A 72,089-nucleotide genomic window follows, 5' to 3' on the forward strand; every position below is an offset into this window, starting at 1 on the left:
TTTATAAAGTAAACAATATTGTTCGACTCCTTTTAGTGTTGAAGAACCCAAGCCTAGAAAGTTTAAGTAACTAGTCAAAATTCAAATATGAAGTAAGTGCTAAAGACAGGATTCAAATCTAGACAGTTCAGCTCTAGAAGGCAAATTTTTAATCATTTTAATATATTGTTTCTTATCCCATCAGATTTTTTATCCAGAGTATTTTCAGGTATATTCAGCTATGCTTTTATTCTAAAAGGTCCATATCTAGGAATGAAAAAGAGTAGAACAGTTTTCATGTCATCACAGTAGTTTGGTAACCAGTCTATCAACCAAAATTGTTAATATACATTGAAAAAATTCAGTAAATAATAAAGAGGAGTCTTCTTAGGTAAGTGATTTTAGGAAAGCACAATACATGTAGAAAAAAAATGTTTTTCTCCCATACTTCATATAAGTAGCAAACAGAAATGATAACATTGCCAGAAGAAATCAAGAGATTCTGGAAAAGTCTAGGAAATTTGTACTTTTCGAGTCAGCATTGTCTTTCCACAGACTATCCACTTGATCTGGTGCAATGCTTATGCACCTGATGGCCCGCAAGTTCCCTAGATTTCCGGCATTAGCTTTTGTTTAATATCCACATTAAATTATTCAAGCCCCCATCTCAGCATAATTTTAGGAAGTTCATTGCTCTCTCCTTGCATTTCTGAAGATAAGCAAAATAATTACTAATTTTCCAGTCATTGCTTGCCCCAGCTTGCCCCTCACTTCTCTGCATGTCACCTCTGGCCATTTCATAATCTACTTTCCTGCTCTTTAGATACCTGCACAGTCACTTAAATATGAAAATGAAACATCAAGATAGGCCTGTGGTCATATTTAAAAGCAGTATTAAAACAATGCTAATACTTAGTTTGATCAAATAACAGAAACTCTATTTAAAGCTTATAGCTAGTTACCAGAATTACCACAGTGAACAGGAAAGAAAACTTATCCCTCATCATTATTTTATAAGAACATTAGTCAATGGCTCTTCCTGCTCACCTGGCCACGTACTAAATTGCTGAAATTTGTTTTTCCCAGGATCCTCCAAAATCCCTGCTTTCTTGATTCCCCCAGATGATAAGTAAAAATTATTTAATTATACAAATAGTTTTATTCCTGTGTTCATCAACCTTCCCTAACAGAGCAGATCACGGCTTTAGCTTAGAAAGTCAAGAGGCTTAATCATTTACTTTTCCCAAACAAATATATCTATAAAAAAGCTGTGGGTACGATGTATACTCAGGAAATATTGATATAAAGATTTTTAAGTTTTAATTGAGGTATGATTGACACACAGTAAACTGCATATACTAGAAGTAAATATATTTTCAAAAAATAGTTGAAATGTTGAATGTTATAAAGAGAGAGATATGGATATATGTATATGAGAATATTATTTAACATAAAAATATGCATATGTCAGATGTCATCAATGTGTTCAACATTTTCTTTTTATTTACAGTAAGATTCTAAATGATTGACTTAAATTGTGTCATTTTGACATGTGTTCACGTAATATTGTCTCTTTATGAGTATCTATTTGGATTTAACAAAAGAAAATGCTGCATTATTATAAAAGGAGTGCTCACAACTTTAATATGAAAAATTAATATTGGGACTTGCTAAATAGATTTTGTATCCTCCATTGTGTTACAGACCTATAGAGGAATTATACTGTATTGTAGTGCCTCAGACAGTTCTATCACAATAAAATTGTGACTCAAATGACCTTTGTCACAATGTCGACTGCCTTAATTTATCTCTGAGATAAAGCAAATGGCTTTACTTTGACTTGACTTATGAAAAGATGTATTTCTACATTTGTAAAATCTTAATCACAATGGATAATTTCCTAATCAGTCCTTTAACTTAAGAACAGCCCTAATGTACGTGAAGGCTGTCAAATCATTACTTTAATAAGTGCTAAAGGGACTTGATACCTAACATATTGTTAAGGGAGAGCACAAAAGAGGACAGCTCACTTAATAGAAAAAGCCTAACATTAATCTCAAGTGTTATTGTATTTTAAAAGTACATAGATATAAATTTGGACTTTTGAAGACATGAAATTTTTTAGTTTTTGAATTTTTTCAGATAATGTATTTTCCTAACACCAAAATACCAGTTTAATTAATGGGTGTAGGAAAAAAGTATTATGAAATAAAGAGCATTTAACATTGCATTATATTTAAGGAATACTTTCTATTCCAAAACCAAAATTTTTTTAATACCATTTTGTTATGCCATTTTAAATTACATTCGAGCCTGTGCTGCTTTAGAAATGTGTTAAAACACAGATATGGGATATAAAAATTAAGAAGAAAATAAAGTGTGGCAAAATTGTGACTTTTCACTTTATTTTTTTCCAATTTTATTGAGATATAATTGACATATAACACTGTATAAGTTCAAGGTGTACTACATAATGATTTGATATATGTATATATTGCAAAATGATAACCATAATAAGTTTACTTAATATCCATCACCTCACATGGTTACAATTTTTTTCCCTTGTGATGAGAACTTTTAAGATTACTCTTTTAGCAACTTTCAAGTATACAGTGCAGTATTGTTAACTATGGTTATCATGTTGTATGTGACATCCCCAGAGCTTATTTATCTTATAACTGAAAACGTCCACATTTTGACCACTTTCATCCAATTCCCCCATCCCCTACTCCTCCATCTCTGAAAATTGCAACTCTGTTCTCTGTTTTTCTGAGTTTGTTTTTCTTACATGCCACATATGAACAAGACCATACGGTATTTGTCTTTCTCTGTCTCTTATTTCATTTAGCGTAATTTCCTCAAAGTCCATCCATGTTGTCCCAAATGGCAGAATTTCCTTCTTTAGATGGCTGAATAGTATTCCTTTATATATCTCACATATCTCACATTTTCTTTATCCATTCATCCATCAAGGGACACTTAGGTTATTTCCATGTCTTGTCTATTGTAAATAATGCTGCAATGAGCATGGGAGTGCAGAGATCTTTCTGGTATAGTAATTCTGTTTCCTTCAGACATATGCTCAGAAGTGGAATTGCAGGATCATACGGTAGCTCTTTTCGAAATTTTTTGAGGAACCTCCATACTGTTTTCCACAGTATGTACCAATTTGCATTTCCACGACAGAGAACAAGGGTTCACTTTTCTCCACATCCTCACCAGTATTTGTTATCTCTTGTTTTTTTAGTGATGGCCATTCTAACAGGTGTGAGGTGATATCTCATTGGGGTTTTGATTTGCATTTCCCTGATGATTAGTGATGATAAGCACCTTTTCAAGTACATGAGCAATGAATATCTTCTTTGGAAAAATATCTATTTGGGTCCCTTGTCCATTTTTAAATTGTATTATTTGGGTTTTTTTCTCTACTGAGTTGTATGAGTTCCTTACGTATTTTGACTATTAACACCTTACCAGATGTGTGGTTTGCAACATACTCTCCATAGGTTGCCTTTTCATTTTGCTGTTCATTTCCTTTGCTGTACGGAAGCTTTTTAGTTTGATGTAGTCTCATTTATTTATTTTTTATTTTGTTGCTTGTGCTGTAGGTGTCATATCCAAAAAATCATTGCCAAGATCCATGTCAAAAATTTTTTTCCTCTGTTTTCTTTTATAAGTTTTGTGGTTTCATGTCTTACATTTAAGTCTTTAATCCATTTTGGGTTAAATTTTGTGAGTAATGTAAGATAGGGGTCTAGTTTAATTCTTTTGCATGTGAATACTCAATTTTCCCAACATTATTTATTGAAGAGACTATCTTTTCTCCATTAAATATCCTTGGCTCCCTTGTCAAATATTAGTTGACGTGGGTTAATGCATGGGTTTATTTCTGGGCTCTCAATTCTATTCTGTTATTCTACATGTCTGTTTTTGTGCCAGTACCACACTGCTTTGATTACTGTAGCTTTGTAATATAGCTTGAAATCAGCTTTTTTTTGAAAGATAGTAACATGATTTCTTTTACATTTAGGTACATTTCTAAGAGAATCATAATCTTTGCACTCAAAACTTTTAAACCAAGCACTAATGTATTTACTTTATGAAGCAATACACAGTAATTTTAAATGGGAAGAAAATAAAATAATTGGTATTTTCTCTCATATACATTTTCATTTTAATAGCAAAAGATTGAAAAAATATATAGTGCTCTGGAAATGTATATTAGATCAAATTATCAAGCATATGTTTTGTATATTATATATATGTATACACACACACATTTGTGTGTGTGTGTCTGTGTAGACTATTTATTTAAGTTTAAATAAGTATAAAATATCCTATTTGTCCTGATAATAATTTTAGAACAAAATGTATTTATTATATGACAATTATTTATTTTGTGATGGAACTTTTATTCTTCAATAATCTTTAAGGATTAAACACTAAAATATGTGTGTAAAGTTATACTTTTAAAAACAAATCTGATTTTAAAAATCTAAAATAATGATCCTTCCACAAGTGTGTGTGCTTGTATTAGCTTTGGAGGAAAGCAGTCAAAAGTCAGAAAAGAAAAGGAAGAAGAAGCAAAATAAGGAAGAGAAAAGACAGATTAAAGAAATAATTATATCAGAAAATGCTTGAATGCACATGTAATATATCAAAATTCTTAAACAATGTGTTACATCATGTGCAGATTTCATTCTACTGAAAGAAAATCAGCAGTTTAAAAAAACATATAAAAATGATGTTCTTGGAGAGCTCTCAGAATAAACAAGAAGCAATAAAAAACTTACAGTTTTTCGTTAAAATATGGAGATGCTCCTAATTTAATAAGTATTTGATTGAGTTATGATAAGGGCAATTTAAATGTCTGGTTTAGTATTTCAAATAATATATCCATAGTGTTAATTAAAACAGAAAGAAAAGACTAAATACAGCAATCTTTTCTAGTTAACTTAGTGACTTTTTTGCAGAAACGTTCATCTTCTCATGATCAAATATCAAGTGCATACATCAGATTAGAGCTGTGTTATTTACCACGTAAAAGTCAAAGCCTGGCCTAAAAGGATATGTAAAATTAAGGGTGATATATAGATTGCATTTACAGCAGGGATGAGTATATAATGCTTCAGATGTTGCATTAGGGAGAGAAAAAGGAATCCTTCTGAAGACTTCTGTGGTTCCAGGTAGCCAAATAAAACAGGATTGTGTGTTTACTAAACTGAATTGTATACATATCATGGAATAAATCCGGAATGTCGGCTACGGTAACGAGTGTACCCAAACAACACCAGCATGTCAACTACTAACAGTAATGGATAGCGCAAGACAGGTCGTAACGAGTTTGCAGAAGCATTCAGGCAAGGAATTCAGGCATGTAGTCTTATTTTGCAGAGCAGAGTACACTGATTATGCTCTGAGATTGTGTATCATCTCTGTTTGAGCCTATAAATCTATATAGAAAAATTGCAGGCCGGATTTTGATAATTATTGGAATTAATAGAGGTTCAAAATATATAGCCTACATACAATCCTTGGAAAATAAAATCTATTTTTCCCCACCTAAAAGGGAAGTGATCTTTTCTTTAGTATGTTGTGGGTCTTATTTTTTAAAAACATCATTTTAAATAATATGAAATATATTTTTAAAATCAATATGCCTTTAGGAAATTTATGAAAAAGATATTTTAGATAAAACTCATTTACTTAGAAATTATACCACATAATGAGTTAGGTTATTCTTAACGTGACGGTAGATATCCCTCTCCCCATTGTGGAAATTGGGGCTAACGAAGTGGTACACCTCACTCAACATGATAGAGGTATGAATGTTCAAGAAACAGAATTTTCATCAATTCTGCAGAAACAGAATTAGGTTCGATAACTGTAAGACTAGTGAATTTCATTCTGTGGCATATCTTATCTTCCTTTAATGCTAGGTGTCAGCATACTATTTGACATTATGAAATTAAGCTAGGGTAGCCCAACCTTAAGCAATGCATTCTTTATCTCATTTGAAAAATAAAGATGTTGGAATAAGTCATCTTCAAGTTTTTTACAGTTATAAATGCTATGACTTTGTTAATGCAGCTGTGGGAAAACTGGCTCTCACATGTTTCTGGCGCAAATTTCAATCAGTTGAACCCTTAGGGAGAAGGGTTTGATAATATCTAACACAACAACATATGTGTTTATCTTATGACTTAAAAATTATCCTTGTAAGAGTTTATGCTGAAGATACATCTCCAATAATATGAAAATACATATACATAAAGTTATTAATTGCAACCGTGTTTGTATTTACAAGATACTGGAAAGCGTCTAAATTCCCATGCACAGAAGAGTGGTTAATAAACTGACATAGCCACAAAATGGTCATGCAGCTGTGACATAAAATGAAAAAGATCTATAAGAACTGATATAGAATGATTTTCAAGAAAATGGAAAATAGTATCTATCTGTAGCCAGCCCTGGTGGTCTAGTGGTTAAGGTTCAGCGTTCTCATCTCTGCGACCCAGTTTCCTTCTCTGGTCAGGGACCTGCACCACTAATCTGTCAGTTGTCATACCATGGCAACTGTGTGATGCCATGATGCTATGCCACTGGTGTTTCAAATACCAGAGGGTCACCCATAGTGGACAGGTTTCAGTGGAGCTTCCAGACTAAGACAGACTAGGAAAAAGGACCTGGCCACCTACTTCCAAAAAAATTATCCATGAAAACCCTATGAATAGCAGCAGAGCATTGTGTGATACAGCACCCGAAGGTGAGAGGATGGGGCAAAAAGACGGGGCAGGGTTCCGCTCTGCTGTACACAGGGTCTATAGGAGTTGGAACTGATTCAACAGCACTAACAACAAATCTGTACATACCAAGAAATAACGTGGAAAAAAAAGAAGAGGAAATAAAATACATATGTACTTACTTATTTATGCATAAAGAGGTAAAGAAATACAGGCAGGGTAAACTAGAAATCAATGATATTGATTACTTACATTGGGATGAATGCATACAAGACAGAAAGAATAGAAACAATAGAGATCGAGAATGACACTACTGTGAATATACCTTTTTACACAATTCTTTCGAAATTATGTTAATGCTTCACATACTCAAAAAATAATAAATTCAGAAATCAAAAGGGATAGAGAAAGCACAGTAATATAAAAATGAACAGAAACACGTGAATTCAAGTGGATTTCAAAATAATAGTATATTTATAGTAAAGGAGAAAAAACCTAACAGTATTTGGACTACATGCTCTTAGGTTAAACACAAATACTGTACTTTAGTTGCTGCTTCAATTTCCTATCTTTATGTGTTAGTAATTCTGAAAGTACTTTCTGTGTATTGTATGAGTGAGTAGTAGGCTGATAGGCTAATAGCTTGTGGATAATGAGATCCAGATTTGTCACTGTCAGAGGAAGGAGTGAAAAATACAGAAATAGGGAAGACTAGAATGAACTGTGTTCATGTGTGGTGTTGAAGTGGAATAGGCAGATAGATGACAGAGAGACAATGAGATAGAGATACAGACGGATATTGAAATAGAAGAGATGTTTATAGCTATGTGTGAATGTATGCATGTACATTCCTTTATTTCCTAGCTCTGTCTTCTGATATATCCAAGAAGTCATGACCTTCAGTAGCACTGAGGAAAATTAGTGTCCAGATTTTGGCTGCTATGCACAAGTCCCTACTAAAAGGAACTAGACATCCTTCATAAAATGGTTGATGCCAGGACTGGATAAACAGATTCTAGATGAACCTAGAACACCTCACTGTTTGGTGCCAACAAGTCGGGAAGTGCTTAAAGAATGATGGAGATATTTCAAAAGGACTAACGGGTCAACATGAAAGAGTCCCTATGGGGAAATTTGGGACAATTTGAGTACCAAATAAATAAGTTAATAATTATAATACAGTGAACACAATAACATTCCATGAACACATATTGATATAAATAAATTTAAAAATGCAAACAAATAAATTAGAAGGGAAAGTTCTTCCTTACAGTAGAAAGACAACTAAAATATGTAGAAGGAATAACAGAATTCTAAAAATTGACATTTAACAACTATAAAAATAATAATAATTGACATAGGCAAGGATTGTCAATGAATTCTATGATTAGCATTTGAAAGTTTTATGACTAATAGCTTATTTGCAATAATCTCGCAGTATATCACCACAGATACTTACTGATTACAATGGTGAAAATAGTAATTTTACAGTGCAGAAATCTGGCAATCATTACTTTAACTGAGTGATTAAAATTAAGATCTACAATAGTGGGACAAATAGGCCTCATGAGTCCCTTGGTTAAGATGCACTGAGAGAAACATAACACCTCTTCCGGGCTATTCAATCCATAAATGCAATCCTTGACTCTAATCATGAAGGATAATCAAACAAACCAAGATTGAGGGATGTTTTATGAAATATCTGACCCAAAATGTCAATGTCATAAAAGACAAAGAGAGATCAAGGAACTGCTTAAGATTAAGGACAAGTAAAGAGCAATGACGGGTGAATAGAACACCTGATTTGGATTTCTTTTTTATATAGGGGAAATTTGGGGGACACTTCTAAAATCAGAATAAGGTCTGCAGATTAAAGTATCACCTCAATGTTAATTTCCTGGTTTTGATAATTTTATGGTTATACACGTGAATGTCCTGATTTTCTAGAAAGTGCACACTAGTAACATGTTAATGTTTTGGAAGTCTACCCTTTACATAGATTAGTAGAACAGTACTATTGTTGTAGCTTTTTATTAAATCTGAGATTATTTTAAGTAAAACATTAAAAAAACATTTTCCATTGCAACATTTTCAACTCTGCCTATCAGAGTTCTTTCATTTTTAACTGAGTCAACTCATCCTATTTTACGTGTTGAATAACTTTACCAAGTCACTTCTTAATAGAAAATGCATATTCTTATAAATGTATGTGGCACTGCATTTTCCATCTGCTGGTTCCACAGTAACAACTGGTGAATAGTTAAATAGGTAATTGCTTGATATCACAGAAGCTAATGGTTTGAGTCTAGGTTCAGAGAACTGAGTTCAAATCCCTACTATACCACTTCCTACCTGTGTATCCATAGACAAATTATTAAACCTATTACATTTCATTCTTAATTTTTAAAATGTGGATCTTAATATTATCTAACTCATTGAACCCCATAACATCATAACCATTACAAATTAAAAAGGGGCACTCTACAAAGTGAACATAGTCTTAAGACTGGCACAGTAAGCAGTAAATACATGTGTGGCAGGCAGAATTTTAAGATGGCCCTAAGTTTCTCACTCTCTGGTATACAAGTCTTCTATAATCCCCTCCCATTGAGTGTTCAGAGGACCTGTGAATGTGATCAGATGTCACTCCCATGATTGGGTTACAGTGTATGGCAAGAATAATGAGATTTTACAAATGTAATTAAGGTCACATATCAATGGATCTTGAGTTAATCTAAAAAATAGATTATCCTGAGTGGGCCTGGTTTAGTCAGATGAACTCTTAAAGAGAGACTGAGCCATTCACAAAGAGAAAAATTCTTCTAATGGCTTTGAAGAAGTAAGATGCCACATTGTACAATAATTTGTGAGACGGCCACGTGGCAAGAAATGCAGGGCCTCTAGGAGCTGAAAGAGGCCCCCTGCAGACAGTCAACAAGAAAATTCAGAACTCACTCCTACAACTGCAAAGAAGTAAATTCTTCTGGCAACCACATGAGCTTGGAAGAGGAGCCCAAGTCCCAGAAAGAAACAAGCCTAGCCAATAACGTGACTGCATCATTGGGAGGTACTGAGCAGAGGCCTCTGCCCAGGCTTCTGACCCTCAGAAGCTGTGAGATAATAAATGTATTATCTTTCAAACTGCAAAGTTTGTAATAATTTGTTACACAGCATGGACAATTAAAGCATGCATGTTATTATCATAATTATATCAGCTCTACATCAGGATACTCAAACATTTGACCAACACTATAATGTTGTTCTCGATCATACTGAAAGTATATCTGGCGTTTAGTTTAAATGTTTTACACAGTGTAAAAATATATTCTTTTTACATATTTAAATTTTTGATTTCCAAGTTCTTCCATTCTACTATTAATTAAATTTTTTTTACAACTGTTAAATATAAAACCTACCATAGAGACAAATTTTAGCTGTCAACGATTTACTACTGAGAATGGTTAAAAAAGTATATTTTTCCTGGAACAATATCATATATGACACTGTCTAAATAGCTAATAACTCTTCTTTCTTTATTTACTTGTTATCATGTGCCACAATTGAATTATTGATATCTGTATGTGTAAACATACTCTGAAGCATATTAAAAATCCTTTAAAAAAATCTTTTTATCAAACTTTACTTTTTAGAACAGTTTAGATTTACTAAAAAAATGGAGAAGAAAATGCAGAGTTCCCAGTTTCCCCTATTACTAACATCTTACATTAGTATTATGCATTTGTTACAATAAATGACCCAATATTAATACATTATAATTAAAGTCCACAGTTTGTTTAGATTTCAATAGTTTTAATATCACTTTCTGGTTGCAGGATCCCATCCAGAGGACCACCTTACACTTAGTGGTCACACCTGTTTAGGCTCCTCTTGGTTACGGCACTTTCTCACTTCCCTTGCTTTTTCATAACTTTGAATGCTTTGAACAGTACTCAGGTACTTTGTAGAAGGTTCCTCAACTGGGGTTTGTCTGATGTTTTTTCGTGATAACACTAGTGCTATGGGTTACTGCATGGAAGACCACAGAGGTAAAATGCCATTGTCATTTCATCACATCAAGTGTACATATTAGCATCATGATTTATGCCTCTTGATGTTGCTATACATATATACATAGAATAAGTAAATAGATGACAGATGGTGGAAGCCAGGTTTCCCACTGGTGGAGTGGGAGTTTACAGACAAACAAGAGGAAAAATCTAGAATTATGTATATGGCAATGGATTGGAGACAAAATAAACTCGTTTAGTTTAATATAGGTACAGATGGTTACATATAGAAATATTTATAGGTATGTGTATATATGCAGGTTTGTATAAACATGTATAATTTTGCTCTGTTAGCTGAGAAGGCGAAAAAACCCACAAAGAAACAAAAACAAAACAAAAAAACCAAAACACCACAGTAGCCAGGAGCGCATCTAGCGCCCAGATCTTGCTTTCTGATAGCATTCTCTGGTAAAAGGAACCAGGCTCCCTGTAGAAATGGCTGACTCTAGGACAAGGGCAGGATATACACAAGATGAGCCTATAGCACCTTATAATTCCAGAAAGTAAGAAAGTGCCCAAACACACACATACACATCTACAGTGATAGGGAGGTATGTCAAAGGAATATAGGAATCGAGTGAACATATCCCCACTGTTCAGCCAAAGCTGAAACACTTTGAGCGATCCTAAAATACTATAACATAACATACAAAATAAAGATCCATAAAGGCATAAGAATATGTTATTGAATAAGTTGATAAATCAATTAATAAATGGGGAAGAAGAGAGAAATCTCTCATGCAGAAGTATTCCAAATAATTTATATAGATACTCTGCCCTCAAGGTGGGAGGGTATAAGTCCCCACTCTCTAGACGCAGACTGGGCACAGTGCCTTCCAAGGTGTACAGTGTGGATAGGTGGGGAGAGAGTAAGGTGGACGAGTGTAACTTGACACTGAAGAAATTTCCCTAAGTGATTAAGGCCAACAAGTCACAAATCCTTTGTTATTTTGAATTGCTTACTCCACAAACCCATAACAGTACTTGAAATTTATTCTGAGTGTGGTGTCAAACTTGTTGGCATGCTCAGTCACAGGACAAACCAGGGCATTGGAACTGAGAACTGAGAATGGGCGCCTAAAAAGGACTTAGAAACTGAGACTATATTTTAAGATTCTATCTTGCTGGACACATTGCCCCATTTTTTTTGAAAAATAAAACAAAATTTATGGATTTAGAAATATGTAATCAGGGCCGGCTCCGTGGCTTAGCGGTTAAGTGCGCGCGCTCTGATGCTGGCGGCCCGGGTTCGGATCCCGGGAGCGCCCCGAGGCACCACTTCTCCGTCCAACGTGAGGCCGAGTCCCACGTACAGCAACTAGAAGGATGTGAACCTATGACATACAACTATCTACTGGGGCTTTGGGGGGAAAAAACTGAATAAATAAAATCTTTAAAAAAAAAAAAAGAAATATGTAATTTGAAAATAGTAATGTAGACTTACTTAAATTTATACAAATTTCTAAAAATAATTCTGAACTTGTTTTCTAGTATTGTGTACATTTACCTTATCATTTTAATGCTGTTTAAGTTCAGTGGTTAATAGATTGCTTTACATCTATAGATGTTTAATAAATAATTTTTATTTGATTTGATTATGAGTTCATAGAACAGAAAGAGTGATTCTTCATTTTGGCATATTATTTTCTGCCCTTTAAAAATGGAGATTAATGTATATGACAACTGTATAATTTTAAACGATACTTCTGTTGATGAAAACCCACTTGGTATTTCAGAAAAAAAATGGAAAAACTATCTTCTTTACCAATTAAAAATCAAGAGAATAAGGATTTTAATAAGCCTCCTGGGAGACTTGTCTTTTGTATCTTTGATAAATACATGATTATAAGGACAAATTATATGAGTAGCAATAATTTCCCAGTAATGTGATCATTAAAAGACCTTCCAACTGCAATATATCAGTATTAATTGGGGACAGATGATCATTTTAATGACATTCTCAAGTCATTATCCATATTTCAATACTTCATGAATACCTGAATATTCTTAATGAAGTGATTATTTTTTAAAAAATTTTCATTGCAATGATCTTAATAAGGTTGTTTATTTTAAAACTAGGAAAAAGTAAAAAAAAAAAAAAAATAGAATAAAGCATTGTTAATTAAGACAATTTGGGGAAAGTGAACCAAATATTAACTTGTAGTTATTTGTGGATGTAGAAAGGCTTTAGCATTCACTATAATTATGCTGTGCAATATCAGTTTTTTTATGTAAGTAAAATCAAACAACATTGATGTGTGTGTTCTGAATCATTGATCCAAATTATATTCAAAATACCAATTAATGTATGCCCCAAAATCCCTGCAAAAGTTCTGTATTTCCTAGTGATTATTACGTTTTCTGGTATAACAATACCTGTGTGTTTCCGTGTCCACCTACGAAATGCAAGCTACAATGTCTCTAGTATTTGAAGGGATTCCAAAGCAAATCAAGTTTGTTCACATCTTCTTTCTTACTATAAGTGATTGTATGTTTCCTAATTTTGAATATATCACCATCATGTCCTGTTGTTAAACTTACCAATATGTATCAAAAGAAGTTTTTACTACAGACTTAGTTCCCAAGTTTCACCTTGTGATCTTTTTACTAATACATTATTCAATATTGCACATTTTTAGTATAAATCCAAATTTTTGACACAAGATATTATGCTCCTTTCCTCTCACAAAACCAATTTTTTTCTGCATTTTCCAAGGTCCATCTCCTCTCCATTGGCTTCTTTTGCACCTCTCTATTCTGGTTCTCTTTCTCCTTCTCTGACTACCTTTTCTTTGCTAATTTGATATATTTTTCTTCCTTATTTGAAATTCTTAAATATCAAGATTCTACAAGTTGTTATTCATTTCTCTTCTAATTTCCCATCCTACTACTAGTAATCTTATTTCCACATTCATTAATTCATGAATCTCAAAAGGATATTTCCCCTGTCTTGAGCTTCTGTCACTGTTTTAAATGTTACAAATCTATTATCTTTACAAAAACTTTGACTAGCGCTATTATTACTCTCTAATTTCAGATGAGCAGAGACACGGGTGGTTATATAACTTGCTCAAGACCACAAAAGAAGCTGATGGAGCCAGAGTTTAACCAAAGCAGTAGGACTCCAGTTACTATCTCCTGAATATTTTCTTCTTGCTAAATTGAACAAATCTGTTATTTTCCAAGAAAATATGTTTTTTACTAGTCACTACCCATTCCCTCAAACTAGAAGGATTGTTATTCTTTTCTTTCTTAATCCAAATTCATTAAATTCTATCGCTTCTCATTCACACATGACTTTCATATCTAAAATATTCTCCATTCCCATCTCCACTGCTGTAATTTTGGACGTTCATCCTTTATTTGGGCAATTACAAGAGTATCCCATCCCCGTTGTCAATCTCTTTCCCTAGTCCATTTCCAATTAAGAGATCATCATACTACCTGCATTGTCTTCCCAAAAGATAAAAATTGGCCATGTCACTATGTCCCTAACTGTTCAGACCATGTTGTATTTAACTGATAGCATTCTTTTTTGTAAGGAAGATTAGCCCTGAGCTAACATCTGTTGCCATTTCTCCTCTTTTTGCTGAGGAAGATTGGCCCTGGGCTAACATCCATGCCCACCTTCCTCTACTTTATGCGTGGGACACCTGCCACAGGATGGCTTGATAAGCGGTGCGTAGGTCCACGCCTGTGATCCGAACTCATGAACCCCGGGCCCCTGAAGCAGAGCATGTGAACTTTACCACTACACCACCAGGCTGGCCCCTAACTGATAGCATTTTAAATAATATTCGTATGCCTTAAATTGACATCATGGCCAGTGGGAGAGTATGGCCAGGCCTACCATATAAATCCCAATGATACATTAAGAACAAAACTAAAACAAATTTAACTGCAGTCTGATGAGCAAAATTTCCTATGGTAATTAGATAGACCCTTTGTTGCTGACAGGGCCAAACCTCCAACTTAATAGTGTTCTGGGTTCCTTTAACAGGACATATTTCTCATTCTCTCTAGACTTCATTGGTCATTTCCATTGGTAGCCTTCTTGAGAAACGAAGGAGAGCATAACAGCTGCCTTAACAACTCACTTGCACCCTTGTCCTTGTGAATATGCTTTGTGTGGCTTGTTTATTAATATTTTATTAAACAAATTGAGAGCAACTAAAACCACTCCTGAGCCTCCATTCCCCATTCTTAATCTGTCTCTGAAACTGGATCAGTTTTCATGGTGGTCTGCTCACAGGCTTTCAAACCTTACCCCAGCTTAACTTTCAGTGTTATCTCCGCTGTGCACTACCAGGTCCTATGTGAATTTCTCCACACTCTGGAGGCATCGTGGATGCTTTTTGTTGCTCCACCTGGCATAGTTAATTCTTCGACAAACTCTAGCTCATCCTGCAGAACCTACCAAAAATATTGTCTCCTGAACCAAGCCTGCTCTCCAGCTTTCCCAAGCACTCTGTTGCTCTCTACTCTACGTGTTGTTTCTTCGGGCTTCTCAGGCTTCATTGCGATTTGTTTGCCGCCTCCTCCTATTTCTTTTCTTGATAATTAGAACCTTAAGGGCAAGAATTTTTTTCATTGATGCACTCTCTATATCCTGCCCTCTTCTTCTGCTGCTGTCTTTATGTCATTCCATAACTGACATCACCTGGTCGGTGGAGACCTCCTGCTCTTTTCTCCTCTAGGTGCCTCTTATTTTATGACACTTATGATGGTAACTTTATTTTATAGTCATGTTTTTGTCTTATTTTCATCTCTTCACTACCTCCTGCCCTCATTATTAAACTACAAAGTGCTGTCAAGGTAAGGATTTTATCTCATTGACTTTCATTCCCTCTGAAACCCCTAGCACATTGTTAGGTATTTAATAGGCTCGGAATAATTGTCTCTAAAATCATGTTTCTAAAACCAGGCAAAAGCTGGCTTAATAGATTGTTGATGATCATTATGTTTTAGGCTCTTATCTTTATTCCAAACCATTCTATCACCAAAGAGAATTCTAATTATTTTCTCTGATGAATCCTGTATTTCGATCAAACTGCATTTATATAAACAATTTAATTTCTAATTAAACAAATACATATAAAACTGACCATCAGAATTTGTCATTAATAAAATAACCAGCATTACCGTATTGAACCCAAGCAATTCCTACTAAAAAAAAGAAAAGAATGAAGCATTTAGTTGGTTTATGTTACCTTTTTAAAGGTAAATACATAGTTTTCATTAAATACCATTTTTCTTTAAATAGCACCTCCCAATAACGTCCCAGATTCTAATGGTGCTGAGATTAGGACAAGGCACCATGGAATATGCTGGTCAATGGTCTTATTCAAAAATTTTAATATTTCCTCAGGAATAGTTACAGATTGTTACTGTTCTATTTCTACTCTCTCTTGATTCTTTAGGCTAAAATGTACGTAACCTTAGCCTAAATATGTGTGTGTGTTTGTTTACTACAAAAGATTTTGTGAGAACATTTAATACAAAAGAGACTATTCAAAACTTTTTATTTTTATGAAGATTGTGATTAACTAGGGAGGGATAGAAGGATGACCAAAAGGGGATGGAAAAATCCTAAACAGAAGTGCAAAGGCTGTGACTTAGGGTTACAGAAATGGAACACTGGGGGTCTGAAAACTAATACCGTGGTGCTGGTGTGACATTGAAAATCCCACTGTAATTTTTTAAAATAAAATACATATTCTAGAAAACTTTTTGATCTTTCAATTACTGAAAGAGGGATGTTGAAGTTTCCAACTATATTTGTGGATTTGCCTATTTTTTCCTCTCAGTTTTTGCCTCATGTGTTTTAATGCTCTATTATTAAGCACATACATGTTTAGAATTGCTACATATAAGGGGAGAATCGACACCTTAAGCATTATGTAATATTCCTCTTTAGCCCTGAATAATTTTTCTATCTGAAGAACTTTTTTAAAACATTTCTTTCAAGGCAGGACTGCTGGTGAGGAAGACCCTTAGTTTTTGTTTGTTTGACAAAAATCTTTACATTTCTTCCACTTTGAAGGTCAGTTCTTCTTATATAAATTTTAGGCTGGTGCTTCTCTTTAATATTTTGCATATTTTTTCCTACTCCCTTCTGTCTTACATAATTTCCACTGTAAATCTTCCTCTGTTGGTAAGTGTCCTCCCCCTTGCCCCTTTGGCCTTTCAAGATTTTTCTCTTTGTGTTTAGTTTATTTCAGATTTAATATGGTATGCCTTTGTGTTCATATTTTGTATTTATCCTGCTTGGTTTCCTCTGAGCGCCTTAGATCTCTGATATGGTGTCTTTCATTAATTTGGAAAATTATCAGCCTCAAATATTTCTTCTGCTTCATTCTCTTTCTTTTTCCTCTACTGTTCCAATTACATGTAAGTTATACCTTTGGAGGTTGTCGTCCCATAGTTCCTGGGTGTTCTGTGTTGATTTTTTCACTTTTTGCATTTCATTTTGGGAGAATACTATTGACCTATCTTCAAGCTTACTGACTCTTTCCCTGGTCATGTCCAGTCTAGCAATGCCTTCTAGAAATGAAGACATTCTTTATATCTGTTACTATGTTTTTGATTTCTAGCATTTTCTTTTGATCTTCTCTTAGTTTCAATTTCTCTACTTGTATTGCTATATTTTCTTGCATGTTTTCTGCTTTTCCATTAGAGTTCTTAGCATATTAATAATAATTATTTTAAATTCCTTGTCTGATTATTTCCATATATATGTCATCTCTGCGTTTGATTGTGATACTTGTTTTGTCTTTACAGACTGTTTTTTTCATGCCTTTGTATGCCTTGCATTTGTTTGTTGAAAGCTGGACATGATGTACAGGGCAATAAGAATTGAGGTTATTAGGTTTTTATTTGAGATTTTATGTTAATCTGTCTAGAAGAGGGGCTGTGATTGATTATTGCTGTAGCTGTAGATGCTGGAGACTTAGAATATCTCTAGTGTTCTTTTTTTGTCTATCCCATTTACTTTGGGCTTCCCCAAGCATTCCTTCTAAAGAGAGTACATGACAGGGAACACTTTTGGCTATAATCCACTGTTATTTTACATGAGTTTTGTTGGAATAGTGGTAAGATGTGGAGGAGGGGACATATCTATAATCTTATAATTAAATCTCAGTTTTTTTAGTGAGTCTGTGTGTTTGGGCTGCGATCTTCACAAGTGTTTCTTTTTCCCCCCTTCTTAGTTGAGAGAGGAAGGCTACAGGGGGCTGGAGTGGGAGAAATGCCCTTTCCCAGGTGGTATAAAGCTCTGATGTCTTTTCCCTCACAGAGTAGGTCTTTATTAACGAGAATACTGTGAGCGGATTTCACGATGGTTTTGAGGTGGTGGTTTGTCCTATAATCTCAATTCTTCAATGGTTCAAAAGTTATGTTGGTTTTTAGTTTGTTCACTTTTTCTTGTTGTAAGGATGGAGGTGATAACTATTGAGCTCTTTATATGTGGGAGCTGAAAGCCGAAGTCCTAAATTTTTTAGATAAGAAAAATATCTCAAAATGAAATCTGCTTCCTCAGCTTTTAATTTGTTTATTCGCTTTTGTCTTTCCTTTTAGTGATGTAATTATCAAGTGACAAATGGCTTCTAGGCATTTCTCCCATTCCTTTTGGAGCAGTCCCAGCTTAACATCACCCAAAATCATGAAAATTTGAAACTCTGCTAGTTTAGCTACTGGGTGGTTTGACAGATCAGATACTCTCTACAGAGAAGCGTTACTAAACAGTGTTAGAAGTTTTAGAGGAATACACCTCCTCTGAAAAAATAGTTTTGTTTCACTTTTCATTATTGATAATACATTTTGCTTCTCATAGAAGCCATTCATTAGAGCAGTCACTGGTAAGATTTATTTTTAAAATATGGAAATTCAGGATTTCACGTTTTATGTCTGATTTTGTGTAACCAATACACTATGCATACATATAAATAAAAGCGGAGTAATAGTTTCCAAGCAATGGTGCTGAGAGAACTATAAACATGACATCAACAATCACATTTGCTTTATTTAAAAATAAAATCTGCGTGTACATGATACTCAAAACTAACTAGGATTCATGTAGGATAATAAAAAGCTCATTAACCACTTGCATACATTTTTTAAAAAGTCTTACCAACAAAAAAATTCTCAAAGAATTACTGAAAGTTAAAGGTAAGCAATATTTTAAGAATATGGATAAAAGCCTATTTCCATTTTCAATAGTGTATTAGTTTTTCTGTTGCTATGTAATGAATTACCACAAACTTAGCAGCTTAAACTATGCACATTTATTATCTCACAGTGTCTGTGTATCAGAATTCTGAGCATGGGTTACCTGGTGTCTTACCAGGTCCCACAAGGCTGCAATCTAGATGTCAGTTGGCTGCATTCATTTCTGAAAACCAAGGTCCTCTTTAAAAATCAGATGGTTGTTATTTCTATTCCTTGTGAACTGAGGCCCCCATTCTCTTGCTCATTGGTACTCTCAGGTCCTGGAGGCCACCCACAGCTCCTTGCCACATGCCCTTCTGTAGGCTTTTTAACACTTTGAATCTCTTCTTTAGGAACAGTCCAGACTTTTTTAAGGACACACTTGATAAGGTCATTCCCGCCTAGGAAAATCCCTTTATATTTACTCAAAATCAACCCATTTGGGATCTTAACTAAATCTACAAAATCTCTTCTGCTGTATGATATAGCATTGTTATGGGATAGAGATCCAATCATAGTCACAAGTTCTGCCCTCAGTCATGGGAAGGGCTTATACAAGGTGTATATCCTAGGAGGCCAGAATCTTAGGGGTCATTTTAAAATTCTGTTTCCATAAATGGATTAGCATTATACTTTCTGTGTTGTTTTCTTTTAATTATTTTTCTCTATTTAGAGCAAACACACAATAATAAATACAGAATAGCTTCTTCTCATATTCTCATTTTCATTATGGTATGTGTTTTCTTAAACAAAGTTGGGGAGGAGTGTATGATATGTTGTTGATTTGTTGTTTTCAAGTTCAGAGTATAAGCAGCATCTTGCACTTAGACAAACAAGATACTATATATAAAACAATTAAACACTATCTGGCACAAAGAAATTACTCCTCTTTCTTCCACTGAAACTGCCCAATCTCCATCCCTATTGTCAACTGCAGTGAAGAGATTGGTGCTCGATAAATCTTGAATGAGAAAGAATCTACTCCTTATATTCATACTCTTTCAGGAATCTTCTAATGGGTTCATTTTCTAATAGGTACCTCTTCCTGATGTGGTTCTAGAAATCTCCTCAATCATTTAAATTTCTCTAACAATAAGAAATTTTACCACATGCATACATAAAGTCATTGATAAAGTGAGATGTAAACCAAAGTCACAGATTCTGAATTTGATATATAATAAAGAGCTAATCAAAAGGTTGCATCAAATTTGTCATCACTAATTTACTATGAATAAAATATCCATTTTCAATTCTCACAGAAGCCATATTGCTCTAGTTTAAGCTGCTTTGGCTGTTATTTACATACCGTTTAAGAATGAAATAAAAACTTTATTGTTTAGAGCAGGGATCAGCAAATTCTTTCTGTAAAAGATCAATATTAAATATTTTTAGCTTTGTGGCCACATGTGGTCTATTTTGAATAACCTTCTTTGTTTTTATTTTCTTATTTTAATGAATCTTGAAAGATGCAAAAAATCATTGTTAGCTCTCAGGCTGTACAAAAGCAGATTCCAGTCTGCATTTGAGTTCCTGGCAGTAGTTCCTGAACCCTGGTTTAGAGGAATAAGATTACAAAATAAACAATCTCCTTGCCACCACCCTCTGCCCCCTACAGTCTATGAGGACTTTGCGTATGGGGATTTTTATTGCTAAAAGGAAATACAACAGTGATTTCTAAACTTTTTTTTCCTTTCTTTAAAAATTAATTAATTATTTATTAATTTTTGTTTAGACTCTGATTCTGCATTGGAATTAGTATAACTTACTATACGGGACCTGAAACTCCGCTCCTCTCCCATTCAAAACAATACATCTGAAAGGCTTGCTTTGGGGGCTGGCCCCGTGGCTTAGCTGTTAAGTGCTCGTGCTCTGCTGCTGGCGGCCCGGGTTTGGATCCCGGGCATGCACCGAGGCACTGCGTGTCAGGCCATGCTGTGGCAGCATCCCATAAAAAGTGGAGGAAGATAGGCACAGATGTTAGCCCAGGGCCAGTCTTCCTCTGCAAAAAAAAAAAGAGAAGGATTGGCATGGATGTTAGCTCAGGGCTGATCTTCCTCTCACACACACACACACACACACACACAAAAATACATAAAAGGCTCGCTTTGGATCATGAATAAGGATAACATTACATTAAGGATAGTCTTGAAACTTATTTACTATATATGCATAATCTTATAGATTATTGTCATAGGCAGAATTTTAAGATGCCCTCATGACCTACACCCCTGACTAATATGTCTTGGACTGTGTTACATTAGAGGCACATGGAGATTATCCGGGTGGGCCTAGTCTAAGCATGAGCCCTTTACAGGCAGCAAGTTTTCTTTCTCTCGCGGCAGAGGAGAAATTTAGAGAGATTTGATGCAAGAGAGATACTCCGTTTCTGGATCTGAATATGAAAAGGATGTGAGGGCAGCCTGTAAGTGCTGAGAGTGACCCTTGCCTGGAAGGCAGCAACAAAATAGGGACTTCAGTCCTACACCTGCAAGGAACTGAATTCTCCCACAACTTGAATGATCTTGGAAGCCATTCTTCCTCAGAGCTTCCAAATAAATACCCACCCAGATAACAACACCTTGATTTCAGTCTTGTGAGAAGAACCCAGTCAAGCCCTCTCAGACGTCTGACTTACTAAACCGTGAGTTAATAACTGGGTGCTGTTTTTAGCCCCAAAGTTGTGGTAATTTGTTATGCAGCAATAGAAAACTGATATAGTTATTACCAACAAATTTTCTGCAATACACTCCAACTGTGCCATTACCCAGACCCAACAATCATCAACCCAAGGCCCCTTCTAATCCATCACACATTATTTTAAAGCAAATACCATGTAGTATATCACTTCATCCTTAAATATTTCAGCATTTCAGTCTGTGGTGGTTAATTTTATGTCTGGGTCATGAGGTACCCAGATATTTGGTTAAACTTTATTTCAGGGTGTATTTGTGAGTGTGTTTCTGGATGAGACTAGCATTTCAATTGGTAGACTGTGTAAAGCAGACTGCCCTCCTCAATGTACGTGGGCATCCTCCAACGCCTTGAGGGCTTGAACTGAAAAAAAGGCAGAATGTATTAGTTAGGGTTCTCCAGAGACAGAACCAATAAATTTCAGAAGTAGTAAAATTTTTTGAAGACCCCCTTGATCATCATTTACTAAAATGAAAGCAAAATTGATGACAAGCTTTTTTTTTGAAAATCGTTAATGGGTAATTCCAAGTCTCTCTTTCGACCCACATCATTTTTGGTTTATTGACATATCAGTTCCACAAAATGAAAGCATAGCTCCTAGTTGAATCCCTGTTTGTAGGTTTTCTTTTTAAAAATATTTCTCTGTTCTATTTGAGGGATGGCATTTTTTAATCCCCACTTCTACTATTTTAGTACTTTAAATTGATACAGTTCATGATATACTAAAATGTGGTAATCATTTTGCAATATATTCACATATAAAATCATTATGTTGTACACTTGAAATTTATACAATGTTACATGTCAATTATATCTCAATAAAACTGGGGAAGAAAGAAAATAAAAGAAAAGCATGTACTTTTACAGGATAAAATTTTGCTGGTCCAAACAATGTGTGTAATATTTTAGGAGTACCAAAAGCAATTCTTTACCTACCAACTCCCTGCTCATTTATCTCCTGAACTTTGCAGTCTCCATCTAGATGTAGAAGACAGAGATCCAGAACAGGGAAGTGAATGAGTGGACCTCTACCCTGCCCATCTCATTTTTTATTCATTAAGTGTATTGAGACTTTTTTTAAAGACTTGCAGACAGAGAACAAGACAAAAACCTTATTGCTCTTAAAGTAATATCCATGAGAGGATATTGTGTGAATGAGAGATTTATCAAACTAAACATATAAATCAACTCGTAAAAGTCCAGTTGTGATAGATGCTCTCAAGTAAAAGAAAAACAACCTAGTGAAGGGCCCAAGATAACTTCTCTGATGACGTAACTAATGAGGTATGACCTGCAATATTAGACAGATTAGAGTCAGTCATGAGGTTGCTATTCCAGGCACAGAGAATCACAAGTGAAAAATCCCTGAAGCAGGAATGAGCTTAAAATATCTGAAAAACAGAGAAGACTACATGTAGCTCAGACACAGTGAATGAGATGAGAGCTGCTATGAAGAAAATTCCAATAGTAATTTCACAGGAACAGATTAGATAGACCCCTGGGGTAGGATATAGTAGGACTGTGGACTTGATTCTCAGCCTCACAGATAGACACTAAAGGATGCTAGCAAGAGAAGGACATTGATGCAGTGGCTTTAAATATTTATACATTCTATAAACTACCACATTCTTACCTCTAGCCCATCTGCTTTCCTGAATTTTCATCAGAAGGAATTGCATACCTTTCCTTCCTCCGAGTGGCTTACCAGATTATTTTAATCTCATCCACCTACCCCCATAATCACTATTTTATTATTATTTTGTTAAATTAGATTGAATATAGCAGTTTGTCCTGAAAGAGGTCTGGCCATCTATGCTTAACCTGATTTTTATGAATGAAGAAACTGAGATTCAGAGAGAAGATACATAACTTACTCAAAGTTGACCATTCACACATTACTACTGGATTCGAAAACTTATTTTAGATCTACCACACATTGTGGTTCTTTATTTAATGTTTTCTTGACCGTTTTCCTGCTGATAAACTCATTTATCCATTGAAGTCAATATCAGCTGTAGATTAAGCCTTACTCCTGGTCTAAGCCATCAATTTGGATTTCTCTCACTGGGAGTAAAGCATCTGGAGCACTGTAATGTACTGAATCAACATTAAACTAGCTTTGGGGCAGGTTCTGTCCTGACCTTGGTAACCAAGTTCCAGTAACTGGAAAACCTGCACCAAATCCGTGGCTTCCTGTGCCATCCACTTTCAGAGACTGAGTCTCAAGCCTGTGTCCTGGGTTTCTTTAAAATGCCTGATTCCTGCTCCTGAACGCCAATCTTCAGTAAGTCCCTCTTCTCTTTCTCTACACTCCTTTCTCTGCTATGAGATACTGGAGATGCAAGACTGAAAAGGCACAGTTCCAGTCTCCGGCATGCACATCCCCTGTTAACGGTTATGGGGACACCCAAACTGTCTGTCTCCTTAACACTCACATATCCATCCCACATTTAATGAATTTATAAGTCTTCTATTAATTGCCATCAGAAATAAAGGCACATTCTGGTATGAACTATTCTAAGATGTATCAATTCTCTGGCTCTCCTCAACTTCAGATTAGGGAATATTAACTTCCCTAAATTCTGTATGCTGGTCTTGCCTTATTTGTCTAGTTTTTGCTAACTGAGTACCACTTATTATTTAATATTCTTTATAACAATGCTCTTACTATGCAGTATAATGATGTACTACTGTAATATAAAATTGAATATTGAATTGAATATGTAATATAAACTCACTGCATTGCCCCAGCCTCAAGCTATCTCTAGCTATTAGCATTCACTCCATCATATATTTAACTATAATAATAATGAGCATATTTAAATGTGAAAAGATATAAAAATATTGATATTCTTTAAAAATGAATGTATGTATTTCTAAAATGCATTTATGTGATACTTAATAAGTTAATTAAAGAAAAATAAGATTTTTCTACTTTATCATTACTATTCTCCATAGGAAAACTCAAGCATTATTATGCTAATTGAAATTAATGACCAATAATTCCTTTACTCTTAAGGAAACTTCTTAGCATATTTTTAATTTTCCCTGGTATTTTAGCGATTATCAGCTGTATCAGTGGGGTTCCAGCATAGGTATATAAATCCATTTTTCAACTCCAGATGTTAAAAAAAGAGTAATAAAAGCTGTCAGGTATCATGTAGAAAGCAATTTTTGAGAAAGTCAAATTTTATTTGCTGTTCCATCTGCTGAGATGGTTGTCTTCATTACTCAAGAAGTAAGTTCCATAAATTTTTAATGGAACAATTTCTCAAACTTGGTATAACATCTGGGAAGAAATTATTCAAATAATGCTTTCAAGTATGTGAATTTATCACTGTGAGCTAAAGTTTAATCATGGATTTCTGTTTGTTGAAGAAAAAAGAATATGACACTTTACATTGGTACATTTTAGATTACGTGATCAAGGCATTTAAAACTAAACCATGTGTTCAAATGTTTAAGAAAATACTACTCCAGACAATACATCTACACATATTATGACGGCAGATTGACTGACAAAAGGCATTAGATAGAAATACATTTTTATTTGATTATTTCTTAACTTTTTTCTAACTTGTCTATTTGATTTTTTGCATTTTTTATTTTCATGGAATATAGAAAAAACAGTCCTGGGGCTTATAAACCTATCTGGGATGAAAATATTCTAAGATATTTTTTCAAATTTAAGATAATATACTTTCTGTTCACTCAAAGATATATAGTTAGTAGAAGATTCTGATTTAAAAAGTGATAAAAGTCTGTCACCTGATCTTGGCAAAAATAGAAGCCAATAATATTGATTTTGAAAAATGAATTTAAAAGAAAGTGAATCTTTTTTTTTAAATATGAAACTGGAACTATGCTTTAAGTTTAATTCACTTTTATTTCTTTCCACAGGTGTAACCACAGACATAAAAGTGAAAAACAGATTCATGTTATTGAAGTAAAAAGCATGAACTTATAGCTATATTGAAGATATATGAAAGGTGTAGTCATTTTGAACATTATATTAAATTATTTTCAAACAACACATCTACCACCAACATGAAGAAGTCTAGAAAATGACACAGATGAATAAGCTACATAATATTTATATAAGCCTGTATGCTTAATATATCCTTTCTGTGAAACCAAAAAAAATAGTTAAAATGATGAAAGGTATAATAAACTAAGTATTTTTTTTCTCGCACTTTATTATATAGAAACAGGAGGATACTTGATAAAGTTGAAATCCAATTTTCTTGGGAAAAAGAAAACACATAGATTCTCCTTAAACTGTTTGCTTTTTTTTGGCAGAGGAATAAAACAAATCAATTTGAAGCAACAAACACACACTATAATAGCCAGAATTTTTCTTATATAGAGCTGATGTCTTACAGGAAGAAAAAGACAAGGAAGAAACAATGGAGAGGGAAGAAAGAAAGAGAGAAACAGAGACAGAAAGAGACAGAGAGATGGAAAGAAGACTCTAGGTGAGGTTAGCCCTGGCATGCAAACAAATTTATTAAAAAAAAAAAATGATTCAATCCAGCAGTTTGGAGCCTGGGAAAATTCCCAGACCTAGATGAAGACTGACTTTGTTAATGATTCACATGTTTGGTGATCACAGATTGTTAATCCATTATCTGATTAAAAATAGTAGTAAAGTAGAAGCCATAATCTTGATTCTTAAGAGGCTTACAGCCTGGTTGCTGAGGAAAAAAAATGATTAAAACATATGTAACACCTAGATCATAAATGATCAAAGTATATAATCACATGCAATTTTCTGAGGTTTAGACCAGAATGCTTAAGGAACTTAGATACGAGCAGGACCACCATAGTTTGGCATGTGTGATAGGCTCAATAATGGTCCCCAAAGGTACCCAGGTCCTACTCCTTGGAACCTGTGAATGTTACCTTATATGACAAAAGGGACTTTGCAGATGTGATTAAATTAAGGATGTTGGAGTGGATAGATTATTCTGGATTATCTGGATTAGCTCTAAATGCACAAGTATATCGTAAGTATATTTTTAAGAGGGAGGTGGAAGGAGATTTGACTGTGGAAGACAAGAGCAGGAGGGAAAAAGACAGTGTGTTGAGGTACCATAACCAAGGCATGAGAACAGCCTCTAGAAACTTGATGAAGCAAGGAAACTGATTCTTCCTGAGAGCCTCGGGAGAGAGTGTGGTCTTGCTATCAGCTGGATTTTGACCCAGTGAAACTGATTTTGGACTTACGACCTCAAGAACCCTAAGAGAATATGTGCTGTTTTAAGCTACCAAGTCTGTGGTAATTTGTCACAGCAGTCACGTGAAATTAACACGATGCATTCCTGAATTCATTTTTCATGTGTTTGTTAACTACTGTATTGCTAATAATTCTAGCACTGTTCCATCACTGTAGAGATAAGCAAGGTATCTGCAAGCATGAAGCTTAAATGTTTTGTGGAGTATAGACTGTAAATAAGTAACTCCATAAATAAATAAGACAACTTCAGAAAGTAAGTATTATGCAAAAAAAGGGTAGAATAATATAAGAAAGAATAACTTTTAAGGCTACATACTGGAAGAAAATACGTTCAAATCACATATTCAACAAAGGACTTATTTAGAATATATAAGAACTTATCTCAGAACATAAGAAAACAAGCAGCCCAATTTAAAAAATGTACGAAACACACTAACAGACTCCTTACCAAAGAAGATGTCGTATGGCAAATGATCACATGGAAGATGTTCAACATTATCAGCATTTAAGGAAATGCAAGTTATAACCACAATGAGATACCACTAGACACATATCAGAGTAGCTACAATAAAAACAAACTGACAATATCAAATACTGGTAAGAATGTGAAACAACTTGAGCTCTCATACCTTATTGGTGGGAATGCAAAATGATACAGTTACTCTGAAAAAAATGGCAGTTTATTATAAATTTAAACATAAGGTTAATATATGATCCAACTACTCCACATTTGGATATTTATGCTAGAAAAATGAAAACTTTTGTGTACACAAAAACATGTACACAAATGTTTATAGTGGTTCTATTCAAATTTACCAAAAATTGGAAATAAATCAAATGTCTTTGAAAAGATAAATAATATCCAAACAGTGGTACATCCATGCAATACTACTCATGAATAAAAAATGAGTGTGTTGATACAAATAAGAACTTGAATGCAGAGGCATTATGCTGAGCAAAAGAAACTAGTCTCAAAGTGTTACACACTATTTGATTCCATTTATATTAATTCTTATGGATATCGAACTATAGTGATGGAGAACAGATCGGTGAATGCTGGTGGTTTGGAGTGGGTGGAGAGTGTGACTATAAATGGATAGCATGAGGGAGTATTTTTGGGATTTTGGAACAATTTAGTATCTTGATTATAGCTGTGGATACACAAATCTAAACATGTAATAAAATCCATAGAATGCACATTAAAAGAAAAAAGTCCATTTTACTATAAGTCAATTTTAATTTATTTAAAAAATAAAATGAAAAAATACTACTGTGGCTTTTCTTTTGTTCATTCGAAAAATAATAAAATAATAATGGTGGTAGAAATAAGGCAGAAAAAATTAGAGTGGTCAGGGAAAGGATTCTGAGATGAAATCTGAGCAGAAATTTGGATGACAAGCCAGATCAACTATATGAGGATCTAGAACAGATGGATTCTAGACCTGGGTGAGGCCATATGCAGAGTTAAGGCAGGGAGTAATTTTGTGTGTCTAAATGAGAGAAAAGGCTAATGTGAGTGGCACACAGTGGGGATAGGCAGGAAGGTGGCACTAGAATGAGGTCAGAGAGAGATTAGTTGAGAGAAGCTCCACAGAACAGATGGATCTTGAGTAATCAGGACAACACAGTAGTTGAATAAAAAATCTTAAAAAAAAAAAGGGGGGGGGACCAAAGACCAATCTGAAAAGGTTACATGCAGTATGATTCCATCTCTATGACATCTGGAAACAGCAAAACAATGAGACGGTAAAAAGATGAGTGGTTGCCGGGGATTGAGGTGCAGAGGAGGATTGAATAGGTAGAGTAAAGGGGACTTTTTAGGGCAGTGCAAACCCTCTGTATGATACCATAATGATGGATGCATGTCATTACGTGTGTCCAAACTCAAAGAACGTGCACCAAAAGTGAACTCTATTATAAACTCTGGACTTTGAATGATTATGATGTGTCAATGTAGGTTCATCAATTGTAACAAGTGTACCACTGGGCTGGGCGATGTTGACCATGGGAGAGGCTATGCATGTTGGGGCAGGAAGCATATGGGAAATCTCTGTACTTCGTCCTCAATTTTCCTGTGAACTTAAAACTGCCTCCCCCAAAATAAAGTCTTAAAAATAAGCAAATAAATCTAAAACAAGACCAATCAACAAAAAAACCTTTTAATACTCTTACTATATGAAAATTCTTTACTCTGCACTATTTTAACTCCTGTGCCAAGGTCACTGATTTGGCAATAAATCTACACTGCCATGATAGCTTCTTTTCACCCCTCTCTCCTTCCCTCCCTCTCTCTTTCCTTTCAATTCTTTCTATCTTTGAATGCTATTTTTATATTTTTAATTATCTTTTTATTTCCATGTCATCATAATCAAAATACAAATACTTCGAAAGCCAGACGGCATCTAAAACTTACTTACAGTCTCATGACGCAGGATAGTGGCTTCAGCATAGTAGATATTGGTCCGATTTTTCTTTGCTTCTAAAAATTTTCTTAAAATGTATATATAATAGGGGCTGGTCCAGTGGGGCAGCAGTTAAGTGCGCAAGCTCCGCTGTGGCGGCCCAGGATTCGCAGGTTTGGATCCCAGGTGCGCACCACCGCACCACTTGTCAAGCCATGCTGTGGCAGCATCCCATATAAAGTAGATGAAGATGGGCAAGGATGTTAGCCCAAGGCCAATCTTCTTCAGCAAAAAAAAAAAAAAAAAAAAGAGGAGGATTGGCATCGAATGTTAGCTCAGGGCTGATCTTCCTCACCAAAAAAAAAAAAAAAAGTATATATTATAGAAACAAATGTAACATAAAGTTTCCTTTAAATAAGTTTTATAATGTTAGAAAAAACAACTTTCTAATATATTCTGTATTTATCTCAATAATGCTTTCTCCACTTCAACATGAGTAAGAAAGTTATTAAGATATTTAAAAGAAAAAAAAAGGTCCTATGGAAAAATGTAGAACAGTCGTAAATATATATTTAGATTAGGAAATAGAAGGTTAAGGGGATAACTGACACCTGTTTTCAAGTGTACTAAGCTTGATTATAAGAATCATATTGACCATATTTTTCTAAATTTATAAAGGTCACGACAAAGATAAAATCATAAGTTGCTGCAATACTGCTAATTAGACATAAGGAAGAAAAAAAGTGTTTAACCATGATGGTAATTAATTCCTCAAGCAAGTTATCATGGGGATTGTAGAATTCTAATCCTGGAAAATAAAAAAAACAATGTATATTTCTAGATTATTTCTATCTTAAAACAAAAGTCTAGTACAAATTAACTCACCAGGATTATAGTTCCTCTATCAGAGAAAAATAAAACTCTCTTTAAATTAGAAATCCTTTGTGAAATTAATAAGGTTACTTAATTTAAAAAACTCTGTCTTAATTTGTAAAATTAAATACAAATGATTTTTATTAGGGTAGTTTTTTTAGTTAAATGCAATAACATTTCTGAGAGTGTTTTCTAAGTAAATTGAAAGTACTAAAAAATAAAATGACTTTATGTTAGTCTCCATTTATTTCTCTTCTATATTTTTCACCTTTCCAATGAAACGTATTTTCTATAAGCAAAGGGAGCATATTTTACGTGTCTTGACTTGTCTCAGGGTTTAGCACCTACAAATAAAGAGAGGATCATTGCATTAGAGAGGATCATTGGATTGGATTGCATGTCTGAAAGCCATATCCATATTCTAAACGTTGATCAATAGTAATTTATCAAAAACATTCAATCATTGTGGTAGGTGACAAAGGGTATACAAAAGAAGTATAAAACAATGTCCTCTACCAAAATAGAAAGACAAAAGTTACAGGATATGATTACCGACATGAAAGACTCATTTTGTAAGAATTTATGTCATTAGATGTAAAATTATATTTTAGTTCTTTAAGGATAGGAAAGTCCACAGCTAGTGAGCAGCTGTGGAAGCCTTCATTTACTTATTTATCAAGTATCACTCAGGTTTTAACTGTTTCGGTTTTTTCCTGGGTTGAAGAGTTAACAACATAGAACCCCAACCTCTGTAAAGAAGGTAAAACAGAGCAGTGATGAACACTGCAGAGTGAAAAAACAAGAAGGCATAGAGTGGACATGAACATGGTGTGATTTCAGGATGCTCTGGTAAGTGCTGGAGGTCACAAGGAAATACAAGTGGCTGGGCATAATGATGCCAGATTTTAGAAGAGTTCAAGAGCCAGACAATGCAGTAAGAAATAGAATAAGAAATGTTACCTTAGACAAGGAAAAACTATTTTGGATCAATTCTTATTACATTATTAAAGGTAATGAATGACTCTAATGTTTAGGTACTTGAAATCCAGTTCACAGTGATCAGGACTTTTTTTTTTGGCTGTGGAAGATTTGCCCTGGGTTAACATCTGCCACCAATCTTCCTCTTTTTGTATGTGAGGCCGCTGCCACAGCATGGCCACTGACAGATGAGTGGTGTAGGTCTGTGCCCGGAAACCGACCCTTGCCTGCCAAAGTGGAGCATACCGAATGTAACCACTAGGCCACTGGGGCTGGCCCTGAGACTTTTATTTCAACAGCATTGGTTGAATAATTTTTTGTTTTGAGAAACATGAAAAAGGGGTACATAATTTTATGATAATCTAAAAAGATTTAGCATATGCAGGACAACAGCTTAAAAAGATTTGAGGCAATTTCTATTTTCCAGCAACTGAATATTTTTATTAAAGATTGTTACCAGTAGTACAGAACTACTGTTACACTCCAAGTTCTTATTTATGGATTTACTTTTCCCCCAAAGGAAACTCTCATAAATGAAATAAATCACACAACAGTTATTGACAATATTTCAGAGATTTTCTCTTTCTAGGTACCAATTTTAGTCTCTTGCTGCAAACTTTTCTATATAACCTATGGAGGTATCCTTAAAGAAGTCTGACACTGCCCTATTCCATCTCTAACAACCACAACATTCACCCTTCTAGTTTAAGCCTAAAATGTGCAAATAAAATCTATGGATAAAAGAGAAAATTTCCCCCTGCCTAAAAATCACAACCTATTTGGCTAGAAATCTAGTGCCTTGACTTAATCCATTAAAATCTATGTTTCCTTTGAAAATGCAAATATTTCCTGGATTGGTCATACTCTGAGGCATCATTAATTTCTATCTGAATTACCAGTTAAGATCTCAGCAGGTATTAATTAGCAACCAAAAACAAAAACAGGTCTCAAAATAAGTGCTGGGTTTGTGAGAAGGTTCTTAGAGAAGAGGAGGGCATTCTACAAAAAATAAAATAGTTTATTGAAAGAGTGAGAATTATCGCATAGTGCACATTTCATAAATTTGATGAGGCATGCTACAGACTCTAACCCAAATATGTTGTCCTTCAGATCTCTACAAGAAATTATTTTCCTCATTCTCTTATTCAGGTGATTCTTAATCTAATAGTCACCATTATTATAAAGTTCTGCTTTAAAATGTTCTGGACGGTCATAGATTTTCCATTTCTGAGGAAGGGGCCAAGTGAGGTAGGAAGAGGGGGGCAATGGACGACATTGGCTAGGACGGTGATAAGTCAATTATAAATTGGGCTGAATCAGACTACGGGTCATCTGAGTAGCAAGAAGCAAACACCTACTGGAAGGCAGCATAGATAAATACTCAACTTTTCAAGATGTGGTAACTGGAAAACGTTCGTCTTCACATTCATAGTGGTATAAATAAGGCAGTAGTTAGATGAGGCTAAATGAAGAGCTGAGGAGATGAAGAGCTGATTTGAAATAAGGCAAACCAGGACCAGGCTATCATTCCCAGAAGTAGTTTCTGAATAACTGGAGGTCCCAGGGACCTGCCCAGAGCAGTAGGTGTTGGCTGAACAGGGAGGGGAAGGGCAAATTGGGTTAAAGACATGACATAAGATCAGCAGAAAGAATATCACACTATGGGCCGGCCCTGTGGCTTGGTGGTTGAGTGCGCGCGCTGCGATGCTGGCGGCCCGGGTTCGGATCCCGGGTGCGCATCGAGGCACCACTTCTCTGTCCATCCTGGGGCCGAGTCCCACATACAGCAGCTGGAGGGGTGTGCAGCTATGACATGCGGCTATCTGCTGGGGCTTTGGGGGCAAAAAAATAAAATAAATAAAAGAATATCACACTAAGAGAAAGGAGACAAAAAGCCTGGTTTTCTCTGTCTTTTTTTTTCTGATCAGCCTCATGACCTTAGGCAAGTTATTGAATAGTCACACAGACCCCAGTTGACATTCCATACTTATGGGGCCGGGAATATTTTGGGCACTGGGGATGCAAAAATAAATAAGGCATAAACATACTAATATGGCACACGCCTGAAGGAAGAGGATATTGTGAATTCCCTTTATGTAATTTTGTTAGAGGTGCGATAAAAGAATTCTTTGCTACTGGTTTCTATATCTTTGGTTTGTTTTATTTGTGCGGAAAAGCCACCTCAATAAATTGGGAAAGTTTTTATTTGCTAGCAGAGAATCTAAAGAAAGTGTACGTATGTGTATACCATTGGAATTTTTTTCTATAGTTCTTATTTTTCAAAAACTAGTGTATTCAACTTCATGACTGAGCAACATATCCAGATCATTTCCTAACAGGAACTACGGTACATTATAGGCACTGAGAACCACATCCTAATTTCCATTTTGAGGTTTACTTGATTTGGTATTTTTGTCAAAGTGAGAATATGCCTTATGTTAGGCAAAATTTACAATGGAACTTTTTTCCCCTAGATTATATTACAAAAATTCCATTCTTTATTTGATTTATGAACAAAATCCTTGACACTGGCCTCCCTCTGTCTCCTATATGCAATCATCATCAAAGTCTACCATTTTTATTTTCTAAATGTATTCAAATCCATCCACTTCTCTTCAGGCTAAGTGACCATCAACCACAGCTTTGGCTTGCTTTCTCATTTCCTCACATTTGCTCTAAGCCCTCCTAATCCATTCCCCAAATAGCAAGCAGATCTGCTAACAATGCGATGTGATCATCTCATGCTAGTGCTTAAAATCTTTCTGTAGCTTCCTTTTCCTATTTTTAAATATACATAAATGTATATACACACATCCATCCCTCCACACACACATTCACATGTGTGTATAACGGCCTGTCATCTGCCGATTCCTCTAACCCTTACTCCTTCCATCGGTGTGGTCTTCTATCAGTTCCTCCAGAGCACAATATTCCGTTTGACTCTAGATCTTCTCTTAGGCGAATTTCTTCTTGATATGTCTTCCCTCCCATTTGTCACTAAACGAATTCCTCTTCATCCTGCAAGATTTAGAATAAATATCACTTCTTCAAGAACTTTTCCTATCATGCCAAAGTGTATTAGGTTTCTCTCTCTTTATATAGCATAATCCTTCTCTATACATTTACTATATGGAGCTATCAAAATTGACAATTATGATTCATTACTAAGCGAATTAATACACTATTTCTGTAGAAAGACAACTTCAAAAAAAATTATACAAAACAAACCATTGGAGCTACACTTTAATGTTTTGAGGGTCTGGGTTCCCTTGGACAAGGGAAGATTTAATATCATTTTATGTGTCACAAATGCCTAACCTTTAAAACATCTCCATGCTGGCCTTGGTTCCTGAGACCTGTGCCTTTTGTAGGCATTTCAATGGATCTGTTCACTGGAGAAGGAAACGGAGCTTTCATGCTTCAATTATGACACCAGGGAGTGGCCAGATGCCTAAAATATTTTTTGTATTAAGTGTTTTCCGTTGGATCTTATGCTCTGTGAGGGTAAGAATTATGCCTGATTATATTCCTAGTCGCGGGTACTATGCCTCATGTACACTAAGAATTCAACAAATGTTATAAGTGGATAAATAGAACTTATTATTCTAATGTTGTTTCTGCCTAAACTTTTTATCCTACTTCCATCCCTAGATTCACCTTAGTTAATCCTTGAAGTATTTAGACACATATTTACCATTCTTACAATGACTATATTTGCTTCAGTGAATAACATATGCATGTACAGATTAGAAGTCAGAAAGTTTATGTATCCAACAGTGTTTTAAATTCCACAGTTCTAATATACTTTGAAACCACTAACAGTTTTTAACTCAATAACTTCTGATTAGTTTTTTGAAAGACAAAAGAGAAATTGAGGGGTAATTGAATTTATCCAATTTAAGTATTCACATCTCAAGAGAGAGAGAGCAGGAGCAAGTACGAGAAAGAAAATCAGAATCAAAACATTAAGAGCGAGAAGGATGACACTACCAATTTTTTCATACAAAACATTTTATGGCATAAATCTATTTTCACACAATATGTTCAATAGTTCTCATTCCAAACTAAAGCACATTAACTTTTAATCATACATAAAATGTCAGTTCTTAGCCAGAGAACGGAGAAATTCTTTACAAAACTTACCCTGATAAATTAAAGCCTGATGTTAGCTCTGCCAAATCCTCTAGTAGAATTACTTTAATGAATTTCAGCATAACTGAAAAAAAAGAAATTGCAGTTCAAAAAATTGGTAAAAGAAGTTTCAGTTTGAGTTTTTTCCTCTGTGACTTACTTTTAAAAAGAAAGAATTGGGAGAGGGAGTCTATAAAATGCATTGCTTTGCAAACTGAAGCTTGTACACACATTCAAATATACCTGTATTCAAAAATGTACTTTTATTCAAATATATATGATAAATGAAGGTAAAATGGATTTTAAGATACATTGTAAAATGTTATTTTTTCTCTCCTATGATGTCTTCTTTTTTTTTTTTTTTTTTAAAGATTTTATTTATTTATTTTTCCCCCAAAGCCCCAGTACGTAGTTGTCTGTCACAGCTGCACATCCTTCTAGTTGCTGTATGTGGGATGCGGCCTCAGCATGGCTGGAGGAGTGGTGCCTCGGTGCGCACCCGGGATCCGAACCCGGGCCGCCGGCAGCGGAGCGCACGCACCTAACCGCTAAGCCACGGGGCCGGCCCCTGATGTCTTCTATTTTAAACAAGAATATTATTAAAAATTAAAAATGTTATATGCAACAAAATTAAAAGTGTACAATTTCTGAAAAGAGGCAATACAATGCTGTTCTTACTAAGAAGCTGACAAGAAAGTAGAGAGTAAGACATTTGGCTTGTATTTAGCAAGAGTTTACTACTAATTCTTTTTAAAAGGCTATTTATGCAAATAGATTTGAAGAATTAAAAATTGATCAAGAAAAGTAATTAGAATCGTAAAATAGTGTTCATGGAAAATAACCATTAAAACCAGAACTGTTGCTGTTGTATAGTAAATAGAACAGTTCGCAAATTGGTAATTTAATTTTTTAACAATCTTAATTTGTGTGAGGTGCAAATACCACCACAACCATTTTATCATTGTGGGTTTAACACCAACACGTGAGGGAACACTCGGCCCTCTTTGACCAAATTGTTCTTCTCTTTCTTGTCTTCTTTAAAATTACAGTGCTTCATTATAGTCCAGGTAGCCCTTTCTCTGAAGCTTTTCTTTCTGAACACCTCACCTAAACCCCAGGCCTCAAACCCCATGCCCACTTATGCATAATGAGCTGCCTTCCCCCCTGAGCGCCCACGACACTGTGCTATCACAGCCCTCGTATTATGTTTGCATGAGCCCTTTTCTTCTATAGCCCCACAAGCCATCAGTCAGGAATTTGTTTTATGTATCTATGTATTAGCATCTAGCCTAGCACCTATTCCAAAGGAACCTCTTCAGAAATGTTAAGCACTTTAATTTCTTGTGTAAAATCTAGGCCAAGGAACAGTTTATACATTTACAGTTAAGAAAATCTAAATTTGTGTCCTATAGACTATTGCTTTTAAAGTATTTCATTATGCAAGTTCCGTTTTGAATATATGGTATAGATTATGTCACTTTGATACCAGGGTGATTTTTAAAATCCACAAGGATGACTCTATATCAGGGACAGCAAAGTCATGTACTAAAAGGAACAAGAAAATCAGTATAATTGCAAGAAAATAAGATAACTGAATTTAACAAGCGTGGTATGCAATAAACAGTAGTGGAGACTATGGCCAAATAACATTTGTTTTTGCTATTTTGAAGGAGGTGGCTACTATGCACTTCCAGACCACTGTTGTACAGAAAGAGTGCACTTTTGGATATGCTAATTTTTCATGAGAAACTAGATCTTACAACAACTAGTTTGTATCTCACTCATAACATATTTATAACAAGTCTTCATTTATATTTCTTATGCAACTTCTCAAATTTAGACCAATACTAACATATCTAAATTGAATGACCCTCTTAACTGTTCATGCTAAGATATGAAAGATGTGAATATATCCAACGTCATACTTCCGTTGAACATTCTCTGACTTTCTACTGCCTATGAGAGAAATCCAGTGTGTCTTATCCTGGGGTTCTCAAGTCTAACGTTGTTCACCTAATTTATGTTTATACATTTCGTTCTACTTCATAATTTGGAGCAATCAGTCAATCAATCAATAACAGAATTGTGCTGTCTTTGTGTGTGAATCTGTAAGCACTCTTAAATGCAATCTGCAAGGGGACTTAAAGAATCTGAGTTTCTTAATGAATTTAAGATTCTACATACTGGATTATGCAACAGTCTGATTTAACACATTCACTGTGTGATTCACAAATTACCTTACCCCAGTCAAACACATTCATTCTGTAGACTAAAAGAGTAAACATACCTTTTACATGTTTCTAGATTGGCTTAGATTCTGAGATTACATGGATATTTTTGTTTAATAATTGAAAAATCATTCCAAGTAATAATTTTCATTGAATAATTTAGGAAGGACCTTAGGAGGAAGAGAGCCTATTGCTTTTTGTTAATAAAGAGAATAGGAATCAGAATCTTATACATTTAAAGTGAGATGTTTCATCCATATTCAGTCCTTTTTCCTTGGCTTTCATAATCTTTGGAATATAAAGGTTCTACAACTCCCTCCACATGATCTTACTGATAACTCCCAGTGCTCCGATAATTCACCGCATTTGATTTTATAAGATCCTGGTCTTGAAGTCTTAGCATGACCAATAATTTCTACTAATTTTATCCAAAGCCAAATCATATTTTATTCTTAAATTTTCTTTTTATAAGAATGAAAAGCTTTCTCACCATCCTTCAAACATGCCTTGCAGGTACTCATATCCTCATGCTTCTTATTCCTAACCCTAACCTTTCCTTAATTTATACTTGTGAAACATGGAAACTTCTAACATTTTTTAAACGTCTTCCAGGTCACAGTTATCCATTTTCCTGACTTATGCATCATGTTGTATTCCCCTGCTTAGAATTTTTAGCCATTTTTTCCCCACACTTGCTGTCAGTAAGTAGCACAGGAACAAAAGATTTTTCTCTTATGTGTGCTATAATTAGCATAGTGCCTTGAATATTGTAATTGGTCAATAATCTTATAGAAAGAAGTACCAATAAAATCTAGGCTAGCAGTATAACTTAGAACACAAAATTTGACTAAGGCTTCCTGTAAATCAAAGCACAAATGGAGAATAGTCAGTTATAATGCTTCATTATCTAATAAAAGGAACTAAATAAATCCATAGAGGGAGGGAAAAGAAACTTTTCCTGGCTCTAAATGTAAAGAGAAATTCATTACATGAATGTTTTTTGAACAACATAATGGACGTGCCTTCAATAGCAGTGTCACAAGATATTAGACTAACTTTTAAGCTAGTTGTTTCTTATGTCTATCCACAATAAAAACAAGAAGCAAAATGCAGAATCAAATTTCTATGAGGGAATCGCAGTGGCATTAAAATTATATTACAGCATAGGTTTGAAGAGTTCTTGTTGTGACAAAGAACCAGTAAATATTTTTTATTTCCCAAAGGGTAAATCTATAGATAGACCAGGAGATGGAAATGCTGGAGAGATAGGTTGGAGGTAAATGATGAAGAAGTAAAGGTATTTTGATTTCACTATGGGGAAAAAAATTAGGATTGTAATGTGGGAGACACATGATTGGGCTTGTATTTTAGAATGACAATTCAGATTGTTTGCACCATGACCTCAAGTTCTTTATATTTATCCTACTGGAATAACCACAGAGATATATTTCTAAAGGCTTCTATAGAAACAATGCTTGATTGAAAAACAGAATAATTTGTGACCCTCAATTAGTAATTGGTTACATAATGTACTATAAATCCATATTAAGAAATACTCTACAGCACTGCAAAAATAAAGTAGGTTTATGTTTACAGGTAGAGAAATATCTACAAAATATGCTAATAAAAGAAAGAGATTCAGTCTCAGGGTTTTGCCCCAGGATGTAGATTGCTGGAAGCAGAGTCTTTCCCACATTGACAAGAAAGAGCAAGAATAACTTCAAATTCACTTTTTTCCAATCTTCTGGTGACCTGAACTTACAGAATAACCAACTGGCATGACATATAAAGAGAGACAATGGCTGCAGAGAGAGAGAGAGAGAACACATGTAAGAGTTGAGCTAGAAAATCTGACACACTGGTGAAGACTGAATGTGTGCTGGCAGAGCAGTGTAAAACGCTGGATGTTGCTATATCCTCTTGATGGCTCTTTCTCTATGAACCCTCTGGAGACACAGAAAAGCTTGGAAAGGGCCCAACATCACTTGCTGTGGTGCAGGCTGGGAAAGGAGAGCAGCAGCCATTGGGGACGGACAAGAAACTATGGAGAACTTTCTCCTCTGTCTTCACTACAGAACAGAAGCCATAATATGTGGGGAGAGGGTAACCAGTGCTACTGCCCTTAGGGCTAGGGCATTGGTGAAAACTCATTGCAGAGAGGTGAAGGGAACAGGAGAAAACAAAAAAGAAAAGCAAACAAACACACTAAAAAAGCAACTTACTCCCGGAGGAGGAACATAATTATACACTGAGCCCACAACCAGTGAGACTAAGTGATAGAGCCATTCTGGAAAATAGTTCATCAGGGTTTTTTGGGAAGATTTTAAATAATAAATTCAATTTCATCACTAGATTTAGGGCTATTCTGTTTATCCATTTCATCTTGAGTGAGTTGTGGTTTTTTGTGTTTTTTAAGAATTAGTTAATTTATCTTAGTAGACTTTTAATGTCTGCTGAGTCTGTAGTAATATCTTGTATTTCATTCCTCTATTGATACCGAACCAAGTGGGCTTGCCTCCTGGTGAGTTAAATAAGACTCTACACCAGTGAAAATTGTCTCACAAAGTAAGGTGTATTCGCAGCAAACAGGAGGCCATGAAGAATTGTTTCCAAAGTCATGGCGTTCCCAAACAAAGGAAAGCAGGAACTTTTATTTGGTTGGGGAATGAATATTCAAAAGGGATAGGCGGGTATTCACTTGCACAGGCTCAGTTGGAGAACTTGCTTCCACATGAAGAGGTCTAAGCTCCTCCTGGAGAGATCTTTGCATTAAAAATAAGGCAAAGGTCATGGGCATAGCTCTTGTGGTGAGGCTTAGTCAGTTTCAGGATGGCTGGTGGTTACATCTCCCTTGAGTGCCTCCCTAGGTCAGTTTCAGGATGGCTGGTGGTTACAACCTCCTTAACACACAAAAGGAAAAAAAAAACTTGGAAAAACAGTTAATTGCTTCCAAACCCACCTTTGAGTTTCTCGAGGCACCTAATTGGTGACAAATCCCCCCTCTAGTTTTACCCTGCTCCTCATTCTTGAGGGGCACAGGTCAAAAGTCCTTCTTCTGTAACTGCTTCCTGCTGAGCATGGGTGTTGTCATAGGAACCAGCAGAGGAGCAGAATTTCCAGCTAATCTCAAATAGGTTTGTGGGTCACCAGAAGCATAGCCCCAAGTTGTTTGTAACAACCACGTGTAATTTCATAGCCTCAATGTTTTTAGGATCTGTGCACACTTGCCCTTCCCCCTGTAGATTCCATCACCTTTTACAGTCTAGATACTGGGTTGCCCACTTCTCTGATGGACCTAGTCCTGCTGCCCAGGAACATGCAACCTCATTGGAAGCATGCTGTGCCTAAACAGTATGAGGTTGGTTAGGATCCAGGGCAGAGCCTGGGGTGGATAGCCGGTCATTACTTCTCTGAACAAGTAGTCAGGCAGAAAACTCACAGGACTTATATCTGCACAGTTTATAGAGTGATTTTCTTTTCAGGTGAATGGCTTAGATTTAGAAAGCAGAGGAGAAACAACCCAAAAGTTTTAACAACCACCAAGCACACAGTTTGCTTTTAAACTATTACAAAAACAAATTTTAGTGACAGTGAGGTAGCTACAGGTCACCTGCTTACATTTCTTCTTCAAAATATTTTTCTTAGTACAACTGGCTTGCGTAACACTTGAATGTAGTTTCAAAAAAATAGATTTCTATTTTATAATCAGTAATAACTTAAGAACACATTAAAAAAACATTTTATGGAAGCATTTGTCGGGGGAAGAGGGAGAATCTCCCTCCTCCCTTTCCCTTAAGGTTCTTCTGGCTGGCCAAATAATCAACAAGACAGGTTAGCAGGAGAAAATAATACCAAGTTTAATAACATGTATACATGGGAGAAACTCAGAAATGAGCAACTCGTCCCTCTGTCTAAGCTGCTTGCTTAAGTATTGCAGCTAAAGGTGAAGGAACGTGCTGGGGGTGGGTAGTGGCCTGGGACTTCAGAGGGCAGAAGGACAATTCTTTTCAGGGTCATCTATTGATAATTTGGTCAGGGAGAGATAGAGTTTTTTTGATAAAAGGGGCTTGGTGCCCCTCCCATTGTAACATCTATTTTACATTATCTTTATAGCCATCATGATAGAAGATCTGTTCCAGGAATGAGCCACCATGTCAGATTCTTTAGGCAGTTAGTGGGGGAGGTCAAATGTCCTTATTGTCTTCAGCTCGAAATAATCCGCAAACCAGAGTGGTGCTTCCTGGGGCAGCTTGCCCTGAGCACCATCACATTTATAATATTCCTAAGGTTATCTTGTATCATGAGATCTTGGATGTTTGATGAGGTCTAAATTCTGAAGCTTAACCCACATTCTTTACATGCATAAGGTTTCTCACCAGTGTCAATTTTATGGACTACAGAAGTTATTGATATAAAAGCTGGCCCATTGTCACTCTGAACTGATCTAGGCAACCCAAAATGGGGTAACAACACTTTTTTACTTTATTAGCCCCTTTCAACCTACAAGGAAAGGCTTCAGTCCTCCCATAAATGTATCCACAAATACCAAGAGGTATTTGTACCCTCTAGGGTCCGCGGGCATAACAGTAAAATCAACTTGCCAGTTTTCTGCGGGTGAAGTCCACAAATTTGAGTTGTTTTGGCCAGGGGAGGTACAGGAGGTCTGGTTTGTACATTATTCTTCTGGCAACAAACGCATTGTGCAGTTATTACCCGGGGTGCTTATGACCTTCGTCAGCCATGGGTATAAGGCTTCTTCTCCATAATGGATAGAATCATGAGCACTCTTGAGGAGCCCCCAAGCTGTTTGTTTGGGGACCCAAATCCTCCCTCGTGGGTTTATCATCCAGCCCTTAACTATTGGGGACCACTGAGAACTCTGTGTTGTGGCTTCTCTTACTCCCTCAGTGGAATACACTGGTGTAAACTCATAGAAGGGTAGAATGGGAATTAATGGCAGTTAGAGAAGCTCTCCTGATATAGCCGCCCTTTTTGCAGCTGCATCTGCCAAGTTATTCCCTTTGATAGCCTCTGATTCCCCCCTTTGATGGCCTCTACAATGGACCACAGCTACTGCCTTGGGGCCCTGTACTGCTTCCAGCAGTTTAAGGATCTCTGGCCCATGTTTAATTTCCTTACTGCTGGTATTAAGGAGTCCTCTTTCTTTCCAAATGGCTCCATGAGCGTTTATTACAGAGAAAGCATATTTAGAGTCTGCGTATATTGTTATTTTTTCTTTTCCCAATTCCAAAGCTCTCCTTAATGCAATTATTTCTGTCTTTTGAGCCAAGGTGCCTGGTGTCAGCCCCTTGGCCTCTATGATTGCATGCAGAGACACTATTGCAGAACCTGCTCTTCTTTGTCCCTTATTCCTGAAACTGCCCCCATCTACAAACCGTATTTCCTCTGCGTTAGGCAATGGTTCACTCTGGAGATCTCTGGCTAGAGTAAACCTGATCAATCACCTCTGGGCGAGCATGGGTAATAGGCCCATTGGAATGAGGGAGTAGGGTAGCTGGGTTTAAGGTATGACAGGGCTTTAAGGAAATCTGATTCTACTCTGGGATAGCCATAGATGTCCTTTAGTCTCTAGCTGGCTAGAGACTTGATGGGTGGGGGGGGTCCACACCATCATAGGTTGGCCCATAGTCAGTGTTTTGCTTTCTTGATTAGGAGGCAGGTGGCGGCTACAGCTCTCAAGCATGGGGCCATCCTTTCTCCACGGTGTCTAGCTGCTTTGAGAAACGGGCACCATTCTTTTTAGGGGTCCCAACATTTGGGTTAGCACTCCTATAGTTATTCCCTGTCTTTCATGAGCCCCAAATACTTTGCAGTCTCTTTTTAGATATTTGTGCCTTTCCTTTAGACACTTTATATCTCTTACAGACTAGGTAGTTTAACATATTTAACTCAATTCCCACACTGTCTGCCTGGAGGCAGCATCAGATCCCACAGAGTAAGGATTCAGTCCTACACGGTTACACTTTGCCTCCCATTTTAGATGACAATTGCAAGTCCAGATTGTCACCTGTGCTTCTGACCAATCAGCCACAGACCAGAGGTTTCCATAATCCCCGCCCATTGACTTTTGGTAATTGAACTTAATCTTCAACTCCTCTCCCCACCCTGGGGGTGTGGGGAGGGGGACAGGGCTTAAAGTTCCAACCCCCAAATCACACAATTGGTTTCCCTGACAACCAGCCTCCACCTTTAGGGGCTTTCCAAAGGTAGGACTAAAGTATTTATCATAACAAAGGATGCCCCTATGGCTCTTATGTGAGAAATTACAAAGTTTTTAGGAGCTCTGTCTTAGAAACAAAATGAAGATATCTACTATTATAAACCCAGCACTATATAGCACTGACAGCAGTAAGTTCTTGAACAAAATTTATATTCCCCTGTTCCCAGCCTTTTACAAATCTATATTCCCCTGTTCCAAAAGCCCATTGATTACAGGAAAGATTTCTCTTTACAGCTTTTTGTTTCAAGGGGTACGGGTTTACCCAGAGCCGGTGATCCATCTCCTTCAATTTTACCTTTACTGGCATGGCACCTGTCCTTGTGCCCATAATTTCGAGTTAACGTGGCTTAAAATATTTAGGGGAATCTCTTCCTTCTTAGGTGCCGATGAATCCTGTAATAGGGTCATAAACTTAACTTCCTGACTTTTGGGAACTTGGATCTCTATTTTATCTTGTTCCCAGCTTATGGAAGGCTCTAACTTTAGATAGCATCTCCCTCCCTAGAAGGGGAACAGGGCATTCTGGTACATACAGAAAAGAATGCTCCAGCATATTTTTATCCTATTTCACAGGTCAGGGGCTCCAGAAACCTTTCGGTCTCTCCTTTTCCTGATACCTCTTTTATGTCACACTTTCTTTTTGAAAGCTTTCTGTTTTGGGCATTCAACACCAAGAATATGGCTCCAATATTGAGCAAGAATTTTTAATATATTGTCTTCCTACTGCCAAGGTCACCCAGGCTCCTAGAGTTAATTGGGGAGCCCCATGGCCCCATCACATCTCATCTGTAGTCAAGGGAAGTTGCCATGGCTCGCTCCTGTTCAATCCCTTCCCCCTATGGGGCTGGTTTGGACAATCCGCCACCAATGCCCTTCCTGTTTGTAGTACACGCACTGATTAGCCCCCAACTTTGTTGGTGGCTTTTTAGTCCTTCAGTGGGGCCCGGGTCACTCACCCATGGCGTCTTCCTTCTCTCCTTTGGGTTACCTTGAGTGGACTGGAGGGCCACAGCTAATGGGGAGGCTTACCTTTTATCTCCTTGTCTTCCTTTTCATCCTTGGCTTCATCCCGGTGATTGAACACCCTAGATGCAGCCTCTACTAGTTGAGCAGGGTTAGTGTCAGGACCTATAGCCAACTTCTGGAGTTTTCTACAGATGTCTGGAACACTTTGAGATGTGAAAGAGGTATTGAGAACCACTGTACTGCCCTGGGTTCCAATTAGTATATCACTTGAGGCAGTCCTGCAGCCTCTGAAAAATAGGCAGGTTTTCCTCAGGGCCTTGTTGGACCTCTCTCAATTTAGACCAGTCAAGGGGTGGCTGGCTTACTGTTTTCACGGCTTTCTAAAGCAAACCCCAAAAATATCCTAGTTTTTTTATCTTCGGAATCATTGGGATTCTACTCAGGGTCAGTCCCTGGTACAGCCTGTTCACTAAACTTGCGAATGTCTGATCCTGGGTCGTATTCATTATGTTTGTTCACTAGCCCTTAACAGAACAGATGACTTTTCCTCAGCCATGAAGAGTGTAGTTAACAGGCTTTGAATATCTGTGCAGGTTGGATTATGAGTGGAGAAGATTCCCTTTATCAGGTTTATGAACGCCTCTGGGTCAGCCCTCAATCCTTTAGTGTGTGTCTTCCCATTATACATATCAGAGGTGGACAAAGGGACATACACATTAATTAATCTCCCCTCACCGTCAGGCACCTGTCTTAGGGGATATACCCCAGGTTCATAACTGGTTTCTAACCTAGTTGTACTATCTGGAAGAGGAGGGTGAAGTGTCTTTGGTTGTTGGAGAGTCCAATTCCCTGTGGAGGGATTGCTCGGGGGGCATAATAAAGGGTTTGGCCCTGTTACTGCCTCTGGAGTCTCTCAGGGCTCACCAGCTGGCCCGAAGCTGGAGTACCTGAGCGAGGTGGACTCTGAGGTGGGCTCTGAGGTGGGCTTCCCTCAGTCCCACACTTCCTGATTTGGAGAAGCAAATCCTCCTCATTAGAGACATAGTGCCACGAAGCACTGGGCATAAGGGATTTCTTCCCATTTAACATTTCGGCTCCCCTTTTCGGCCCATTTTTCCCCATCTTCCCGTGAATATTACAGCCAGGCTGTCGTCTGTCCTTGGGTCAATGGTAAATACCCGAAGACATTCCAATTCTGGAAGATTCAGCCCAATGGGCTCTGCTCCAGGATGGAGCCTGTTGCCCCCATTTCCAGCACCTTCTCTTATGATCTGTTTCCAATCTCCCTGGAGCAACCTGTAACTGTTAGTGGTGACGCAGATGCCACAAAGTTGTGCCCAGAGGAGGTTTAGCACCCGAATGGCCTGAAACTAGACCCGGGCCACGTAACTAAATCCTTAAAAGGAAAATCAAACTGGTGGACGCTGGGTTTCACCCCGCGACCACTGATAGGGAGGACAAGGAAAAAGGAACCTAGGAGTCCTGAAAAGCCAGACTGTGGAAAACGTCGAGCGTCCTTGACAAAAACGCTATGTCAAGCGTCCTTGACAAAAACACACAGACACAGACAAACAAACAAACAAAAACCGGTTCAGCAACTCCAGAGGGGTTTAACCGCATCCAAGCGGACCCCTACTCCCATCACAGGCACAACACAGAGACAGACTCAGGGGGCCTCAAACCCCCACCTCATCACTCCAGATGTGATTTAATCTCCAGAGGGGATTTCACCCCTAGACAGACAGACTCAGTGCACTCTAGGTGAGATTCAATCTCCAGATGGGTTTTGACCGCTGACTAGTCACCAGGGATTGCTCCCGTTTCGCCAGAACTGAGCATCGGCCCTTCCGGAGTGGCCGGGTCATGCAATCCTTCCAGACAGAGGGGACTCGCACTCTCTTGAGCCAGGCTACCTCTGGGTGGGGACTTAAATCCCGAAGCCAGGCCCCAACAGAGTCTTTGTGAGACAACTTAAGAAACTAACTCTTATAGCCATGCCATGGGGTTGGCGCCACTCACCTCCATGGAGAGATCCTCCAAGCAAAGCGCTTAGTGTGGCCGCTGGGTCTCCTGAGGGGGCAGCAACGTCAAGCCGGCAGCACGGGGACCATGAAGCGGTATGTCCTGTCTGGGTCACCAATTTGATACCAAACCAAGTGGGCTCACGTCCTGATGAGTTAAATAAGACCCTACACCAGTGGAAGTTGTCCCACAAAGTAAAGTGTATTTGCAGCAAATGGGACGCCCCGAGGAATCATGTCCAAAGTCATGGCGTCCCCGAACAAAGGAAAGCAGGGACTTTTATTTGGTAGGGGAACGAATATTCAAAAGGGAGAGGTGGGTATTCGCTTGCACAGGCTCAGCTGGAGAACATACTTCCACATAATGAGGCCTAAGCTCCTCCTGGAGAGATCTTTGCATTAAAAATAAGACAAAGGTCACGGGGATAGCTCTTGTGGTGAGGCTTGGTCAGTTTCAGGATGGCTGGTGGTTACATCTCCTTAACACACAAAAGGAAAAGAAACAACTAGGAAAAACAGTTAATTGCTTCCAAACCCATCTTTGAGTTTCTCGAGACACCTAATAGGTGACAATATTGTTAATTTATGTTTTCCCCTTTTCTTTTTCCATTTTGCTGGAAGTTCATCTGAAACCAGCAAACAGTTAGCCTTTGATGCTTAGGTAGCTTGTAACTAAAGTTTTTTTTCCCTTTTTGCAATTACTGATTGTAGCTTTTAGTTGCTTACCCGCCCATTGTTAACTGTGCTGTGTAGGCAATATGCTATCTGACTCCCATTAGTTCCTATAGATAACATCTCCCTGGTGCCTGGGCCACCACAGAAACGGATGTTTGAGCTGTTTTTCAGGAATTAGGACCCCTTTGTCCTGTTCAGGACAGTTGAGACAACTAACCCAGTAACTGGACCTGCACGGAAACCTGATAAGTGATCTTTTGATGTCGAGGCTAAAAACGCCCTCAGATCGTGTTAACGCCACAATTTTGTGAACATACGTCCTGTGAAGAGGCATGAATTCTGACTACACCTGTGCAGATCAATTACCTCACCTCTCCTCACCTCCAATCATCCATCTCTACACTTCAGACCACCTCGCCCTGTACTCCATAAATATCCCTGAGCCCCCATTTTTGGGGAGGTGGAGTTGAGACTCCTTCTCCTGTTTCTTCACTTGGAGGCCTTGTGATTAAAACTCTCCCTGCTGCAATCTCGTCTCAGTTTTTGGCTTTCTGGGCGATGGGCAAAAACGAACCTGGTTAGGCAACACATCCATTTAATTTATTTTTTTTCAAAGAAAAACTTTGTGTCCTTGATTTTCTCTATTGTTTTCCTGTTTTAAATTTCTTTTATTTCTGCTCCCATTTTCATTATTTCCTTTATTCTGCATAGTTAGATTTGTTTTGTTCTTCTTTACTAGTTTTGTAAGGGGGGAGCTTAGATTATTGATTTGAGACCTTTCTTCTATTCTAATATAAGCATTTAATGATATAAAATTTCCTTTAAGTATTGCTTTAGCTGCATCCCATAAATTTTTTTTTTTTAATGAGGAAGATCAGCTGTGAGATAACATCCGATGCCAATCCTCCTCTTTTGCTGAGGAAGATTGGCCCTGGGCTAACATCTGTGCCCATTTTCCTCTACTTTATATGGGACGTCGCTGCGGCATGGCTTGACAAACGGTGTGTTGGTGCGTGCTTGGGATCTGAACCTGTGAACCCTGGGTGGCTGAAGAGGAGCATGTGCACTTAACCGCTGTGCCACTGGGCCGGCCCCAGCATCCCATAAATTTTGATATGTTAAAGTTTTATTTCTTGTTCAGTTCAAAATATTTTCAAATTATCAACAGTGACCTATGAATTGTTTAGAAGAATGTTGTTTTATTTCAAAATGTTTGGAGATGTTCCTGCTATCTTTGTGTTAATTCCATTATGTCAGACAATATCTTTGTATGATTTCAGTTTTTAAAAATTTTTAAGTTTGGATTATGATGCAAAAGATGGTCTATCTTGGTGAATATTTCCATATGCAATTGAAAAAAAGTGCATTTTGTTGTTGTTTTGTATTTTTTTAATATTGTATTTTGTATTGTGCTTTTAATATTATGTTATGAGATTCTGGTCCTGTTTAAATCTTGTGGAAGACAATGGTATTTTTGGTTTAGCAGACAATTGACCTAGTTACATTTTGGCCCCAAGTTTCTACCAGACTTCCAAGGGTTATGATTTCAATATTCATTCCATTTTTAAAGTCTTCGTAGTGCTATTCTGATCTGTCCTGCATTTGCCTACCCAATGGCCAGTTTGTAATCAAGGTAATGTTCTGTGACTAGTTCAGTTTTTGCAGTATGTTGTATGCTGTATAATATCAGACCCATTCATGCACACCTCAGGGCTGAGCCCAGGAGTTTATTAAATAAAACCTTCATGCATCACTGTCAGGCGCTTCTCCCTCTCCACTGTATCCCTAGTATTTTCTGGCTCCCTGGGGTTCTTCTTTTTCTTCCTTCAGAGAGAAGTAAGGAACTATATTTACCCTCCCTTCCACGCGCTCCTGCACCTGTACCTGCATTCAGGGCTAAGATTCAAGAAGTTAGAAAGGGAGAAAAACAACCAACACGAGTTGGCCCCACAATTTAAGGACCATAACTTGTTCAATCGGAGAAGAAAATACCCCTCCCACAGAGTCAAAGTAACCCGCATGGCCTCTACAGCTACTGATCACTGCCAAGAAATCCCTTTCCTGCTCCTGGAAACAGAATTAAAGTAATTACCCTGGAGTTCTCTCTGCCTCTGATGATGGCTGCTACTGGAAGGAAAAAAACCCATTAACTCAATTCCTGTTCAGTGATGCTTTGAATTCTGTTCTTTCTCAATCTGCCTGCTAGTATTTACTTTTCAAGATCCATAAATGTTGCCTCTTGTGTCTTGTCCAGGTTTTCACCAGTGTTCAGTGGGAAGGAAAAAGGGCAGAGTATATTTACTCTATCTTACCCATAATTCACCCAAGAAAAATAAAAAGTTATGTTCACTGAAATACATATATACACACAGGATACATATACATATATATCTGTCTTAGTCTGCTTGATCTGCTGTAACAAAATACCATAACCAGATGGCTTAAACAAGAGGAATTTATTTTCTCACATTTCTGGATGCTAGGAAGTCCCAGGTCACGGTTCTGGAAGGTTTCAGTTTCTGGTGCGATCTTTCTTCCTAGCTTACAGATGGCTGCCTTCTTGCTGTGTCCTCATGTGGTGGAGAGAGAGAGAGAGAGAAAAAGAGAGAGAGAGATATCAATCTTCTTCCTCTTCTAATAAATCCACAGTCCTATTAGATTAGAGCCCTACCCTTATGATTTCACTTAACCTTAATTACCTTCTAAAGCTCTATCTCCATATACTGTCACACTAGGGTTTAGGGCTTCAATATACAAATTTTGGGGAGACATAATTTAGTCTATAGCACATGTATACAAAATACATATATAGATCTATAGATACCTATGTATATATGTTCTATATTATATAAATATATATGTGTGTGTGTCTGTGTATATATATATACAGACACACACACACATACACACCCCTCCTAAGAGTGATTAATAGTGACCTTTCGTGGGTTTTTTTGGTTTCTTCACATTTAATATTTTCAGCAATTACTTGCTTGGCAGTTCTTTTATGATGATTTTCCCAAACCATTGGGCTAATATTTTTTTCATATCCTCCCCACTACATTCCTTTTTAAAAATCACAGAAGTTTCCATAAGTAACAGAAGTATGTCAGAATTACAATTGTTGGTTCTCCCTAGACAGGAGATAGACATTGAGAAAAGTTAGATGAAAAAACTCCAGCTTTCTGGTCACAGCTCTGACTAGTAAAGTCCAACAAGCAAATAGCTTAGAAGTCATCACTCTTGGCCTTACAACAAGAAAACGGAAAAGAAATGACTTTTCCTGGACCCATCAAGAAACTGATGTCATGGGGCAAACAGCTGCTGGAAACTCTGGGAGACAGGCCTATCGAGAGAGATATAGGCACTGAGTTCTGGTTACCCAAAGCAGAAGTCACTGGAGCCATAAGCTGTAGGAACATACAAACAGTAATTTTGATGAAATGTTGAATGTAGGATAGGATCAGAATATCTCCAGGATCTCCACCAGGTTCCTGTGGCAGGAATCTGAGAAAGATTGCTTCCTGGCTCTCATGAGAGAACGGCAAGAGTAATCCTTGTGAAATACACTCAGAACCTTCTCAATGAAAAAGGCCTGTGTTCCGGGGCCAAAGTCACTGCCAGAGCTTGTCTATTCTGGGGAGGGGAATTGGAGCCACATTATAGTCCGGCTCCATCCAGCCTTTCTGTCTTAACTAAGGGAAGAAAAATACACTATCAGTAGGCATCAGGGCTTCAAGGAAGTAGACTGGAGGCCCTGCATCCAGGGATGGTAGAGGGGGGAAACAAAACTATAGCACTGGAGACACACCTGTGAATGTTAGAGATACTAGACACAGCCCCACACCTTACCAGCTCACCAGTGGGGGTCTAGTAGAGTAGTCACAAGGTTACAGCTGAAGAGGCTGCATGACAAAGACTCTCCTGGAGGAAAACAACACGAGAAGGCCTCAATCAGAAGGGGATAAAAACAAGAGTACTTGAGGAATTTGGAACTTCTGGTGCCTATAGCTACCTAGTAAGTTTTTCATGTGTCTGATGAATGGAATAGAAATAAAAAAACATCCTGGAAAGGAATAATATCCTCATGTAGTTCTTAGTACATTCAGAGTTACAATCTGAAGACGATTTCAATCTTGTTCAACCAATAATTTGTTTATATTACCTATCTCCCTCTCTCTAAACTTAGCGTATTTCAGTTGGCATTTGAGACAGGGTGATTCTTAGTTGTGAGGGACTTTCCAGCACAGTGCAGACGCTTAGCTGACAGGGCCACCTGGACGCTCAGTTCCAACTAGACCCACACATTGTGACAACCAAAATTGCCCTCTTCTATTTTTTAAATGCTCTTTAGAAGGAAACTCTCTTTGGGTTGAGAAACACTAATGGGTAATCTGAGTGTTATCCTGCATTCTAAAATTAAGAGATTATAATAGTCCAAGTGATTTTTGCACTCTGAACAAAATCAAACCCCTGTAATTTCTTTTTTTTATTTTTTATTTTTTTTTTTATTTATTTATTTTTTTATTTATTTTTTCCCCCAAAGCCCCAGTAGATAGTTGTATGTCATAGCTGCGCATCCTTCTAGTTGCTGTATGTGGGACGCGGCCTCAGCATGGCCAGAGAAGCGGTGCGTAGGGGCGCACCCGGGATCGGAACCCGGGCTGCCAGCAGCGGAGCGCACGCACTTAACCGCTAAGCCACGGGGCCGGCCCAAACCCCTGTAATTTCTTTACCAATACATTTTGTGGTTAACCCTCTAATTATCTGCAAGAGTGACAATCAATTATATTTCTCATTTTTTATGTTTATGAAAATATCTTTTCTTATATCATTCAGAGCCTGTTTTATGCAAATAGTGAACTATTTGGAATAATCAGTAGCTGTGTTTCTTTCTGACTACCACTGATTAGTCTGCTCCTAACCATGTAGGCTATTTGGAAGATAAAGTCATTACAATGTAGATTAGTGATAACTGATATTGCAAATAAAGTAGTGGGAAAGAATGAGGTTACCAAGGTTAATTTGTACTAATTTGCACTTAATAAACCATCAAAGTACAAATTATATTATCATAATAAGCATAATATAATTGCCTTATCTCTACTAGTAATCCCTCAATAATAACTCTCTAAATTAGACATCTAGTCATGAGCCGCTTACTTTATTTTAACCACAAATCCTTAACAATTTTATATTATTTCTCTTAAATTAATACCACATTATAGTGATATATGAGTACATATATACTTATATATACAGTATTGTGACAGTATCCACTTCCTGAACCCTGTTTATCACATGAAATCCTTTTAGCTATGCCTCTTATAGCACTGGTGAGAACCAGCAATGGGGATTCTCTGAATATCTGCCAGAGTTTATATGTGGGTTCAAATGAGAGGAGCTACCATATAAAGCATATTATAATATATCTTTGGGCAATTAAAAAACCTTTTGATTACTTTTATTGGAACATCATAAAAATTTAGTGTTTATTCGTCATTCCACAAATTTGTATCGAGGGCTTATTATATAACAGGTATTCCGCTGTTGCTGAGAGAACACTGTGAGTCAAACACGCATGATGTGACCCTCACTGAGTGTGCAGTCCAGTGATGGAAAGAGATAACTAAATATACAGTTATGACATGTGAATATCATTATATTGTCAGGTTTTCAGGGTGCTATGGGAGCACACTAAAAGAGATCACACACAAAAAAACACAAAAGGAAGTGAAAAACCAGAAAGATGGAATATGAAAGAGGCTGGACGCTGTTTCTACGGCTGCAGTGGGAGTGCAAGTGGCATGGCGGTGAAAGACGAGGCTGGAGAGAAGGTGAATTCCAAAGCGTGGAGTGTCCCTCAGTCTCCGGAGAGGAGTCAGGCCTTCACACTTTGAGAGAAGTAGGAAGGCACTGAAGGACTTTAATTAGAGAAGGAACACGACCTTTTGGATTTGGATTTCTAAGACTTCAGAATGACCCCTCTGGTTATGGTGTAGAAAACAGCTTATAAGAAGAAAAATCAACTGCGTTCTTCTTGCCTCATTAGATTTTTAAATATGCTGTTACAACTTCACAGTTGTATTTAATCTAATAACATGTTATATACTATCAAAATCATAAAACGTTATACAATAGAGTATTTTAAATGCGATGTTTTCCTGGTAGGCTTTTCTATCACCCCTTCCCCTTCCTTTCATAAAAGCAATTATCTTTATCGTGTTTTCTAGTATATCTGTTGGACTGAGAAAATCTGATGAGGAAAGGTTTAATCATTTAACCTTCGGCATCTTAGTTTTCTTATGACCTGGTTAAATCATTGCCCTCATAGATCATTGGGAAATTCAAGTAAGGCTGATTGACCACGAATCCTTGACCACAATAATAGGAGCAGGGAAGGAAAGCTGACTCAGTGTGGGGGACTTGGGATCTCTCTCACACGGCATTTAAACTCCTAATCTTGGTGACTATGGTGGATACCCAAATGATACAAATGGTAGAGGTAGTGAATGTTTTTTTTTTTTTTTTTTTTTTATTGCAGTAACATTGGTTTATAACATTGCAAAAATTTCAGGTGTACATCATTGTACTTCTATTTCTGCATGGACTACATCATGTTCACCACCAAAATACTAATTACAACCCATCACCACACACATGTACCGAATTATCCCTTTCACCCTCCACCCTCCCCCCTTCCCCTCTGGTAACCACCAATCCAATCTCTGTCCCTATGTGTTTGTTTATTGTTGTTATTATCTACTACTTAATGAAGGAAATCATACGGTATTTGGCCTTCTCCCTCTGACTTATTTCACTTTGCATTATACCCTCAATGTCCATCCATGTTGTCACAAATGGCTGGATTTAAATGCGTTTCTTATGGCTGAGTAGTATTCCATTGTGTATATATACCACAGCTTCTTTATCCATTCGTCCCTTGATGGGCACTTAGGTTGCTTCCAAGTCTTGGCTATTGTGAATAAGGCTGCAATGAACACAGGGGGTAGTGAATGTTCTTCGAAGGTCTTATCTTAAAGTTCTTGAAGCAGTATATGGTTATGATCTTCTTGGGACTGATTTGTCAATTCTTTTTTTTTTTTTTAAAGTTTTTTTTTTGTTTTTTATTTATTTATTTTTTCCCCAAAAGCCCCAGTAGATAGTTGTATGTTATAGCTGCACATCCTTCTAGTTGCTGTATGTGGGATGCGACCTCAGCACGGCCAGAGAGGCGGTGCGTCGGTGCGCACTCGGGATCTGAACCCGGGCCACCAGCATCGCAGCTCGAGCACTTAACTGCTAAGCCACGGGGTCGGCCCTGATTTGTCAATTCTTGCTTGGATTAGATATAATACCATGTATTCTTAAAATAAATACATTTACCTGGAGCTATTTTGATTTGTTTTATGTTTCTTAAAAATAGGATTATATAACTTCTATATTATCAAGGTAGTCATTCGACAAACTAAAGAGTTGAAGGTCTGTTAGTATTAAAATATCTAGGGCATTGGCATCTGTTTGAGTAGAAATATTCATGTTTGTGTCCAGTCAACATTTTTAACATATATCTGTTAAGTTTTAATATCTGTTTGGATGATTCTATCTATATAAAACAGAAAATCCTAATTCACCAAATTTAAAATTCAGGAAAAAATTTTGTGCTATTACTAGAAACTCTGAGATAGGATGATAGTTAGTTTAGCAGCTCAATAACATTATTAAAAATAAGAATTTACATCTCTCATTCTATGCCCTCCATCTTCAACATGGCAACTATATTCATGCATTTTTCTGACAATGTTACAATAGCTGTGGTCATCTCATCCTCCCACAACAATATCATATTTCTGGAATACCTGGTGCCACTCAGAAATACTTGTATTTCGGGCCGGCCCAGTGGTGTAGCTGAAAGTTCATGTGGTCCACTTCAGCGGCCCATGATTTGCTGGTTTGGATCCTGGGAGCAGACCTACGCACCGCTCATCAAGCCACGCTAAGGTGGCATCTTACATAGAATAACTAGAAGGATGTACCACTATGACATACAACTGTCTACTGGGGCTTTGGGGAGAAAAAAGGGGAAAAAAAGAGGAGGAAGATTGGCAACAGATGTTAGCTCAGGGCCAATCTTCCTCAAAAAATAAATAAATAAATAATAATTTTAAGAAAAGGGTCCAGAGGGGAGTCCACATGACATTTAAAAAAAAAAAGAAGAAGAAATTCTTGTATTTAAAGGAATAAATTAGAACTTAAGACAAAATTAGAATCTTGGATAGAGAAGCATCTTTGAAATCATCAAATATAGCACTCTCATTTAAAGATTTGAAACAATATCTCTCAAATTTTTACTCAATTAAATTAATGGTTCTCTGACCAATAAATTATTGTATATATACACAAAAAGTGTGAAAGAAAATCAGCTATAGATTAGTTCAAGGAATGGGAAAGGTGAACTGTGCGTTGAAAGATTTGTCCTCTAAGGTACTGTAACATGGATGGAGATGGTGCGTTGTGGGGACGATGAAGATAGGCAGTTGAGGAAGGCAACGTTTCCATTTAATCAGCTTGATGATTCCAATTTCCCCTTGGTACAATGTTGTTTTATTCTCTATATGTGTTCATTTCATGTGTTTGAGATGTCAAATTCCTGTGAAATGCTCTCAGGCCTCTGGAGGAATGTTTCATTCAGAATTCAGATTCTGTGGAGATTGGTCATGACGACTGGCTCCTATTTGTAGGAAATTTACAATAAAATTGGGAAGACAGAACTAATACAGAGAGAAGATAATTTATGGCTAAAAGTTGAGGATAAACTAAACTGCTACAGAATCATTGTATTCAAAATGTACTGCACAGAGTTTTAAAATTTCAAAGATCACTTTGGAGATAAAGGCTACCGCCAGGCACTTCATTTGGGCACCAATGTTTCAACCAACGCAGTATTATTTTTTCCTGTTTTACATATTGAGTTTCCACCAAGATTGTATTTGAAAAAGAAGAGAAAGTTACAAAAATTTTGCAAACGAAGAATTAGAACATCATGGAAGAAGTGGTATTGGAAGTAAGGTCTAGAAAGTTTAGTAATATAAATTGTATATTTGGTTTTTCTACCTTTTGCCTCATGACACCAATGCAATATAAGATTGTATATATATACACAATGTATCAAAAAATATATATATCTTTTGACATGAACATCATAAATAAAAAAACCAACTTTGCTTTCATATTAATGACAACAATGCCTTCATCATAACAGCATATGTCTTTTATGTTATGTTCTAAGGCTTTTTGGAAATTGAGTTACACATACGCACCTTATCTCTCTTTTTTTATATTTAAAGTTCCTTTTGGTGGTTTCTCTTTTATACCAGTTGAATATTAGATATACACATAAGAGAGAAGGAATCTTCAGTCAAGATTTTTTATTTTTTAGCCACCTTCTCTGTTTGACCACAACAAGAGTAATGAAATCAATTTTGAGAGGAATTTCAAAGCTAAAGCAGCCAATATAATATGCTCTCTGAGATCAATAGAGGCTATCCTTCACTCATCTTCATTTTCTATTTCACTTTATACCTCTTGGTTGTTGCTGACCTGAGTACTAAGTGTCAATTTGGAAATCTGCTTTTCATCTGGAGCATTCTCATATAAGAGCAGTTAACTTTGGAGAGAGAAATGCTTACTCCATTGAATGCAGATGGTCAACTCACTGCTCTTAACACTCTGTCTGAAAAGTTTTTCTGAAACACTATTTTAAAATACAAATTTATTTAACTGATTTTTTAAAAATTAAGATTTTATTTTAAAGATTTTATTTATTTTATTTTTTCCCCCCCAAAGCTCCAGTGGATAGTTGTTTGTCGTAGCTGCACATCCTTCTAGTTGCTGTATGTGGGACTCGGCCTCAGGATGAACGGAGAAGTGGTGCCTCAATGTGCACCCGGGATCCGAACCCGGGCTGCCAGCATCGCAGCGCGCGCACTTAACCACCAAGCCACAGGGCCGGCCCTAAGATTTTATTTTTTTAGAGCAGTTTTAAGTTCACAGCAAAATTGAGGGGAAGGTACAGAGATTTCTCAGACACTCCCTGCCCCCACACATGCATAGCCTGCCCCATTATCAACATCCCCCACCAGAGTGGTACATTTGTTACAATCGGTGAACCTATATTGACACATCATTATCACCCAAAGTCTGTAGTTTACATTAGAGTTCACTCCTAGTGTTGTGCATTCTACAGATTTGAACAAATGTATAAAGACATGTATCCATTATTATATTAGTAATAATACAGTATCATGCAGAATATTTTCACTGCCCTAAAAAAATTCTGTGCTCCTCCTATTCATTTCCCCTGTCCTCAAACCCTAGCAACCACTTATCTACTTATCATTTCACCATCTCTATAGTTTTGCCTCTTCCAGAAAGTCATGTAGTTGGAATCATATAGTACGTAGCCTTTTCAGATTAACTTTTCTCACCTAGTAACGTGTATTTCAGGTTCTTCCATCTCTTTTCATGGCCTGATAGTTCATTTCTTTTTAGTGCTGAATAATATCCCATTGTCTAGATGTACCACAGTTTATATATCTATTTACCTACTAAGGACATCTTGGCTGCTTCTTTTTTTTTTTATTTTTTTATTTTTTTAAAGATTTTATTTATTTAATTTTTCCCCCCAAAGCCCCAGTAGACAGTTGTATGTCATAGCTGCACATCCTTCTAGTTGCTGTATGTGGGACTCGGCCTCAGGATGGACGGAGAAGTGGTGCCTCGATGCGCACCCGGGATCCGAACCCGGGCCACCAGCATTGCAGCGCGCGCACTTAACCACCAAGCCACAGGGCCGGCCCTTGGCTGCTTCTAAGTTTTAGCAATTATGAATAAAGTTGATATAAACATCCATGTGCATATTTTTATGTAGACGTAAGTTTTCAACTCCATTGGATAACTAGCAAGGAAAGCCACTGATGAAATCATATGGTAACTATATGATTAGTTTTGAAGGAAACTGCTAAACTGTCTTCCAAAGTGGTTGTACCATTTTGCATTCCTACCAGCAATGCCTGAGATTTCCTGTTGCTCCATTCCCTTGCAAGCTTTTGGTGCTGTCAGTGTTCTAGATTTTGCCCATTCTAATAGGTGGATAGTGGTTATTATGAGATATAATAATAATCTCATTATTGTTTTTATTTGCATTTTCTTGATGACATATATAGTGGAGCATCTTTTCATATGCCTCTTTGCCATTTGTGTTTCTTCTTTGTGAGGTGTCTGTTAAGGTCTTCGGCTCATTTTTAAATTAAGTTATTTGTTTTCTTATTGTTGACTTTTAAGAGGTCTTTGTATATTTTGGATAACAGTCTCTTATTAGATGCATCTTTTACAAATATTTTGTCCCAGTCTGTGGCTTGTGTTCTCATTCTCTTGACATTGTCTTTTGCAGAGCATATGTTTTCAATTTTAATGAAATTTAGCTTCTCAGTTATTTCTTTCACGGATTGTGCCTTTGGCCTTGATCTAAAAAGGCATCACTATATCCAAGTTCATCTAGGTTGTCTCCTGTTATCTTCTAGGTGTTTTATAGCTTTGCCTTTTACATTTAGATCTGTGATCCATTTGGAGTTAATTTTTGTGAAGAATGTTAAGATCTGTGTCTAGATTCTTTTTTCATTTTGTTTTTGCATGTGGATATCCAGTTGGCCCAGTACCATTTGTTGAAAAGACTATCTTTGCTCCATTTTATTGCCTTTGCTCCTTTGTCAATGATCAATTGACTATATTCATGTGGGTCTATTTCTGGGTTCTCTAGTCTGTTCCATTGATATATTAGTCTATTCTTTTACCAATACTACACTATCTTGATGACTGTAGCTTTATAACATCTTGAAGTCAAGTAGTGAAGAATAAACTGCAACTTTGCTCTTCTCTTTCAATATTATGTTTGCTACTCTGGGTCTTTTACCTCTCCATATAAACTTTAGAATCAGTGTGTAAATATTGAAAAAATAACTGGCTGGAATTTTGATTGGGATTGCATTGAACCTATAAATCAAATTGGGAAGAACTGATGTCTTGACAATATTGAGTCTTCCTATCCATGAACATAGACTATCTCTCCATGTATTTAGTTCTTTTATTTCTTTCATCATAGTTTTGTAGATTTCTTCATATAGATCTCATACATATTTTGCTAGATTTATGCCTGAGTATTTCATTTTTGGGAATGCTAATCTAAATGGTATTGTGTTTTTAACTTCAAATTCCACTTGTTCATTGCTGGTATATAGAATTGACTTTTGTATACTAACTTTGTATTCTGCAACCTTATTATAATCTTATTAGTTCCAGGAGGTATTTTGTCAATTTTTTAGATTCTCTACATAAGCGATTTTGTCATCTCAGAATAAAGACAGTTTTATTTCTTCCTTTTCAATCTGTATACCTTTATTTTCTTGTCTTGTCTTATTGCATTAGCTAAACTTCTAGTATGATGTTGAAAAGGAGTGGTGAGAGGGGACATCCTTGCCATATAGTTGATCTTAGTAGGAAAGATTCAGGTTTCTCACCATTTAGTATAATGCTTAACTTACTTTTTAATTGGTTAGTTATTCTAGGTCTACAAAAATTTGGGAAGTTGAAAACTGAAAATAAACTAACCAATACCTATTTATTATATTAACATTTCTTTTCAGTGAGCTCATTAAAAAAATTTTCTTTTTGAATTAAGAATAAATATATTTATTAAGAATGTGTTATTATGCCATAGCTCTAGACATCCTACATTTTCTTCAAAATCAATCAATATGTTGGCATAGACACCGCAAAATAGGTTTTTCTTTGGAGAAGCAAATTTATAGCGTACCAGGAAACAAATTGACTGCATAGAAATAATGAAACTGAACTTCAGATTCTCATGGGTAACTTATAAAACTTATTTTGTCATTTTCTTTTCAATTAATTGCCAAATGTAATATCCCCCCAAATGTTACTCTATTTTAAATTACTGGCAAGGGTATGATATCATCCATAATGTTTATTTGGTGGCAAATGGTAGCGGGAAAGGATTACTTCCCTGATACTCAGATTTTTTAGTAGTAAGATTAAAACACTTTATGGAAAACAGCATATTAATAACAAACAATGATGATCAATTCATAGTCTCTTAGTCTAAGTCAGTTTAAAGATAACGCATACTATAGCCAAACATGAGAATGGATTGTTTTGACACTACTCTGTGGAGGTTGTTTAGAATTTACTAAAGAGATTATGTATGTATATATAAATAGATTATGTATGTGCATACATATATATATATACACACACACACACTCTAAAAATTATGTACAGATATTTCTGTATAATTTCATATATACATTACTAATAAAGTCTACATTCTGCAAAACTGTACACTTTACACATTAAAAACAACAGAATTTGTGGGAAAAAAGCAGATTTGGGTTCATCACTGAAAATATATATAACTTTGTAACCAGAGCAGTACAAAAATCATAAAAATTCATAATAAAAATATAGCACCATTTAATTTTCTGCAGCCTTTGTACCTAGCATCACAAGTTCTCATTTTTTTATAGCTTTAAACCTTGGACCTGTACTTTCTCAGTCTAGTAGATCCTGGGAGGCGGTCACTTCTAATAAAGACACTTTCAGAAGTGAGATTTACTAGGCGAGGTATAGGCAACTTTATCACCTGCAATTATAGCTTCAAAAAACAGCTTAACATAGTGGAATAATTGTGCTTCTTGAAGATGCTCAAAAAGTAACTACTTCCAATAAAGTACAGTACTTCTTTAGATTTTAAAATAAAGTGTTGATTTTGGAATAACTTAAGATTTACAACATTTACAGAGACAAAACGGAGAGTTTGCATATACTCCTCACTCAGTTTTCTGTAACATTAAGATCTTATATCTCCATGGAACATTTGTCAAATTAAGAAACTAACGTTGGTATGTTACTGTCAACTAAATGATAGTCTTCCCTCAGATTTTCCCAGTTTTCCCACTGATCTCCTTTTTAAGTTCCAGGATCTAATCCAGGATACCACATTGCATTTAGTTATCATGTTTATTAGTTTCCTCTGGTCTGTGGTAGCTTCCCAGTCTTTCTTTGTTTCCAAAGATCTTGACACTCTTTAGGAGAAATGGCTAGGTATTTTTGTAGTATCCTCAATTCGGGTTTGCCTGATGTATTCCTTGTATCTAGACTAGGGATAGGGATTTTTTGGCAGAAAGACCACAGAGGTAAAGTGCCATTCTCATCACGTAATTTCAAGGATACATGTTATCAACATGACTTATCCTTGATCACTCGGCTGAAGTAGGGTTTGTGAAGTTTCCCCATTATAAAGTTACTGTTTCTTTCTCCATGTCCATATTGTACTCTTAGCAAGAAAGTCATTGTGAGCAGTGCATACTTAAGGGGTGGGGAGTTATGTTCCACTTTCTTGGGGGTAGTATCTAAATACATCATTTGGAAATGTTCTGCACAGGAGATTTGTCCATTCTCCTCCATTTATTTATTTATTTATTCGTTCATTCATTTCTATCAGTATGGACTTATAGATATTTATTTTATACTTTTGGTTATGGTCAAACACTACGTTGTTTATTTTGTTATTCAAATTGTTCTAGTTTTGGTCATTGAGAGCTCTTTCAATTGGCTCCTGACTTTTGTTTCTTTGACATGCCCCCTTCCTTTTGTTTTTTTGAGGTCTTTGCTTTGTGGCACTACAAGGTGATCCAGACTCATAATGTATTTATTTCTCCTGTCCCAGCCATTTCTCCAAGAACTCCTAATTCTTTTCATAGGAGAATTGTGTGGGAAATCAAAATTGGCCACCTCAAAATATGTCTCTTTACCTTGATTATTTTCTCTGATGGACATTTGATCTCCCCCACTAACTGCCTAAACAAATTTAACTCTGAATACGCATAGACTGTCAGGGTCTCACTAACCCCATTATTATCAAAGTTCTGTTTACCAAACATTTACATTTGTAAGAGAAATCTCCATTTGTAAAGGTATCTCCCTCTCTGTGCTGGAAAGGGGGGGGGTGACCTTATCTCTGGAAACTCTTATCAGGATAGAAGGAGAGGACTTAATTTTGCATACTCTTGATTGCTGTGTTTTCTGGTAATCTCTCACAGCTGTCTCCCTCCCCACTCCCAGCATCCTCCTTTGTCTTTATCTAAATCTATTTAAGGTGAAAACCTCCGCCATTTGTTGAGAAACTCAGTTTCCCTGGTTTCTCCCATGTATACATGCCATTAAATTTTGTTTGATTTTTTTCCTGCTATTCGGTCTCATGTCAATTTAATTTGTAGCCCAGCCAGAAAGGACCCAGAGTGAGTAGAGGATACTCTTCCTCCTCCTTCAATTGTATTTGAAACTAAGATATCTGAGGTCTAGGTATGCTCATTGCCACTGGGCTGTCACTGATTCCAGGTCCACTAGGCATACAGATCTGGGAACTATGTGTATATTTACTATTCTTGTATACACACATTTCTTTCATTATTTCTTTCTCTATCCTTGTATATGCATATATATGTATACACTGATGACTCCAACTCTAATCCCATACCACAGGTTTTATTCTAGCCTTCCCTTCTTGCTTATTTATAACTTCCCTCTCTCATAGAGACAAATCTAACTCTCACCTACCACCATCCATTTACTTGTGACATTTCATTCTCAGTATACCTTTAAAGTGGGTTCAGAATTGCTAACTGAAACCCCTGTGGGAAATTTATCAGACTACAGTGCTACATACAGCTCCTTTTGTCTTTACTTTTACAATTTCCCATCAAAACACCACTTTCCAAAGCTACTTAAGTAAGATCCTTTTTATTCCCTATGGGTTTTCAGCTTTTTACCTAAAGATCTCTATATATCACAAAGCATTTTCTTTAATTGTGAGAAAACTTGCCTCTGATTACTTCAAACAACAACACATTGTGAAAAAATAACATATTAACCAAGAGGGCTTCAATATCATTTCTCTATTTGCCAGGTGAGAATGAAGTAATTTTCATCAAAGCACATCATTTAAATGGGAACAGATGGTGCTATGTGGTTTAGGTACTGACTGATTTCTACACTCTAGGGAAATGGTGAAAGTCAAAACCGAGTATGGCTAAGCTACATGAGGATGTCCTGATTCAGTATGCATGTTCTTTTCCCCACAGCATGTTATCATTAATCAGCCATTTCTATTCTTTTATCATCTGATTCCAAACTGCATTGAAAGAGTTAATACCACACACTAGGGTTTTTATTCTATTGCACGCAGTATTATTTTCTTTAAGAAATTTCTCAGTTGTCATTTGACATCAAGTTTCATGTTGATATGTGACGTCAATGTCACAATTGATTGATGACTACGTAATGATATAATTCTAGCTATCTCTTTTCCTGATGTTGTAATTGCCTTATTCCACAAATATTGGTAAATTTTTAGGAAGTTTAGTATTAGATTATATTAGTTTTCTATTGCTGTGTAGCAAATTTTACATATTTAGCAGTTTAAAAGGACACCTATATAGTATCTTACAGCTTCTGTGAGGCAAGTCCTCTTCTCAGGGTTTCAAAAGGCTACAGTGGAGGTGTTCTCTGGGATGCATTCTCATCTGGAGACTCAACCAGGGAAGAATCCACTTCTGAGCTCATATAGGGAGTTGGCTGAATATATTCCCTTGTGGCTATATGACTGACGGCCTGTGCTTTTTACTGGCTATTGATCACTCTCAGATCCAAGAGGTAACCTCCACACTACCCTACATCATGGCCCTCTCCATAGGCAGTTTCCTTCTTCTAGACCAGCAAGAGGATCTCTTTCTCCAGGCTACTAAGACACAGGTTTATACAATATAATATAATCATAGAATTGACATCCACACCTTTGCCATATTCTATTGATGAGACAAGTCTTAGGCTCTGCTCCTAATCAAAGGCATTCAGGCAAAGGGATTATACAAGAATGTAACTCATGGGGTGGGGGTGTTGGGGGGAAACACCTTAGGGTATGCCTGCCACATAAGTGTTGTAGATGTTAGGGTGAATATAAAATACACAGTCCCACTACTTATAAGTTTTTCTTTCTAGTATGGGAGCAGATAACAACAAAGTAAAATGAGACATAAAAATAATTAAAAATATCAATGTGTTATAAATCAGAAATAAACAGGCTACTAAGAAAGAGAATATTATAGGGAAAATGAATTTCAGATGGACTACTGTGAAGTGGCCTTTTGGAAGCCAGACATCTTTCTAAGGACTGAGATCTAAAGGATGATAAAGAGCTAGTAGTCATGAGAAAAACAAGGAAGGGAGGAGGGGCACAGTAATTCAGACAAAAGAAATAATATGATCATAGAAGCAGGAAAAAAAGGGACTTGCTTGAGAAGCTGCAGTCAGCCATGTGTGACATGAGTATAGGGAAATAAGGGACGAATATGTAGAGAACTTTCATAGATTTTTAGGCCAAGAATTGAGCTTAATTTTTATTTTAAGGGCAATGGATTTTAGTGTGGGGGAAAAGTGTCATGATCTGATTTATAATTGAATAATCTTACTCTGTTAAATAAGAAACAGTTGGAAGAATGGATGAGGGGTGACCAGTGAGAAGGTTATTGCATTATCTCTGGCAAAAGATGGTTGAGGCTTGGCCAAGAATGGTGGCAGAGGACACAAGCAAGATGTACAGAGTCAAAATATATTCTCAAGGTAGAATATATGGATTTGGTCTCAAGTTTAGATTGTGACATAGCTAAATTAAAATATTGAATCCACATGTCTAGACCTCAGAAGAGATACCTAGATAGCATTTAAAGCTATGAGAAAAGGTAATATCACTTAGGGAAGTTTCTATGTAAAGAAGTGGGCCTAGCATCCTAATATTAAATGCTCAATGGGTTAAGAGTATATAGCAATGAAACATGAATAACACTGGTTAGTGAAGGAAGGAAAAAACCAAATGTGGCTGCTGCAGCAAGAAGCTGCATAACACGAGGACAGACTGTGAGCAATATGGATGCCATTAGTACACTGACAAGAGCAGAAGTGGAAGTAGAAGACTGACATCAATGTAATAAATATAAGCAGAAGGCAGATTAAAATTGATTGAAAAGTGAATTGGATGTGAAAAATTGAAGAGTGCATATGATGTTTGACTAAGAAGAAAAGCAAAGAATAGAAGTGCAGTTGAAGAGAAATGCTGAACATGTAAAAGATGTTCTTGTGAAATAAAACATGTAAGACGCTTAACATTGCCTGACCCATATTAGTGACAACAAATGTGAGATCTTTTCTTGTCTTTTTTTTTTTATTTTTTTTTATTTTTATTTTTTATTTTTTTAGCTTATTTGTTTATTGCAGTAACATTGGTTTATAACATTGCAAAAATTTCATGTGTACATCATTGTACTTCTATTTCTGCATGGACTACATCATGTTCACCACCAAAATACTAATTACAACCCATCACCACACACATGTACCGAATTATCCCTTTCACCCTCCACCCTCCCCCCTTCCCCTCTGGTAACCACCAATCCAATCTCTGTCCCTATGTGTTTGTTTATTGTTGTTATTATCTACTACTTAATGAAGGAAATCATACGGTATTTGGCCTTCTCCCTCTGACTTATTTCACTTTGCATTATACCCTCAATGTCCATCCATGTTGTCACAAATGGCTGGATTTCGTCGTTTCTTATGGCTGAGTAGTATTCCATTGTGTATATATACCACAGCTTCTTTATCCATTCGTCCCTTGATGGGCACTTAGGTTGCTTCCAAGTCTTGGCTATTGTGAATAAGGCTGCAATGAACACAGGGGTGCACGTACCTTTGCAAATTGGTGTTTTCAAGTTCTTTGGATAAATACCCAACAGTGGAATAGCTGGATCATATGGTAGTTCTATCCTTGATTTTTTGAGGAATCTCCATACTGTTTTCCATAGTGGCTGCACCAGTTTGCACTCCCACCAGCAGTGTATGAGAGTTCCCTTCTCTCCACATCCTCTCCAACACATGTTGTTTCCTGTCTTGTTAATTATAGCCATTCTGATGGGCGTGAGGTGATATCTCATTGTAGTTTTGATTTGCATTTCCCTGATAGTTAGTGATTTTAATACACACTTGTATAAAGTGCTTATAACCAAGACACTAGAGTGTTTTCTCTCTTTGTAGGGGAAGATTTTAGTGGGAAAAAAAGTCTAGATTGAATGCTACTTGAAACAAACCTCTTCTACCCAGAAATTATTCACTCCGCATTGTTCCCTCTGTCACCCTAACAGACAACCCCAGGGCCTAATCATTGCAATGTGTTGTGGTTTAGCAATTTCGAAATGACACAAGTTATTAAGAGAACTGGAAAAGAGTTGATACTAAAAAGGTATCTTCCAACTAGAACTTCCTTGCTCTCTCCCTCCCTCTCTTACCTATTTCCCATATAGTGTCTTTATTTACACCTGCTGTTTCGGGAGACATTCCTCTAATCCCAAGAGTTCCGATTCTGCCTTCCGCTAACTCTAATCCTGGGAAAATCAATTAAATTCTCTGGACTTTGCTGTACTTATATGAAAGATGTAGAGTGTGATCTGAATCTTTTTTAAAGTTCTTTTTAAGTTTTCAAATGCCGTGATTTTACCTTTTGAAGTGCTTTCTTCTGGAAGAAACACTCTTAAAGAAAGAAAATAGAAAGAGCATAAATCAATTTTTATTATACTTTGTTCACAGCTTCTATGACATTATTATATGTAAGAAACAAAATATTTACTTTGAAGAAAAAATAAAATGTTATCATGTCATAAGGAGACTAAAGCTGATTATATTTCATATTGGAAACTGTGGCTCAGCACTATTTTAGGATAGGACAGAATGGATTTTTTCTTAGCCTATTACTCACTCAAATCTGCCTATTTTCACCTCTGCATTTAACAAAGACACATTGCTTGAACTTGACAGAATATACTAAAACAGTGCAAACAGATTTACAAGTAAGGCAAACTACATAAATTTGATCAGAACTTTAAGTTTCTCTTCCAATGAAATCAGTATTTATCTCCTTACCATGATTTTAATTTTTATTGGTCTCTCTTACTCTAGTTGAAGGAAGGAACTAAATTCTTTGAAGGAAGAAACTAAATTCTATGACAAGTAAGTATCCAATTATTTTCACAGATAAATGTATAAATGAATAGTTAAAAGGATGGAAGAATGTATATAAACTAAAAGAAGCATCTGAGGCTGTTAATACAGCATCTGACTCACTTACTGAGTAGGTTTTTTACAAATTAATGGCTTGTACATATACAAGGAAAAGAATTTACTTCTAAAATCAATTCTTTTACATCATTGTGTTTGGATTACATACACCATATGATATTAGTTAGAATAATTAGCATGATTTAACCACTCTTCAACAAAAGATGAAGTTAATAAGAGCTAATATAAATTTCTAAAATGATGCATAGTATTTTATTTTATTTGGTGGAGAAGATTGGCCCTGAGTTAACATCTGTTGCCAATCTTCCCATTTTTGCTTGAGGAAGATTGTCCCTGAGCTAACATCTGTTCCAATCTTCCTCTGTTTTGTATGTGGGACACCACCACAGCATGGCTTGGTGAGCAGTGAGTAGGTCCACACCCAGGATTCAATCCCATCAACCGCAAAGTGGAGCATGTGAACTTAACCACTACGCCACTGGGCCAGCCCCACATAGTATTTTACAAAATGAAAAGAACGTGGTTTTATATAAAAGTATTTTCTCTGGATCAGATTCTAGCTTAAGCCCAAAATGCTATCAGTTTTTAAAAATTTATAATAAATAAGAGACAATGAAATATTCACCATTTTTGTATTTGCTAACATAAAATTAACTAAATGAAAAATACATCTACCTTGTTAATTCCTGATTCCACTGTTACCAAGAGGAACAAGTTTAAAATCAGAATAGTCAAATAAATGGGGAAAACTGAAAAAACCATCATTTAGCAACTCAAACTGCCAGAATTAATACAATGGGGATAATTTATAAGTTTTACATTTATATTCTGTCCTTAAAATGTATGTGTATGTATTTGTAGATTATAGATATTAGTTCAAAGGAAGCATAAATTTATTAAATTTAATAATATAGGGCTAAAACATATCACATTAGTACAAACACGATTTACTTGAATGTATTAATTATTTAAATTTATCATATTAATTATGTAAGTTATCTAGCTTTGTCATATTATTTGGCTAAATATCTAATATCCACAGTGTTACATATGTAAATCTAGTCGAGGGAGATTTGACTAACATTTGACAAAATTTACTATTTAATAATTATATTTTCCATAATACATAGCACTAGTTTAAAACATTCAGTTTTGGATTACAGAATATATAATATTTTAAATGTTAAATAGAAAATGTCTACTTTTGAATTTGGTATGCTGTAAACCCAAAGTATTAAAAACAAACAAAACATGATAGCAACAACAATAAAAAAAAAACACAAAACCTTGGAAATACCAATTAGAAAAAATTCTGTGATGATCTTAGCTCTTGACATTTTTAACCTAACACGTACAATAAATGATCTTACATGCATTATTTTTATACAATCCATGTATAGAACTTACATACAGAGAATAAATAGCCTTTTTTATACTAAAAATAACCATGAAAAAAATGCATTGTGTAAATATTTACAGTGTGCTAACCCAATGGAATTTTCTTTTACATCAATTATTATTAATGGAAGGTCTCTGAGGATTAATATTAAAAGGAAAATATAGTTAAAATCACATTACAAGCTATCTATTCCCTCTGAGACATTCGTCTATGTAGTTCCATGTGCAAGCAATGAAATATCTAATAAGAATTCCTTTGCCTGCCATTTAAATAACTACTATCCTTCAGATTCCAGAATGGTTATAGCATCTTCTAAAAAAACCTCCAACTTAATTTTATCTACAAACACTTAAGCCGAATAGAGCAAGGTAGGAAGACCACTGGAGTTAGTTAATACTAGGATTGCTAGAGGGATAGCATGTTGTTTTTCCGACTGTTTCATAAAGGGGAGAAAAGATAAATTGTTCATCAATAGTTAATAAATACTAGATTCCTTCATAGGCTTTCTCTATTTCTTCTTAGAGTTCCTTCTCTCCCATTGCTGAATATTCATAATATTAAAGTAACCTTGTTTTTATTACTGTAAAGCATTCTGTTACTTTTCTATTTATTCATATACTTGATTTATCTATTATGATAGATTGATTATGAATACTCTATATTATATATCTTTGAAACTTCAAGGCTCCCAGAATAGTTCCTTAAATATTTTACTCTTAGTAAATTATTGGAGAAAATTGACTGCCTAGAAAACTTTGGTTAAATCAATATAACTGGTTTTTTTTTTGTTATATCACGCTTGAATGAACACACGCAATTCAGAAAGAAAGAACACTGAGCTATAACTTGAAAGAGGATCTGCATTCTGTTCCCAAACCTACCTGTAGCAATGCGGTCTTAATCAAATTAGGGGGACTCAGAGTAAGACAAAGGCTCTGTAGCAGATCCAGGCAGCAGAACAAACTGTTCTGCCAGGTAGCCCTTATGACCCACAAATGTCATGGGACATAGAAAGATGCTCTATGTAATCGCTGAGCATCCCCATAGGAGAATCATAATGAAGAGTCTGTTTGTGGTTAAAAGTTAAAGTGTTTGGGTGTCTGGGACATATAAAGATGCTCTATGGAATCGCTGGCCATGCCCATAGGAGAATCACAATGAAGAGCCTGTTTGTGGTTAAAAGTTATACTGTTTTCTGCAAATAACTATTTTCCTCTTGAGAAACAGATCTTAACCGACCACTGGAGTCTAAAACATACTCAACATGTGACATTGACCTTATAACTTGAGTTGCCTATCACGATCTACCAAACTATACAGGCACATACAGCAGCACTTTATCCTTAAGTAGAACAAGATAACTAGGCTTAGTCTGCATGTACAAGTAAGTTGCAGGAGTCAGTGACTCATTTTCTCACAGTGCATATTCCTACTGCAGTGCCACCTTTCCTTCAACTTATATTGCCAGGCTTTTGGGAGTTACTTTTAACTAGTCAACTGAGGAAGAGAACACTTAGGCCTGAAGTATAGATAATTCTGCACAATATGGTGGTACTAGCCAAAAGTGGGTATGCTGCAGCATTATATTTCTATTCCAGTGACCTTGAAATAATACTGGAGAATAAAAAGCATTCCAGTGGGAAAAATTTTTAGCAGTGGATATGACTATCCACTTTATCAATGTGGAGATGGCCAATGCTCTAGATACATTCCGATTAATGAGAAATATTCAATAATTTTGCCAGATAGTCAAGGACTAAGAAAAAAGAAGAATGAAGGATGGATGACAAAAGTGTCTGATGAAGAGGAATGTGGATGGACATCTGGAAGGAGAAGGTAGTTGACGCTTTTGTGTCCCATATAAATGCTCGTCAAAGAAATCCATTACAGAGAAGGGTGTCAATAATCATGTGGACTTCTTGTCCACTTACCACCAGCCTCTTTTTACCAAGCACTGCAGTGTTTGGTCTATGTGCTCATGTAAAAATCAGTCAGGGTGGCATGGATAAAGGTTATGTACAGCTTGTAATATAGCCCCTCAACACAGCTGATTTGATTTCAGAAGTGAGTACCCAAACAACCAATAGCACAAGCCATTACTGATCCATTAATACCGCACCATTACCTGGGTGAACAGCTCATAGGCTGGAACAATTTCATCAAGGCTTCGGCATCAGTGGATCCTCAATTTAATGAACAGTAACCAGGATATGAATTTGCCTTCCCTTCATGCAATGTTTTTTTCCTCTTAATCCTAAGTGAATTACTTAAACTCCTTGACCATGATCACAGTAAGACAAACTACTTTTTTTCTTATTAAATCATTCATTTTATAGCCATAATAATGCATCAAAAAAGTACAGCCAATGGAATTTGTGGTCTTACCATGTTCCCCCTCAACCAAAAGCAGCAAGCCTGATCAAACCCTGGAATCACTTACTGAGAGTTGATTATGCTTAGGGCATTGTCTTACAGGAAGTGTTCTCATTCCATGCTGTTTCACCTAAGCCGGAATATATTGGTCCAGGAGATAACAGCATTCAGTGGAACTGATTTCTTTCTCTATTGTACCAAATTCCTATAACTTTGAGTTTTGAACAATTATTCCCCTGAACTGCAAGTTAAGACTGCTTCCTGACCATTGAAGTCTTTTCATACTACTGAAACACCAGAGAAAGGAGAGAATTTCTGACATAATTGATCCTGATTATCAAGGAAAAATCAGATTGTTGCTACCTAAGATGACAAGGAGGACCATGTGTAATCCACAGAATTTTCTGGGAGTTTCTCCTAAAACTGTCATTTCAACAATAAACATTAAGGAAGCCTATCACAACTGGATAAAGCAGGGGTCGCTAAGCATTCAAATTCTTCATCCCACCAAGTGAGAAAACTCAACCAGTTGAAGTGCTGACTCAGGGAAAAGGTGCATGGGATGGTTAGTAAAAAAGGAATTTATGTATATCAATTAAAGTCTTATCATCAGTCATAGAAACAA

At 36.4% G+C, this 72,089-nt stretch overlaps 2 long non-coding RNA genes across 2 annotated transcripts; both read right to left on the reverse strand.

The window, feature by feature from the left end:
* Positions 1 to 18,789: 18,789 nt before the first annotated feature.
* Positions 18,790 to 29,638, reverse strand: LOC147913471 (uncharacterized). Its single transcript, XR_015548740.1, has 2 exons — positions 29,339 to 29,638; positions 18,790 to 22,048 (listed from the first exon to the last, which is right to left on the reverse strand). It is a non-coding gene; the product is annotated as an uncharacterized LOC147913471 (long non-coding RNA).
* A 1,953-nt stretch (positions 29,639 to 31,591) lies between these two features.
* On the reverse strand, positions 31,592 to 47,024 carry LOC147913472 (uncharacterized). The gene is made up of 3 exons (XR_015548739.1): positions 46,760 to 47,024; positions 35,318 to 35,390; positions 31,592 to 34,192 (listed from the first exon to the last, which is right to left on the reverse strand). It is a non-coding gene; the product is annotated as an uncharacterized LOC147913472 (long non-coding RNA).
* Between the last annotated feature and the right edge of the window lie 25,065 nt (positions 47,025 to 72,089).

Source organism: Ceratotherium simum, chromosome 27 (assembly GCF_057802395.1).
Source record: "Ceratotherium simum simum isolate JZ-2026a chromosome 27, ASM5780239v1, whole genome shotgun sequence".
NCBI lineage: Eukaryota > Metazoa > Chordata > Mammalia > Perissodactyla > Rhinocerotidae > Ceratotherium > Ceratotherium simum.